Genomic DNA, 62,944 nt, shown 5'->3' on the forward strand with positions numbered 1-62,944 from the left:
CCATCCCCATGAGTCTGGGAGACTCTAGACCATCCTCGAAGATCCTATGTGGAGCAATTGGGATGCTCATATTTTGCTGGTTGATATGCAAAATGGTCCAGCCTCTTTTGGAAAACAATTTGGCTGGATTTGTACATGCTTAAACATACACTTAGCATCCAACCAGCCATTCCATTGCCATATATTTACCCAAAAAAAACCCTAAGTTCATACAACAACATGCTCAGGAATATTTATAGTAGTTTTATGTATCATCACACAAAACCAAAAACAACCTGGAAGCTTTTTTTTTTTTATAGAGGCATGTTTTATTTATTTATTTATTTTATTTGTTTGTTTTGTTTATACAAGCAGTGGGTATAGTCAGAAGCGCGGGAGGGTGAGGGAATTCACCAGAGCCAGAGCGGGGAGCAGAGCAGGCAGAAGGACCGAAGTACACTGCTGAGGGGAGCAGCGGGCGGCAGGAGAGGTCTGCGCGCCATGTGGGACCCTCCTCCGGTGGCCGGGGAGCAGCCGGGGATCGAACCGGCACCGCAGTGGCCGCAGGCAGCTTCGAAACCCAGCGCTCAACTGCTGAGCCACCAGGGGAGGCCCTGGAAGCTTTTTTTTTTTTTAAAGATTTTTAAGATATATTTATGCATACAAGAACTGGGGTATAGGCCAGAGGTATGGGGGGGAGAAGATTCACTAGAAACAGAGTGGGGAACAGAACAGGTGGAATAACTGAAATACACTGCTGAGGGGAGCAGCGGGCGAGACAGGAGAGGTCTGCTGCACCATGTGGGTATCTCCTTGGTTGGGGATCGAAATCATGATGCAGTGGCTGCGGATGGCTTCATAGTGCTGCATCTTAATCCCCTGTGCTACCAGGGAGGCCCCTGGAAGCTTTTTCTTTGAGGGAAGTTGAGGAACTGAAAGTGTCCTTACCAGGGGAGAGGATAAACACCCATGACTTCAGAGGTAATGTCATTTGGAAAAATCACTCTGAAGAACTGGCAACATTTACCAAAGCCAACTGTGTAACCTAACCATTGCACACCAAGAGACACTCACAGTAGAAATGTCTGCCAAAGGCTTATCTGGGAATGTTCATAGGGCTGCCTGCAACACCCCGTAATAAAATGTCATCATGTTTTGGATATTTGATCACTAACAGCTTTCAATACCATACCTCACTTTTCCCATTTGGTTCCCACCTTCCATGCCTATAGGAGAGGCCAGGTGCCCACTTCCTCAGTCTTTGGTGCAGGTTGGAAGTCCAGACCATACAAACCCCAGCCAGCGGGAGGAGTCTTCATCCTGACCCCCCCTCCTCCCACTACCATTACCATAAAACTAGAGCCACTTGCCCCTTCTGCTCATGCCAAACAGACTAGATTAAATGTGGGCCCTGCTCTCCCCAGAAAGGTTCAGAGTGTGAGCAGTGCATCTTTTCAAACCCTCTTGGTAAATGTATCACATCCTTAGTCTCCAGCTCCCAAACAGCTTTGGTTGGGTAGTGGGCATAGCTGTTGGGTATAGTTGTTCCTCCATGGAACAATATAGTTGTTCCTTCATGGAACAACTATAAAGTGAACCCCAACTTAGAAACTACTCAAATATTGAGTCAACGGAGAAGTGGACAAATAAGTGATTGTGTTTTCACCCAATGGAACCTATAGAGCAACCAGAATGTGTGAACTACAATTGTAACCCCACTAACAATGTTGAACAAAAGAAGCCAAACACAAAAGGATATATTTTCTGACTATATTTAACTAAAATTTAAAAACAAGCAACATTAATCTGTAATATTAAAAATCAAGACAGCCACCACATTTCTAGAGTCTTTTTTGTATATCAGGCTTGATTTGAAAAACAAAACCAAAAAAACAGTGGAATAATCTTTTTTTGGTTGACTAAAGAGTGTGAACCAGCTCCACCCAGTGGACAGTTGCAGAAGTGCATGGTGCCCAGTGGAAGGTAAACCAGCTTCTCCAGAGGCTAGTAGTGCCTGCCACTTGGGGCTTGGGGTGCAGATCCTGGGTTCAGAAATGGAATAGAGCATCTAAGAGGGATCTGGTGTCAGCCTTTTTGTCATGCTACAGTAATCTCAGCCTAGCCAGGCTGAGGCATTGCCATCTCACCGAACAGTCTAGCTTGGGATTGGGCATCACCTTTATTCAAGTGCTACACGATAATCCAGTAAAATATGCAGTAATTCCTACTCTGCAGGTGAGGGAATGAAGGCCCAGGGAATTTGGCTTGTAAATGGCAGAATTAAGGTTTGAACTCAGGGGCCTCCCTGGTGGTGCAGGGGTTAAACACAGCAGTATTAAGCTATCACCAGCCATTGCAGCACGAGTTTGAGTTCGATCCTGGCTTGCCAGGGAGCTACCCACATGGCGCAGCAGACCTCTCCTGTCTCGCTCACTGCTCCCCTCTGCAGTGTATTTCAGTCAGTCTGCCTGTTCTGCTCCCCACTCACTCCCCGCACCTCTGGCTTGCACTCCAGTTCGTGTATGCATAAATAAATAAATCTTTGAGGGCCTCCCCTGGTGGCGCAGTGGTTGAGCACTGGGTTGCGAAGCTGCCCGCAGCCTCTGCAGTGCTGGTTGGATCCCCGGCCGCCGGGTGAGGGTCCCACATGGCCTGCAGACCTCTTCTGCCGCCCGCTGCTCCCTCAGTTGTGTACTTCATCAGTCTGCCTGCTCTGCTCTCCCCTCTGGCTCTGGTGAATTCTCTCACCCTCCCGTACTTCTGACTGTACCCAGTGCTTGTATAAATAAATAAATTAATCTTACAAATAAAAAATAAAAAATAAAAAATAAATAAAATTTTAAAAAAAAGCAGCTAGATCAAGAATAATTCATGGAGACTGATGGATTACCAGAAAAAAAAAATAAAAAAAAATAAATCTTTGAAAAAAAAAAAAAAGAGAAAATTTGGAACTCAGATCTAGTTGACTACAAACTCAACTCTAAACCAGTTTTCTATGCTGTGTCCAAACTTTTGTGGCACGGCTCCCCCGGAAAGTCTGGTAAAGGTTTGGGGCCCATCTCAGAATAATGTTTTAAAATGCATAAAATAAAATAGGTGAGATAACTGATCCTATTGAAATTGCCAAGAAATGCCAATATCATGAAAATACAATTACCTGGATATTGTGGCACTGTGTGCACTGTATATATATATATATATTTTTTTTAAAGATTTATTTATTTATTTATTTATTTATACAAGCACTGGGTACAATCAGAAGTGCGGGAGGGTGAGAGAATTCCCCAGAGCCAGAGCAGGGAACAAAAAAGGCAGACCAATGAAATACACTGCTGAGGGGAGCAGTGAGCGCTGCAGGAGAGGTCTGCGTGGTATGTGGGACCCATGCTGGCAGCCCGGGATGGAAGCAGTCCTGCAGAGGCTGTGGGCAGCTTCGCAGCCCAGCACTCAATCGCTGCACCACCAGGGGAGGCCCTGTATATGGTTTTTTGGCCTTAAACACAAGAAGTGGCATTGGATCTGAAAACAACCAGAAATGTCAGGAAGTGATTAGTGCAAATATTTGGAGATGTCTGCTCCAACATTGATGTGAAGTGAAATTATCAGAGATTTCATTGGTAACAAGGTCGTGGGTCACATTCCATTTGAAGGAAATGCTGATTTTGCATCAGGGGTTACTGAACATAAATAAGGGTGTAGTTGTGTTCCCGACTTAACTCTCAGGCCTCCCGTGTGCTGGGTGTGTCACCACTGGGGATCTGTGAGCCCTACTCGTTGGCCTCTGACTCAGCCATCCTTCCCTAGCTATTCTCAGGGTTTCTTCAGAACCCAGCCTGAGTGCTGATGACTCCCAAAGTGCACTGGGTATTTGTTAAACAACAAGGGAAGACCTAGAACCTGAGAGACACTGAAAGCCTGTGATGCCTCAGACAGGCTGTTGGACCCAGAAAAGCAGAGGAATAAGATAGAGCCTTCCTTCTAAGAAACCCCCAGCCCCAGCCAGGTAGAAATAATGTCTCCAAGATGAATTAAGCCAGAAATGTGTGCTTTGGGAATAGGAAAAGAGTAATTGTGTGTACCGGTAGTCCAGCAAGGTATCCTAAAAGAGGCAACACAAGAGCTGAGATGGGGATGGGCACCTTCTGAGGGGCTTCAGAAAAACACAGCAGTCATGCACCCAGGCTCTGGTGTCAGACAGTCTGGGTTCAGAACCCGGCTCCAGCACTGGTTATGGGCAAGTCCTCCTGATCTCTCCACGCTTCAGTTTCCTCATCTGCAAAATGGACGCTAGTGCTTCATATTGTTTGAGATTAAATGTGTTTAAGTGCTCCTTCCTGGTGGCATAGGGGTTAAGTCTCAGCGCTATCATGCTATCATGGCTGACTGAGGCCAGGGAGCTACCCACATGGCGCAGCAGACCTCTCCTGACTGGCCCGCTGCTCCCCTCAGCAGTGTATTTCAGTAGATCCACCTGTTCTGTTCCCCACTCTGTCTCTGGTGATTCCTCTCACCCCCCACACCTCTGACCTACACCTCCTTCTTCTCTGTATAAATAAATAAACCTTTAAAAAAGAAAATAAATTTGTTTAAGTGCTGCTAGCTAAGTCATGATGGTGCTAATCATCACTGGAGAGGTAGACAGACAGACAGATGAGGCCTTTCTCAGATAGAAGGACAGCTAGAGTTGCACAGGGATGGAGTCTATCTCTGTGAAAGCAGCAGGGCAGGGAGGGTCACTAGCGCAGTGACCTAAGGTGGAACACAGATAGTATGCTTTTGTTGTATTTTGTACTGGGGAATACATCAAACTTTTGTTTCCACCCACATTGCTCCATAAGACAGGGCTAGCATGAGTATTTAGTTTTAAAAAGTGATGAATTCGGGGCCTCCCTGGTGGTGCAGGCGGTTGAGCGCTGCACTGTGAAGCTGTCCGCAGCCTTTGCAGCACGGGTTCAATCCCCACTGGCCGGCGAGAATCCCACATGGCACAGCAGACCTCTCCTGTCTTGCCCGCTGCTCCCCTCAGCGGTGTATTTCAGTCAATCTGCCTGTTCTGTTCCCCACTCTGCCTCTGGTGAGTCCTCTCACCCTCCCGCGCATCTGGCCTGAACTCTGATTCTTGTATAAATAAATAAATCTTTTCTTAAAGAAAGTGATGAATTCATTTAGAGAGAATATTCATGCAGTAACACATGGTTTAGGTGATTGTAGGGATGTGGCAAAATGTGAATGCTGTGGCTCGCCTGGTTTGGATCACTCCATTAGGAGGCAGGAGTCATCTTCTCTCTGGAATTTAAGCCATTCTTGGGTTAGTCCTGTGATCCTTGCTGAACAGGACACAGAGGCTGACAGTAAAATACTCAGTCTTTTGGGAAAAGCCCAGGAATAGTGTCCACATTTCATTTCTGGATACATTCAAGGGCAGTTCTTCAAGCCGTGGGTCACCAGCCAGAAGTGGGTTGTAAAATCAGTTGATGGGTCATGCTCATCATAAAAAATATCAGAACGTATTGCTGGTAATTAGGATAATTATTATTATGTGAGTAATGCAACGGACTGCCAGAGAAAATGCATTTCCTCCTGTGGATTACAGGCAAGTGTCCACTCAGGTGGAAATAGGCCTGACGTCTAGTGTGCCTTCTGCCCTGCACTGATGTTGTTGGGGGAGGGGTAGCGGTGGACTTATCTTGCTGGGTGATTATGGAGCTATTAATGTGCTTTGTTATGCTCCAGATTCTGAATTATCCAGAATGTTCTTTGAGTCTCTTTCTATGCCCAGAGTCCTCGTGCTCCAAGGGACCAAGCAGTCTGAGAGAGAAGGCTGCAATCTGGACGCTAGACCCCCTGGAGCTTTACGCAGTCACCATCCATGTCATCCAAGACTTCATCCAGATTTTCGGCTCACACTCAGGATTTCTTGTTCCAAACATTCCATCACATTTCCAGTTACAGCTTTGCCTTATCTCTCCTGGTTTCCTCATCTTGTGGACACTCTTCCCACTGTGATAACATGACATGGGGTGGTGCGCCGAGCTCATCCTGAAGTAGCCACTGTGTTTCCCACCCGTTTGTCTTGGAACTCACTATGGAAAGGGAGGAGAGTCAGGGGTCTTCTGTAGACCTCAGAGGCCTGGGTCCCTGGATTTGGTGCAATGATTTCCTTCCATTGACACTCCCTTGGGGAGACTGTCCCCAGGGGCAGCTCGAGGGCACAATCCTCAGATACAGTGTGTAGGTGACTGCATTAGCGGATCCTGAGACACAGGTTGGAGTGTCCATTTTAGGTTGAGCTGTGCATAATTGCCTTTTGCATAGAAGGTCAACTATTGACCTTCTATTGACCTTTGCCTTTGCAAAGAAGGTCAACTATTGGCAATGCCATGTGGCTCAGCTAGTAGTTAATTTGGGAAATGAAGAGCACACAGGCAGGAGAGTGGGGAAGGGAGGCAGGGGAAGCAAGGTGCCAGGGAAGTGTGTGTCATCAAGCCCATCACCCCACTGGGTAGCTGGAGTTTCATCCCAATGGAGAAGCTCAGAGTTATTCCAACCGAGGGGTAAGGGAGTTGGGGTAAGGATGCACCAGTTCACCTCCATCCTGGGTTAAGGGCCCTGCTGGGAGGAGGGGTATTATTTCCCTGGAATATCTGTGCTGTCTGGTAGGGTAGGGGTGAAACAGGCTTTGTTGACTAACACGAGCACTCAGACAAAGCTATCAGGGTACTGCCTGTTGGGTTAGCCAGTGTCCCCAGGCAGGTGAGGCCTGGGAGGAAGACAGTCACCACAGCGTCATAGCATCACTGCAGAGGCTGTGGCCGTGAATTCTGAAAATCACTGAAAAGATGCAATCTGGTCACAAACTCAATGACGCAAAACAATACATAATCCTATTCTTTCTGGAACAATTCATTTCCTATTTTGAGGACTAATTCACCAGATAATGGGAAATAAATCTGTGAGGGTCACTTCTTTCCCAGAATGACATCAGTTCTAGGCACACCTCGTGCCCCCTGGCTCTTTCATCATCTGTCCACGAGGACCTCCACTGAGACTGTCACTCTATCCTGCATCCCTGTGTTATTTTTTTTTAAAGATCTAGTTATTTATGCATACAAGAGCTGGGGTATAGGCTGGAGGCATGGTGGGGGGGGCGGTGAGAGGATTCTCCAGGGACAGAGTGGGGAGCAGAACAGCCCCACGCTCCCCGCTGTGTGGCTCACCGCTCCTTCAGGCCTGGCAGTTGATCTGAATACTCTGGTTACTTGCAGGCCAGGCTGGGTGGGGTTGGGGGGTGCCTGTGGCCCTTCCCTCCCTGGACGCACCCTGGGCCACATCCCTCTACCTCAGAATCCCACCACTGCAGGACTCTGCTCAGGAGGTGGATGCCAGGGTCTCTTAATGTCCAGATTGACCCCTTCCTCAGGCCTCTCGTTGCCCCAGTCTGGGTTTTCCTTGGATATAGGGGAGAGAGAGAAACTTTCTTCAAACTCTGGTACCAAAAGGACAAAGAAAAAAGCAGAAGACCTTTCCTAAAATCTGGCTGTTGACTGAAGGGAAGGTCAACCCAGGAACTGTCAATTGGCTTTTCAGAAATGCCCCACCCCTCTGTGACCAAAGCAGCATGACCACTGCCCTTCCACAGATGTTCCAAATGGTACTGTTGATCTTTGTGTTCCTTTTAGCTTGTGTAATAGATGGAAAGCTGCACTCTCAAACAAGGCGGGGGTTCCTAACTTGGGCGTTCATGGCACCATTCAGAGAAACTTGAATTAGGCTAGGAAGAAGAATCTACATTTTAATTTTCATTAACCACTATTAATCTTAACATCTCTTTCAAATATAAATGTAGGTAGTAAGACATAGGAGTATTAGCAGGATCTTGTCATAGGTTTCCTGAAATGCCATTTAACCTCATCACTGTCATAGAAGTTGTAGGTCCATCACTACATCTTTTTATTCTAAATGTGTTAGTAATGAGATGCCTACATTATTATCTCCTAGATGCATTTAAGAATATTTGAATAGAGGCCTCCCTGGTGGCACAGGGGTTAAAGACACAGCGCTATAAAGCTTTGCCAGCCACTGCAGCATGAGTTGGATCCCTGGCTGGCCAGGGAGCTACCCACATGGTGCAGCAGACCTCTCCTGTCTTACCTGCTGCTCCCCTCAGCAAGAGGACCTGGCAGAGGCTCCCCTCAGTGTATTTCAGTCGGTCTGCCTGTTCTGCTCCCCACTCTCTCTGGTGAATCTTCTCACCCCCTGCACCTCTGGCCTACACCCCAGTTCTTGTATGCATAAATAAATAAGTCTTCAAAAAAAGAATATTTGAATAAATGTGTTTCGGAATAACCAGATACTTCCCTCCCTCTTCTTCTCCCAGAGCCCAACATCTGAGACTTTGCTCTCCATCTCTGTGACTTTGTCATTTCAAGAAGGGGGAGGGATGTTTATATCCGCATGATTCCCTTTTACTGGGGTATATGGGAACTGGAGCCAGGACGTGGTTTTTCAGAGCCTCTGCCAGGTCCTCTGTGCCTTCTGGTGAGACCTGGGGCAGGTGGTCTCTGCCATCATGGGGCTATCACTGAGCTGATCTGCTCTGTAATGAGGGGAATGCCTCTGTGCAAAGGGGGTGGGGTCAGAAGATAAGGAGGGGTCTAGAAAGAATGTGAGGTACATGGCAATCTGAAACCTTACCGTACCCCAAACCTCAGGAAAATCTGCCATGCTTCCAAATGGATCATGAATGAGACTAGAGAAGGCAGAGCGCCAGGGCTGAGCGCTGGCTGGATCCGCGGAGCAGCTGCGAAAGATGGACTGTGACTGAGCTGCAGAGTTCAACGAAACTAGGACTCTGAACTATAAGTGGCCAGAGCTCCTGTTAATGTCAGCAAAAACTTGAGGTACACCAATTCCATTCTTTTTCGTTTTTTTTGTTTTTTTGTTTGTTTGTTGTGGAACCCTCGCCGGTGGCTGGGGATCAAACTGGAGCTGCCTTCGCAACCCAGTGCTCAACCGCTGCGCCACCAGGGGAGGCCCCTCATTCCATTCTTTTTCAAAGGGCAGTGTGATCTCAATGAGCACTGAGCCATGATCTCACCTTTTGAGAATTATTTTAATTGGAAGAGTCAGGGCTCACAATGTGACCACCACTTAACCTCCCACCCCAAAGAACAGCCCTGTAACTGTGGAGTTCCCACTGGAATTTGAGCTAGCACCTGCTTTTTATGCCTGGCCCTTGGTGAACTGTGTTACCCTGACCAAGTGCCAAGGAATGCCAGTACAGAGAAACCCTCTTAGGAGAAGATACAGAGCAGGGTCAGGGTGCACTGGAGTCTGCAGGAGGAGGCCCAGGTCATGGAAGATAAACCAGTCACCACTGTCCAACCACTCATAGATGAAGAACCTTGGGCTTTGAGGAGCAGCAGCTCTTTCTCATGAAAAGAGCAGGCAGGGCCTCCCTGGTGGGAGCAAGGGGTTAAGCACAGCACTGTGTTAATCCCCAGCCAGCCAGGGACCTACCCCCAGGGCGCAGCAGACCCCTCCTGTCTTGCTCGCTGCTCCCCTCAGCAGTGTATTTCAGTCATTCTGTCTGTTCTATTCTCCACTCTGTCTCTGGTGAATCCTCTCACCTCCCACACCTCTGGCCTATACCCAGTTCTTGTATGCATAAACAAATAAATCTTTTTTTTTTTTAAAAGGAAGATTATTCCGGAGGAATGGAGTTGGCTACAGAAAGCTGATAGCCTGTCCTTGCCTCCCATTCACTTCCAGGCTCAATGTAAGCACCAATTTCCAAGCCTCTTCACTTCCAGGCCAGGGTGTGCCCAAATGCTGCTAGTTGTGGTCCCTGACTGGAATCCCAGTTTCCAGTCATGTGTTCCCCAAAGTGCAGACAGCAGTCTTCATGGATAAAGCCCCAGGGCCATGGATAGCCCACAGAGCCCAGCCCTCCATAACCCCTCTGCAGTTGGGGAAACTGAGCCCCAGAGAAGCCCCAGGCAGTGGAGTTGTAACAGGGTGGTCCCCAGGAAAGGGGGAGGTTCCAGGTTCCCTGTCCCACCCAAGGAAGGGTGGAGCTGAGCAGGAAGAGAAGCGGCAGAAGAGACTGAGGAAGGAAGCAGGATGGAGCCACGAGACACATCAAGAAACTGCGCTTGTCTTTTGGTCGTGGACTGGGTGACACAGATGTGGGTGAGACCCGTGGGGAGGTGACAATGGCAGCTTTTATCTTGATGTTGATTTTGCTCTCTTTTTCTTCCGGGCTTGTCTGGTTGTTTCGGGCCCTTTGCTGTGGGTCCCCACTGGAAGATGCTTCAGACTTGTGGCAGGCTTTGGGGCCTTGCTCTGGGCCAATCCCATATGGATGGACTTTTACCCACGAGGGGACGGGTAACTTTGGGTGCTTCATTTAGAAACTAGACTCTTTGCCTTTCCTGTATTGTTTCCTAGTTTTATTAAAGTTCCTTCCCATTAAAGTCTCCTATGTTTTGTGTTGATGCGGCGGATGGCAGAACCCATTTAGAATAGGCAGGTTTGCGGGGTTTGGGCTGCCCCTCTCCCTGTCCTATAACAGAGTTAGTGTGCAAGAATAGTAGGTATGAGTGGGAAGGCTCTCTGCATAGAAGCATGCACTCACCCAGTGCACGTTTGTTGAGTGTCCAGTACATGCCAGCTCAGGCTGGGGTATGTGGTGGGGAAGGAGGTCTCAAATGAGTATGAAATACTTTCTATCCTGGAATAGCTAACTATTGAATAGGTCTGACTGAAGAGAAAGAAAAAGCAAGGAATTAAACAGAATATTCACACACATGGTGGGCAAGAGAGCACTGGGATGGGAGTCAGGACGTCCAGGCTCCCATCAACTGTTTCTGGGCAAGTGATTTCCCTCCCTCTCTGAGTCTTGGCCACCCTGTCTGCAAAATGGGTGTGACCCCCTTTGTCTGATCTAACCCAGAAAGAAGACATCTGGAGCACTATTTTTTTTCCTTTTTTTAATTTCTTTTTTTAAAAAGATTTATTTATTTATGCATACAAAACTGGATACAGGCCAGAGGTGTGGGGGGTGAGAGGATTCACCAGAGACAGGGTGGGGAACAGAACAGTGATCGAAGTACATTGCTTAGGGAGCAGTGGGCAAGTCAGGAGAGGTCTGCTGAGCCATGTGGGTTTTTCCCTGGCCAGGGATTGAACTCGTGCTGCAGAGGCTGCAGGTAGCTTCATAGTGCTGTGTCTTAACCCCTTGTGCCACCAGGGTGGCCCCTGGAGCACTATTTCTTTAACTGTATATGGCTGAAGATAATTTTGGTAAATGAATAAATATTTTGATCTCAAACAAATATATCTGTACCAAGGTAAGGGACCGGTAAGTAATGAAAAGTTTACACATCCTGCCTCTTTGCTGAAAGCAGACTCCTTCCAAAGCCTTGAGCTCCAGGCCCTGGGGAGATGCGCAGAAGGATACACAGCACACCACTGGCAGGGCAGGAGGGGAGAGTTAGTAGGAGCGACACAGAAAGAGGAAATGGAAGAGACAAGATAAGCAACATTTCCTGCCTGCTGGGCCGTCAATGGAGCATGAGAGAAAGAAGTTGGTATGAGATTCTGGCACAGCATCGAATCAAAGTGAGTAGACATGGGACTTAGCAGAATTTTAAGTTGGAGGGCAAGTCTGTGGCTAGAAATTCCAGCTTTGAAGACCCTAGAGATGAACCAGACTAACCCTCTCAGGGGCTTGGCTCAAAATGGGTGCATTTTACCCAAGGCACATAGAGAAATGGAGAAAAAGAGCTTGAGAGTGAGCCAGACAGGGTGAAGTTGGCCCAAACTGGGGATATTTCATCAAAAACCACCCCACTGAGAGCTGATTGCGCTAGGTCAGCAAAACAACTGGCTGACTGGCAGCTTCTGCCCTGTGCGGGTGATGTCAGGAACTGTGAGTAGATGAACAATTCCCCGTGAGGGCTGGGTGGTCTGGTAGGGAGACAGATTTGCCCCTGGACAATAATTTCCCTGCAGACTTAGAAAGCTTTGAGCAGGATGTCAGGGAGGCCTGGGGAGGTGGGTGAGTGTGGGAACATGGGGAAGTCTCTGGAAATCTGAAGCTAGGCCATGGGGAACAGAAAGAGTCAGGCTGCAGGCAAAAGACACACAAATTCACATTTGGTGCTTGACTAGGGAGAGAAGCAGGGGTTTTGAACATTTTTTGAAACTGTGATGCCACTTTTCACTGAAATAGTAAATGTACTCAACGTGTTCAAGAAGCAGGTGTGTTAGGAGTGTGTCAGAAAGGGAAGGGTAAGCTCTCCCAGTTGATGGGGGCCTTCTATTCCAGACAGGCCTGTGCCTCCTGGATGCCTAGCTCAGGGCCCAGCCCTGCCCTCCCAGAACAGACCATCTATCACATCATAAAGAGATCAAAGCAGAGGGGGTCACTGCCTTCTCCCTCCAGACTGCTTCAACAGAGCAAAGTTCCCCTTCTCCTTGACCAGCCTCTCTTGCAGCCATGTATGGCTGTTGCTACTTTAGCTGTCCTTTGGGCTGGTGGAAAACAGCTGCTAACTATCTCCTGGGTGGAGAGCACATCCTCTGCATGACAGATTTTGGTCAGTGCTGCTCAGCTGCGTGCCACTGTGGCTTCTTGGGCCCAAAAAAACTCAGGGCATGAGGTTGGCTGGAGGTTGGCTGGAGCTACTACTGCTTGACCAGTTAGGATGGGGTGGAGCAGGATGACTAACAGGACCGAGAGGACCTAGAGTTGGTCTTTCCTGGAGCTGCGACTGATTTCCGCTGCCTGGAACCTGCCATTCCAGGAAAAGGCCCAGGCCCTGTTTGGAAGGCAGCCAGGTGAGTGCGAGAGAAATTGGCTCCCTGCAAAGACCCAACAACCTGTGCTGCAGGCCAGACATAGGTGTTTGATGTCTGTGCCTGGAAAATTAGCTCAACAGGAAGCAGATGGGTTGAGATATTTCGAAAGAGGATGTACAGGAAAATAAGATTCCAATAGGAAAAGAAGTAATGATAATAATGGAATAAAATGAATACACAGGAGTCCATTCTGATGGAAACAAATTAAAAGAACTAGTTTTTTTTTTTAAAGATGTATTTATTTATTTATTCATTTATTTATACAAGCACTGGGTATAGTCAGAAGCGCGGGAGGGTGAGAGAATTCACCAGAGCCAGAGCGGGGAGCAGAGCAGGCAGAAGGACCGAAGTACACTGCTGAGGGGAGCAGCGGGCGGCAGGAGAGGTCTGCGCGCCATGTGGGACCCTCGACCCGGGATGAAACCGGCGTTGCAGAGGCTGCGGGCAGCCTTGCAACCCAGCGCTCAACCGCTACGCCACCGGGGAGGCCCAAAAGAACTAATTCTTTTTTAAAAAGAAGTTGGTTTTATTTTATGTTATTTTTTCATCCCGATCCCCCCACCACCAAGCACTGATCTGTCACAGGCCCCTTGAGCTCTTCCTCTCCCGCTGGTCCCCTCTCCCTTCCCCGCCCCAGCTGGATGCCTCCAATCAAGTGTCAGCTTGCAAGCTTTGTCTTTTTCCTGCCCTTTGAAAAACCAATTCTTTTTTTGCAGTGAAATTTCAATTAATCAATCTAGAAAGGATGATGAATATAGAAAATCCCATTTGGCAAATACTACAGCAATAACTGTCATCACAAAGCTTCATCAGTGGGTGCTAAAATGAATGGGCAACTATGGAGAGCTGTATGGAGATTCCTTGACCTACTAAAGATGGAGCTTCCATATGATCCAGCAACTCCACTCCTAGGTATTTACCCAAATGACACAGAAACAGTAATTCCAAAGGGCACCTGCGCCCCTATATTTATAGCAGCACTATTCACAATAGCCAAGCTTTGGAAACAACCCAAATGCCCAAAAATAGATGACTGGATCAAGAAGATGTGGTACATATATACAATGCAATATTACCCAGCAATCAAAAAAGATAAACTCATGCAATAGCAGCAACATGGATGGCGCTGGAAGGGATCATGCTCAGCGAAATAAGTCAGAAAGAAAAGGAAAAATACCGGATAGTCTCACTCATAGCAGGAACCTAGAAAACCTAAATAAGGGACCAGGAGAAAGACTAATTAATACAAAGTAAAAATCAAAATCAAAAAGCAACTATAGACCAGAGACACACTATGGTGGGGGGCTGGGGGGGGTTGAGTAGAGAGATTAGGGTCAGAATAAGGGGGGTAGGAATTGTATGGGGAATACAACAAAAATGAAAAAATATGTAAGAATTATATAAAATAAAATAATTAAACAAAATAAAATGAGTGGGCAAAAGTAGGATAAGAAACAGGTTATTTGCTTGGTCTCAAAGGACCACACAGGACTCTTATTAATGACAGGGAATAAAAAATAATTTCACAGTGGATACACCCGGCAGACACCCCCTTCCCACGTGATCCAAGTTCACACTGAGGAGGCTTTGAGAAGGACACCCAGCAAAGGCATCATCACCACAATCTAATCATGAAGAAGCATCAAGCGGAATGCAGGGAAGTTCTTCAGGGCTTTTCAAACCCATCAAGCTCACAAAAGACAAAGCCAGGCTGGCCAGATGCTCTGTGGGATCCTGGACCAGAGAGGACATTCGTGGGACACTTGGTGCCTCTGAATGAGACTGTTCCTTCGTTAACAGTATCGTGTCTCAGTCCACTTCCCGGCTTAGGCCACTCGTGTGGGTCTGTGAGGTGCTGCCATGAGGAGGTGCTGGTGACAGATATGCAGTCCTGGGTACAGCTCTTGCAATTTTAAATTTAAAAAAAATTTAAAAACTGGTAGGTTTGAGGAAAGAACCTAGATTCCAGAACTTAGCTGTTCCCCAGGATGGAGCTACGACTCCACGGCTTTGGCAGATTGGTAACTAACACTTGGTCTAGAGAGACTTGGAGTTTCACCCACATGGTGCCACCTGCTTCCCTCTGGCACAGACAGCCGTGGACCTCAGGGACAGGCAAAAGTCTAAGTCCATGTCCACCCTTCTGGGGACATTTTGTTATTGTCATGCCTGTCTGTGGAGGCACTATTGTCTACCCCCAATACAGATCCCCAACCAAGGATGAAGAGGTGAAGCCACCCTCTCTAGGTCCACAGTGGGGGCATGCAAAACCAGATCAAGCCCAGCTCGGTGTGACCCCCTTGCCAGCCTGTAACCACTTGGCATCAGTGCCCTGTTGCTGCTCTGTTCAGAAAGAGGTCATAGGCATTCACGAAGCATCTGCTACGCATCAGATTAAGTGGGGCTGGAGTGTGATGGTGGCTGAGGCATTGGCTCTGTACTACAGATGCTGTCCTGAAGAGAGGATATTTCCCTTCTTCCAAGCACATATGCATATCATCCATTCATCCATTCATTCTGTTTCTACTCTTGCCTGGCCCTGGGCTCAGATGTGGTTCTTGCTCTGGGAATGCCTGACTTGTAGGGGAGCAGACAGGTGTCGAGCTATACAGACATACATGATTGGGTGGGGATGGCAGTGGAGAAGAGGTGAGGAAAGAGGGAAGATGGTTTGGAAAAATCTAGGATGAGGCTATGGCTGACACAGTGTGGGTGTAACAGACACAACGTTGCTTGGAAGGAGTTAAGGTCAGAGAAGCGAGTTGGGGGAAAAGGGGTGGGTTTCTGCTGGGGAAGTGTTCAGGATCAATGAAGCTGAAGGTTGGACAGCTGCCTAGATAGGGGACAGAGAAAGCAAAAACACAGGTTGGATTGGGCCTGTTTTTGCCCAGGTCCAGCTGCAGGGGACTCCATCCAAAGAGGTGTGATTGGAGAGACATGTTTTGAAAGAAATGAGACTGGCTTTTGGAGCTACTGATTTATGAGAAAGCTGTCATTACAGTTTGACTCATTTTGTCAGCAGCTGAAGTGGGGCTGGGACTGCATAGATGGTGGGCTTTGTTCCAGCCTTAGAGCCGGATGTGTGGAGGCTGCTGTCCAGACAGGGGCAGAGCTTATAAGAAAAAACACACTCCCTCTGCTCTTTCCTGAGGAAGAAGGACCAGGCACTGTTGCTCTCCTCCTGGGCTCAGGGTGCACATCCCCAGGCCAGGAGGTCTGGCTCCGGTAGGTTCTGACCACACTTGGGTTGGGGTGGGCCCTGCCCAGGGGTCCCAGAGACCAGATCCAGGGGCTGGAGAGTGGCAACAGGTGTGGGGAGCAGGAGATACGAAGAGCTTTCTCTCTAGGGGAGCTGCTGGAGCAGTTGCCCTGGGAAGCAGGTAGCCCCTGGCTGCTTCCCATTGTCATGCTGGCTCTGAGAATCTGTTTCAGTGGGTTCTGAAAATCCCTGAGAGATGATCTCAGACCTGGTTGGTTGCCCTCAGGCATTTCCTCCGTTTCCCCAGATGTCCCGTGATGGAGACAGATGAGATGGTCTCCAAGGACCGCCCTCCTGGGGCTGATGTTCCCCTGCTCCATGTTCTTCGCAGACATCCACACCTTCTTGGTGTGACTCTGTCTCTTGTTATCACACCCACCCCCAACCCTCCAGCTCTTCTGCCCCAAACAGTCCAAGGATACGCTCTTATTCGTCTGAGCCTGTTGTCATTTTAGGGCGTGGGAAGGATTTTATAGCTATATCCTGGGCACTCATTTAGCTGTTCTAAAAACGCCACAAGGGAGATATTTTATTTTATTTTTTTAAAGATTTATTTATTTATACATACAAGAACTGGTGTGGGGAGTGAGAGGATTCACCAGAGAGAGAGTGGGGAACAGAACAGGCAGACTGACTGAAATACCCTGCTGAGAGGAGCAGCGGTCTAGTCAGGAGAGGTCTGCTCACCATGTGGGTTTCTCCCTGGCCAGGATTGAACTTGTGCTGCAGAGGCCGTGGATAGCTTCATAGGTTGCGTCTTAATCCCTTGCGCCACCAGGGAGGCCCCAAGGGAGATATTTTATAGGTGAAAAAAACTGAGGCTCAGAGAGGTTAAGTAATTTGCCCAGAGCTTCCCAGCCTTAAGTGGGCCATGTTGTATTTTGTCTTTTATTCCATGTTATTCTGTGTGATCTTACCACCCTCCCTGGAGGCAGTGGGGATAGTGGGGGTGTTGCCTTTTAAACCCAGCATAATGCTGAAATATAAATGTAAGGTGCTCTCGTGGTGAACTTTCAGGCACCAATGAGAGGCAAAAAGGAAAAAAAAACAAGAAGGATTTGGAGGAAATACGGAAAGTCACAGCTTCTTTTGTGGCAGCAGCTCCTTGAAGAGTTGGATCCTAAAAGTGCTTAGTTTTTATTAACTGAAATAAGCTTGGGGCAGAGGGATTGCTCTTGAGAGCTTATCAACATCACAAACACCACCCACTTGCAGATAAGAGTCAGGAAACATTGAATAATGTGGGGCCCATAGGGGCACAAGTATCCCAGGGAGGAGGAGGAGGCTGTGGGGGGAACCCCTGCCCTGCTGGGGACTGGTCAAGGTCACTTTCCTCCAGCCAGACCTGGGGAAGCTAACGCAGCACCCCAGGAGCCTGGCATGAAAACAAGACGCACCAGAACATTCCCAAGGGCAATCCTGGGGCGGGGGAGGAAGTCTCCTGTATTTTTCCTCAAATCCTGCATTTTGCATTGAACATGTATTACTTTTGGAATCAGGATAAGAGTAGAGTTAGGGGCCTCCCTGGTGGCGCAAGAGGTTAAGCACCGCACTATGAAACAATCCGAGGCCTCTGCAGCACGAGTTCGATCCCCGGCCGGCCAGGGAGCAACCCACATGGCGAAGCAGACCTCTCCTGTCTCGCCCCGCTGCTCCCCTCAGCAGTGTATTTCTGTCAGTCTGCCTGTTCTGGTCCCCACTCTGTCTCTGGTGAGTCCTCTCACGCCCCGCATCTCTGGCCTCTACCCCAGCTCTTGTATGCTTAAATAAATAAATCTTTTTTTTTTTTTTTAAAAAAGGAGGGCCTCCCTGGTGGCGCAGGGTTGAGCGCTGGCTTGTGAAGCTGCCCGCAGCCTCTGGAGCGCTAGTTCGATTCCCGGCCACCGGGCAAGGGTCCCACATGGCGCGCAGACCTCTCCTGTCTCGCCCCGCTGCTCCCCTCAGCAGTGTACTTCGTCAGTCTGCCTGTTCTTCTCTCCACTCTGGCTCTGGTGAATTCTCTCACCCTCCCGTACTTCTGACTGTACCCAGTGGTTGTATAAATAAATAAATAAATCTTAAAAAAAAAAAAAAAAGTAGAGTTAAAAAAAGTAAAGAGAGACTACAATGATCTGGGATGCAGTGGTCAGGGTCCCAGGGTTAGCTCTGCCTCCTCTGGTGTGGCCCTGGGCTCCCTGGAGAGGTGACACTGTTGTGCCCAAGTCGACCAGTGCAGCCCCCAAGGACACAGACAACCGATGCAAGGGCACAAAGGAGTTTATTACGGGCTCGAGACCGGGCCCTCGACACGCACCGATGCAACGGCAGAGGTCGAGAGCCCTGAACAGAGGAAGCTGGGGTATCTTATAGGGTCACGAGTGGCGCGAATTTTGAAAGAAGCTGGCAATTACTCATTGGCTACTACAAAAGCATTTTGGCGCGCGCGGTTATAGTTTCAAACTGATTGGACGGTTAGTGATGCTGTCCCATTTATGGATAGGACTGCCCTCATTGGCGGCTGGGGTGGTCTGCTTTTTCATCACCAAGTGAAGTGAGGGTTGTGACTGCTGAAACTATCTCTGGAATGCGGCTGGACAAGGAATGCGGCTGGACAAGGACTAACATACCAAGGTGGAGGATATACAAAATGGCGAAACCTCAGCTAAGCTTGGTTCCACAACACCTGCTTACCTTTTTAAAAGGCAGCCAGGGGGACTTGAAAGGACTGGGATATAAATGAGCCTCGGAAGTACCGGGCCCCATGTAAATATCAGGACTGGGCGCTATTGTTTTCTACAGCACATGGATCCAAAGGCGCTGCCTCCCTGGTGGACCTCGCAGAGGGCAGCTGTGCTGTGAGTCTACAGAGGGGCAGGAAACTGGCTCTGGAGGCAGCTGTAGGGACTGACTTCCTATAGTGCACTTGCTGCCTGGGGTGCAGTCTCCCTTCTCTGAGGCTCAATCCCTCCTTTGTAAAGTGGGATTAACAATAGTGCTTGTCCCATAAATTGTTGTGAGCAGTAAATTACATTTGAAAGTTTGGGGAGGGGAGCCACAGTTGACTTGTTATTGGCTTTGAGAGGCAAGGCAACTGAGTGTTTTAAGAGTGGGGACTTAGGGTTTGTAAAACTGATTCCACTGCTCATTTGCTGTGTAATTTTTGGCCGGTTCCCTAACCTCTCTGTGCCTCAGTGTCCTCAGTTGTGAAATGGAGCCAATGCCAGCTTTTAATTTCTCTTAAATAAATGTGAGGATTAAATACATAACTTAGTATATAAAAGCCCCTTACCCCAGGACACCACTGAGGCTCCGAGATGTTAGTTGATTGCTCCAAATTTAACCTTCACAAAATCCTTTGCTGTAGTATGTATTTTGTGAGTCAGTAAACAGGCTCATGGAAGTCCAGGGCTTCAGAATGGAAGCCTGACTGTCTGGCGGCTGGCAGGGCCTGAAGGTTTAAGTCCAAGGGCATCCTGAACTGGGAGGTGAAGTGGAGCCCGGCCTCTGCCCTGCTTGATCATTCATGACTTCTCTTCCTGCACACTGTTTCAGGACCCTAGACTTCTTTCTTCCTGTCTTCTTGGGGCCACCCTCAGTTTCCTTTCTTGTTTCCCCCTCAAGCACCACTAGCTCCTCCCTGCCCGTCTACACACACACACACACCAGTCTTCCATTCAGGTGACCTGATCAGTGGCCTGGTCTCCTGCCACTACTCCCTCTCTAACTCCATTCTTCACTCCTATCTTTTCATAAGCTAGTTTAGACACTGGGCCTGGGTTCAAATCCAAGTTTTGCTACTTGTTAACTATGTGGCCTTGGGCGAGTTCCTTAGCCTCTCTCTGACTCAGTTTCCTCATATGTGAAACAGAGATAATGATGGTCATGTCTTCAAGGTGTTATTTGCAAGGATGAAATGAATAATGTATGTGAAGTTTTGAGAACAGAACCTGGACCATGGAAAATGCATTGCAAGCGGTGGGTGTTATTGGTTTTAGTAGTGGTTATGGCTGTATACATAGCAGAGTTTAGTATCTGGTGTTCTCCCAAATCTAGGAAGAAGAAAATGGAGACCCCCAACTCTGTACCAGTTCCCCCCTCCAAGTAAATTTTATGCCCCTTGTACTCCAAAACCAGGGTGTTATCCATAGCCCTGGTCCAGCCATAGCTGGACCAGAATTGCAGGATTAAAGTGCCACAGTCAGAGGTAGAGGGAGGACCATGCCGAGCTGAGCCAAGTGGAGTTCAGGCTTTGCTCCATTCCCACCCCAGTGCTCCAGAGCAGTTGGGGAGCCTCCTATAGGGGACTGGGGGTGAACTCAGGATCACAGCTCATGGTACTTGGCTACAACTGACTGGAGGCAGCACTGGAACATGACTCAAGTGCAAACAGTGGGGACTCTGGTTTGGTTATACTTTGTGGTCATGGGCTGGGGCCACTTGGAGTTGGCCCAGGCTGGAAAATAACTCTCAGAGCAGGGAGTTGCCTCCACTGTGTCCAAGTGCGTGGACGGCAGAAAATCAGGCAAGAGGAAAATGAGAAAGAAAGGGGGCAGACAGATGATGGTGCTGATGAATTCCACATCACTGGTGAAGAGTCTCTGTGCTGGTGAGTTCCAACCCCTGGAAATCCCATCTCTAGGGGTGGAGGAGGCAAGTGATCCTCAGAAGTGACTCTACTTCCAGGAGTTGGGTACAAAGACTGAGGAGTGGCCTTCCCTCAGTAATTGGGGGTGGAGGGCAGAGCAGGGCTTGCACCAGACCAGCAGCTCAGGCAGGCTTCTGGGGAGGGGGAGGGTTTAGGTTGCGTTTTAAAGAATATGATTTTCAAGTGGTGAAGAGACGAGCAAAATTATTTTCCCTTAGAAGTGACCTTGGCTTTAGTTTATTTTAAGATTTATTTATGCATAGAAGAACTGGGTTGTAGGCGCGAGGTGCAGGGGGTGAGAGGATTTACCAAAGACAGAGTGGAGAGCAGAACAGGCAGATCTGCTGAAATACACTGCTGAGGGGAGCAGCGGGCAAGACAGGCGAGGTCTGCTGTGCCATGTAGGTCAGTTCCCTGGAGGGCCGGAGGGATCGAACTCATGCTGCAGTGGCTGGTGATATGCTGCGACTTTAATCCCTGCACCACCAGGGAAGCCCTGGCTTTAGGTTTTGATAGCTGGTGTCACCTCTGGGGCTTAGGTTTGGTCATGTTTATTTGTTCACTGTGGGCAGCACACTCAGCTGTGGTCACCCAAGAAAGATCTGCGTGTAATCCTGCCCTCTTGGCAGTGGAGCAGGGCAGCTGTGGGATTGATGTGGAAGAGAGTAGGTGGTGGGAAACACAGACAGGGAGACAGTGAGACAGGCAGTGTTAGTCAGGTTCCACAGGATCACGATCAGGGGTATCCTGGTAAAAGTTTAACAACCATTGTGTATATATGCCACATCTTCTTGATCCAGTCATTTCTTTTTGGGCATTTGGGTTGTTTCCAGGTTTTACCTATTGTAAATAGTGCTGCACTAAACACAGGGGTACAGGTGGTCTTTTGAATCAATGTTTTTGTGTCCTTTGGGTAGATCCCTAGGAGTGGAATTGCTATTTAGCAATCAAAAAGATAAACTCATGCCATTCACAGCAACATGGATGGAGCTAGAAGAAATTTTGCTCAGTGAAATAAGTCAGAAGGAAAAAAGAAAAATATCAGATGTTTTCACTTACAGCAAGAATATAGAGGAACCAAGTAAGACATCAGTGTAAAAAAAAATAGCAATACAAAATACAACAAAACCAAAACAGACAATTATAAATCAGAGAAATCTTGCAGGGAAGGAGGAGGGAGAGGCATCAGAGGGAGGGAGGGAGGAGCACAGGGGACTGAGGTGATGGTGCACGGGTGCATTGGGGAAGGAAATTCTATGGGGACTACACACGAGGAGGGGAGCAAACATTGTCTAAAAACAAAAAATGATGTAAAAAATAAATTAAAAAAAGAGAAAAACAGAGAAAACTAGAATTGAAACAAACAAACAAAAATTTACCAACCAACTCTCAGCGATGCCAGGAGAGGTAGATGCAGGAGGGAGGGGAAGCTGCAATGCATAACGTTTGCCATAGTGTAAATATTCCCACCTTGATCAGTTACCTACCAACTTAACACTACTCAGTGAAAATTGGTTATTCCATGATCATTTGTTGAATGTCTCCAAGCCTCAAATGGGAGCGGCACTGTCTCACATACCCGCAGGAGCATGTTAATGACTTTGCACCTTTTCTGCCACTCACTGCTGGGGCCAGAAGTCCCCACCCTCAGAAGCACATCCTTCAGATCCATGTGTGGTCCATGTTGAAAAAAGGACCTGGGGGTCACCAGTTCTACCCAGTATTGCTGGGGCCATCCAATTCTGGGCCCATCATTGGCTGATCTGGAGCCACGGGTGTTTGGACTTTACCTGTCCAAGCCTGTTTCCTCATATGGAAAATGGGGATTGTCATATTATTGCTTCCTAGAACAATGGTGAGGAGTAAAAAAGAAAATGATATGCGAGCGTTCAACTCAAAGAAGAAGCAACTACCCTGGCTGCCTTCCTGTCTAGATGGAGAAATCAACCTCCTCTTTCTCGCTGCCTCCACTGTCACACCCCTGAGAGATCTTGGGAGGCGAGCCCTGGAGCCCTGGATCCTCAGGAAGAAATATTACCCTCCAGGACCGATTCTTGCTAAGTCAAAACTGGAGCCAGTCCAGCGTAGCAGCCTCAGAAAGTCGCCAAGAGGACAATGCTACTGCCCCAGAGATAAGCCACAGTTTGCCTCTGTCCCCTGGTTCACTGCTGGGGAAGCGTGACTGACCTTGCCCTGGCTGTCCCTCCTCCTTAAAATCTCCTCCTTAAAGCCTCCTTAAAGTTCTAGCTGCCTCTCTGTAGTTCTCTGCATTCCCTGCTTGGCCCCGCTGGGCTATAAATAACTGACCCTCCCATTCATTTTCCTTAGAGTGTTGCTGGATAAGCCAAATGAATTCAGGCAATAAGGGAAAGCAAAAACAAAACAAGGAAAAGCAGAACGGGCTAGTGGGACATTTAGAACAGAGACTTGAAGGGCAGTCAGGAACAGGGGCTTCGTGGCTCAGTGCACCCACTGATTCTATATGCTTTGCACAAGTTGTACCCCTTCTTTGAGTTTCAGTTTCCCCACCTGTAAGTTCAAGGAGGTGGACGCAATGTGCTCTCACTCCTTCAGTGTGATTCTGGGGCAAAGGGAGTGTATTACCTATTGTCATGGTATCAAATTATCACAGTCAGTGGCTTAAACACAACACTAATGTATTATTATCTTAGAGTTATCTAGGGCTCAGAAATTAAAACTGGGTCGGCAGGACTGTGCTGGAGGCTCAGGGGAGAATCTGCCCTGGCCTCCTCTAGCTTCCAGAGCCTGCCTGCACCCACCATCCTGTGGCTGCTTCACTGGCCCTCTTCCACCTTCACATCTCTAATTTGGACACTCCTGCCTCCCACTTATAAGGACCATTGTGATTATCTGGGTTGGGCCCACCTGATAATTCTGGATAATCTCCCCTTCTCAAGATCCTCATTTAATTGTATCTGTGAGGTCCCTTTTGATATTTAAGGCAACATGTCCATGGGTTTCAGGGAGTAAGACATGGGTATCCTTGGGAGGCCATGATTCTTCCTACATAAGGGAGACTATTTCTAAAGAAGCCTTGGGGGCTTTAAGGGTGGAATCTACTGAAGCTAGACCAGCCAAATAAGGGCAATATCCTGGGCAACTAAGGCCTTCTGAATCCAAATCACGGGTGCTCCCTTTCAGTAACTGCCGAATGGGTCAGAACAGAAGCCAAGGATAAGATAAGACCGAGGCACGGCTCCTGGAGTCTGAAGACCTGGATTCAGATACTGCTCAGCCGGTGACTATCTATGTGATTATGGACAAATGGCATTGCTCTTGGGCTCAGCAGGGCCAACACTTCCTTTCTGGTTACCCTTATAGACCACATCACAGATATGAAGGTACACACGGGGGTGCCAGTTATTGCTACTGCTGTTAGTGTCATTGATGAAAGTGTTGGGAAGGGCTGGTTGGTCAGAGGAGGAGAGGACCTGGAAGATTCCCACGAGGAAAGATCGGAAGACCAGAGACCCCTAAAGGGAAAGAAATACAATGTTTGAGATAGAGGGCACCCTCTAAAGTTACCCCAGTCCAGCCTGGGGCCTGCTGACCCTGATCTTGGACTTCAGTCAAAGCAATTTTGTCAGACTTGGTTGTTTGTTAAAACAAAAGCCAGGGTTTTTGAGAACCCACGTCAGGGTCAAAGTTGGTATTGACACCCAGAAAAGCTGGCATTTAGTTACTGGCAACCCCTGAGGACAAAGAGCAGTAGAATGTTCCTTTACCCCAACTCCAGCAGCTCATTATCCCAACACCCACCATTTGCTGGGAGTGTTGTCACCGCTGCCCAGGACAGGGTGGGCCTCAAGGATAGAGGACCTCAGAAGCACAAGAGAGGAATGGAGGACCAGGAAAGAAAGACCCAGGGTCAAGTTCCTGAAGCTAGTGAGAAACAGAGCCCAGTCCTAGTGAAAACCACTCAGGCTGAGCTCCTGGTGTGGGGACAGGGTGTGTGTGATTTTCCCCAACATCTGGCCCAGAAGCCATTTGAAAGAAGCCCAAGGGTGGGGCAGAAGCTTGTGGAATGGGATAGTCACAGGGTCCCTCAGGAGAGGTTCTGCCTCAGCAGCATCTAATATCTCCATTATTTGTGAGATCACAGTGTCATGGCTACTATATAGGTCAGCTGAGGGTTTGCGTTAACAACTTTCAAAATTCTACCTAGGGGGAAAAAAATAGACAGAATTTCTACCAGGAAGAACTGGGGCAAATGTTTGCAATATACACGTAAAAAGTTAGAATTCTTATCATATAAAACTGCTTATAAAATGAGATTCCCACCCATTAAAATAATAACTAATTTGGGCCTCCCCGGTGGCGCAGCAGTTGAGCGCTGGGTTGCGAAGCTGCCCGTGGCCTCTGCGGTGCCGGTTCGATCCCCGGCTGCTCCCCGGCCACCAGAGGAGGGTCCCGCATGGTGCGCAGACCTCTCCTGCCACCCGCTGCTCCCCTCAGCAGTGTACTTCGGTCCTTCTGCCTGCTCTGCTCCCCCCCCCGCTCTGGCTCTGGTGAATTCTCTCACCCTCCCGCGCTTCTGACTGTACCCAGTGCATGTATAAACAAACAAACAAACAAATAAATAAATAAAACATGCCTCTATAAAAAAAAAAATAAAATAAAATAATAACTAATTCACAGAGGAAATACAAACTAGAGTTGAATGAACTAAAAGTACAATCTTGCTTGAATAAGAATGAAACGCAGAGGCACAAGTTGGAGTTGATTGGGCTTGTGGCCCATGGTCATCAGCAGCCTGCAGGTCCCGCATAATTGTGTAAGTGCGTAATTGCCTACTTGGGCCATGAAATCTTTTTTCTCCCCTTCCTCTCTCCTCCTTGAACCCTCTTCCCTATCGGTGAACAAGCTAACGTGTTGAACATAAAGCTTCTTTCCTTCTGGAACACAATACAGAACCAAGCATGATCCTTGGCTCACAACAGACTCATCACCAGTGCATGTGAGGCTGTCTTAAGAATTATTACTTTTTTTAAGATTTATTTATTTATGCATATAAGAACTGGGGTACAGGTCAGAGGTGCGGGGGGTGAGAAGATTCACCAGACACAGAGTGGGGAGCAGAGCAGGTAGACTGACTGAATACACTGCTGAGGGGAGCAGCGGGTGAGTCAGGAGAGGTCTGCTGTGCCACGCGGGTCACCTCCCTGGCCAGGGATCCAGCTTGTACTGTAGTAGCTGTGGATTGCTTCATAGTGCTGACGCTTAACCCCTTGCGTCACCAGGGAGGCCCTATAAATTATTTTTTAATAGTTCAACTAAAACCTGGGAGGTCACTGACTCAAAAGGAACTTGACCATAGACAGTGACCTGCCCTCACCCCATGCCTCTGGTTTCTCCAGGCAGGAAACTTTCATCTTGAATCCTGTGCTTGTCATTCCCTTACTTTCTCACTCCTTTTCTTTCACTCCTTTAAAGTATGTCTGTTTGATTTTGTTTGTCTTAATTTTATTAAAAGAATGTCATGTACACTTTTTAGGGGTCTTGGAGATAAATGGCATGTACAAGAGGTATTAAGGTGATAGAGACTCAGGGTAGTAATGAGGGGAGTGAAGGAAGAATCTGGGATGTTGTCCACGTCAGTCTCAGGTGACTGGGTAGTCGTTGGTGCCATTCAGTTAAATAGACACAGGGAGCCTCCCTGGTGGCGCAAGGGGTTAAGACACAACCTATGAAGCTCTCCACAGCCACTGCAGCAGACGTTCGATCCCCAGCCAGGGAACTAACCCTCACAGCACTGTAGACCTCTCCTGTCTCGCCCACTGCTCCCCTCAGCAGTGTATTTCAGTTAGTCTGCCTGTTCTGTTCCCCACTCTGTCTCTGGTGAATCCTCTCACCCCCCATGCCTCTGGCCTGTACCCCAGTTCTTGAATGCATAAATAAATAAATCTTAAAAAAAATAGATACAGGAAAGAAGAGGCTGGTGGGAAGATAACGGGCTCATCAAATGCCTGCTTTGTTCAGGGCACTCTTTGTAGAGCTTAATGTGCTCTACATGAATGACCACATTGAGGCCTCATAAAAAGCCCACTATTGTTATCATCATTTTAAACACAGGAAGACTGAGGGATGGAGACGTTCAGTAGGCTCTAAGTCTATCAACATGATAGATCACTCCTCTCTGCTACAAACCTAGAAATACTGGATAAAATATTAAAAAAAATTAAATATTGGGCCTCCCCTGGTGGCGCAGCGGTTGAGCGCTGGGTTGTGAAGCCGCCCGCAGCCTCTGCAGCACCGGTTCAATCCCTGGCTGCCAGCGAGGGTCCCGCATGGCGCGCAGACCTCTCCTGACACCCACTGCTCCCCTCAGCAGTGTACTTCATCAGTCTGCCTGTTATGTTCCCCGCTCTGGCTCTGGTGAATTCTCTCACCTTCCCATGCTTCTGACTGTACCCAGTGCTTGTATAAATAAATCTTTAAAAAAGGAAGCCATTTTTAAAAAATTAAATATTCATAAAAGAAAATATTGATATGTGACTAGATATGTATAAATAAAATATTTTACAACTAACAAAAGCAACTTTGGAAACTCCAAGCCAGGGTGGACACACCTGGTATTTATAGATAAAATGAGCCTTACTAAAGATGAGATCTCACTTAAAAAATATTCACTAGAAGATTTCATCCAAAGAAGAATAATTGTAAGCTGCACATAAGGCAAGAGTATAGAGACATAAATAATAAGGGATACTGCAAATGCACTATCAGTCTTTTTGAATGATGAGGGGGAAAAATAAAGGAGAGACTATAATGAAAGAAATGAATACTAGGGGGACACCTGAGGCTAAGTCACCTACCCAAGGTGACATAACTATTAAGTTGGGGTCCCCACGCTTGTGCTAAACTCACTAGATTACAGGTGAAGAGTGTACTGGACACCCCAGATCAGTCACAAAAGTGGATTTGGAGAGATGTAGGAAATGCCCGCTTGCCTCGTATTTCTCTCACGTCCTGCTCTCTGGTCTGCAGAGCTCCACCATGGCTGCCACCACCTCCCCTCTGCCAGTCACCACCCAAGTTGCCAGTTCCGAGAACAGCAGCTCCTTCTATGACTATGAGTACTACCTGGACGAGCTGGACTTCATGATCTGTAGGAAGGATGAGGTGCTGTCCTTCGGCAAAATATTCCTGCCCATCTTCTATAGCCTTATCTTCGTGCTGGGCCTGGGCGGAAACTTACTTCTCCTCATCATCTTGCTCCGCTATGTGCCTCGAAGGCGGATGACCGAGGTCTACCTGATGAACCTGGCCATCTCCAACCTCCTGTTTGTGGTGACGCTGCCCTTCTGGGGCACCTCTGTAGCCTGGCATTGGGTCTTTGGCAATTTCTTGTGCAAGATGGTAAGCACCCTCTACACCATTAACTTCTACAGTGGCATCTTCTTCATTAGCTGCATGAGCCGGGACAAGTACCTGGAGATTGTTCACGCTCAGCCCCACCACAGGCTGAGGACCCGGGCTAAGAGCCTGCTCCTTGCTGCCATGGTGTGGGCTGTGGCCCTGGTTGTCTCCATCCCAGACATGGTCTTTGTGCGGACACACGAATACCCCACAGGTGTGTGGAGCTGTTATCCGGATTTCGGAGGGCACGCGACCACCTGGAAGCTCTTCCTCCGCTGCCAGCAGAGCCTCCTGGGGTTCCTCCTTCCACTCTTTGTCATGATCTTCTTCTACTCCCGAATTGGCTGTGTCCTGATCAGGCTGAAGCCCCCAGGCCAGGGCCGGGCTCTGAGGATCACGATCGCCCTCGTGGTGGCCTTCTTCGTGCTCTGGTTCCCGTACAACCTCACCTTGTTTCTGCACTCACTGCTGGACCTGCAAGTCTTTGGGGACTGCAAGGTCAGCCAGCACCTGGACTATGCACTGCAGGTGACCGAGAGCATTGCCTTCCTGCACTGCTGTTTCACCCCTGTCCTCTACGCCTTCTCCAGTCGCCGCTTCCGCTGGTACCTGAAGGCTCTTCTGGCCACCGTGCTCAGATGGCAGCGGACATCTGGCCCTGCCCACGCCCCACAACCCAGCTGTTCCGAGAGCAGCATGCTCACTGGCCAAGAAGAAATGACCACTATACATGAACTTGGGGAGAGGCAGGCAGGGAGCTCCCCCAACAAGGGGGAGGCGGGGTAAAATTAAGCCTCCACACTCTCTTGCCTGAATTGCTGCAAGGGTTTCCCAACTCACCTCTGCTTCCTATTATTTTGCTCTGGTATCACCTAGTCCGCACCCAGCAGCCAGAGTGCTCCCATCACTCCCATGTCCCTCAGAGCAGCCCAAGCTGCTCTCCTTCCCTGTATCTGAGCTGGGAATACACTGTCTAGGGACCACATTTGCAGGCTCGATGATGGCTCCAGGATCTGGCAGGCAGGAGGGGCGAAATGTGTTCTGCCCAGAAATATTTGAATCTGCAGGTGGGAGGCAGACTAAATACATATGCTGGGAGGTCCCGGGGGATATTTCCCCTTCTGCCTGCCATGCCTTCTCTCAGGAGCCATTAGGGATCCCTGGGACCTGCACCATTAAGTCCAAAATCTTGGTTTAACTTCAGCGGTGGGATTTCCCATGGTCCCATTCCACCCTTACACTCCTCCACTGAACTCGCTTTTCAGTTCCTGGATGCCAGAGACCCCGTGGTTTCTTCTGCACATCCCCACTTCCCCGCTAGCTCTTGCTGGCTGCCTCTTGTAGCAGGTATCGCTCTGTAGCCAGGCATCCCTCACCCTTACTTTGTAGTCGAATCCCACTCATTCTGAGAAATTACTGCTTGGTCCCTTGGCCCTGTGCTTTGGTGGAGGCTGGGGGGAGCACCGGACTTCAGTTATCCTTGCACAGTGCTGCATTCAGGGATGGGCAGGTAACCCAGGCCGAGCTTGTGAAAAGTAGTGTGACTAGCACATGCTAGAACAGAAGCATGAAGCTGAAGCCAAGAATATCAACCCGAAATTCAGTAGATAACAGTTCAGTGAGTGGGAGGAGCCAGGAGGCAATGTTGGACCCCAGAATCAAGGCGGGCTGAGCTCCTCCTGAACTTGACAGTTAAATGAACCAATAATGATGTTTTGTTACTTGCATTCTAAGGATTTCTGACTGATATGCTCTGCCTGGATGCTTCCCTTTCATGTCTGCAGTGGCTGGCATCCTCCCAGCCCACTGACACACCCTCTGAAAAATCTTTGCCCATGGAGCATTTGTCCAACTGGACATCTCTCCTTCCTGAGCTCCTGAAGTACTCACTGCTTTCTCCAACCTCACAGAACCACCTGGCACAAGCTGTCTTCATCTTGCCAACATCTCTCCCATAAAACCTAGCACAGAAGCTGGCAGGAGGCAGTGTTCAGTGGATGGAAGGACAGGTTGAGTGAATGTAAGCTCCAGGAGAGCTGGGACCTTGCCGTAAAATCTGCACCTCATGCTTAAACCAGCGCACTGCCTGTCATGGGTGCTCCCTTGATGATTTTGCTTTTGAGGGAGAGGCTGGACAGAGAACTGAGCAGGCAGCCAGCATTCTGCCCACTCTGCCTTCTTTTCCTTCCTCTGAGCTCCACATGGTCTAGCCACAGCCTCTGTGGTGAGGAGGGCCATCCTGATGTTGCCAGAGTTGCCCTCAGGGCTTTTTCACTCTGCCTTCCCCAGCCCTACCCCTCTCCCCAAGACCCCACACTCCCCAGTGTCAGGAAGGAGCAAACTGATCTCCTGGGGAATGAAGCTCTGGATATGAAGTTGATGATTGGTTTGAGGCCGTGATGTCTTACTTTAAAGCTCCTGGAATCTTTTTTTTTTTTTAATATTTTATTTTATATAATTCTTACACCTTTTTTCATTTTTGCACAATGTATGCATTTTCATTTTGGTTATATTCCCCATACTATTGCACCCCCCACTTATTTTGACGCTAGTCCTTCCTCTCACCGCCCCCCCCCCCAACCAGTGTGTCTCTGGTTTATTGTTGCTTGTTGATTTTGACTTTTACTTTGTATTAATTAGTCTTTTTCCTGGCCCCTTATTTAGGTTTTCTAAATTCCTGCTACGAGTGAGACTATCCGTATTTTTCTTTTTCTTTCTGACATATTTCGCTGAGCATGATCCCTTCCAGCGCCATCCATGTTGCTGCAAACTGCATGTGTTTATTTTTTTTGATTGCTGAATAGTTCCTGGAATCTTACCCCACAAGGCACCTTAGTCCCATCCACGTAAGCTATGGCCCGAATTGTTCCAACAGGAAAAGATACCAAGAATCACTAACTTTATGCCCATGATGCTCAGATGGAATGGGGCAAAGTATGCCAGGCTAGGGCCATGTAGCAGGCCTGGTCACCAGCACTGGCAGATTTACGCAAGTGTGTGACATCAGGGTGCCTGTGTCTGTGGTTTTGTGTGGACTGTGCACAGTATGTATAGCTGTGTATGTGGATCTGACTTGAATGTGTGGGTCTGGACATGTGCCCACGGATCTTCTATGCGCTCGGATATATTTTTCAAGCTGTGTAAATGTGGGTGTGGGTTCCTTGCAAAAAAACCCAGGTGTACACAAAATGCCCAGAAGATCATGCCTATAGGGAATGGGAAGGGCTGGCTGTGGGTGACCCATGGGTCCCTCTCACTGTCTTAGGTGCCACAGAGGGCTCGAGCACAGCGCTGTTTACTAGAAGTTTCTCTGGCACTGGTAAGGGGTGATCTGTCCTGACCCTCACGGCCCTGGTCAGGACAGAGCCCTCGCCAGCTTGACCTTGCTTCTGAGCCTAACCTTGTCCCTGCTGGCTGTTCAGAAACCAGGCTCCCTGTCTTTACTTCCCAAACATCCCCAGGTTCTCAGAAAAGTCCTTAGAATTCTCTTAGCGCACAGGCTCTGGGGCAATGGAGATGGTTCTTGGAGCTGACCTGGAAGAAGGACCACCAGGCAGGACTGCCTACCCTCTGCCCTGTGAAGTATGGCGTGAGCTTGCCCAGCAGTTACTCCCTGTGGAAAAAAATGCTTTTCTTCCCTAGGTGCCTTCAATTCTACCATTGGTATGTCATGCCTGATCTTTGTAATCATGAACTTCCCTCAGGACATATGTAGTGGGCTGTTCTCTGAAGTCTTGATGAGGAAAGGGTTAGGAAGGAAAAAAAAAAAAAAAAGTGGCGCCGATAAGACTTGCTGGGTCAGGGCAGGTAGTGACTAGATGCATGCTTGGGTGTCTCAGTCTTCCTACTGCCTCAAGGCCTCTGCCAGGGGAGGGAGGGTGCCCCTGACAGAAGGCATTCCCAGGCAGAGGGCATAGATCTGCATGTGCCTCAGGCTCCTTTCCCGCTGACATTGGGGGCTGACCTTGACACTCCTGGGCTACCCCCAGTCCCGTTCCCAGTCACCGGCGGTGATGGTGCACACCACTGACTCTATTTCACATGCTGGAAAGCTGAGTGAGGCGAGGGAGGGGGAGGAAAGGACTTGAGGACATGAAGTAAATTAGCTGACTGGAAGTCAGGTTTCTATAATTTAATTTACAATTTAGAGAATTGAAGGCCTAAGATATCAAGCCCTAGGAAGCTAGGACATAGGAAGCTACAACACAGAACAGATGGGCTAGTTTACTGATGGGGTTGGGGGAGCCCCATGGGGTGGAGGCCATTTCTGTCCAGAAGATGAAATGGGTGGGCTTCCAGGAGTAGCCCACACTCGGCTGTACTTTTTGGACAGTTCACATTGGAGAAAACTGGCAATGTCAAATTGCACTCTGAAAATTTGAGGACCAGCTGTAGCAAGACTTAAATGTCAAGTGTGTGGAGATGAGGAGGAGCCAGAAAAGTAAAAATATGACAACCAGAAGCACTTTAGAAAAACTCGCTAGCACTAAGGTGATCGGAGGGCCCTGTAGGCTGGGTATGGAGAAAAGAGCCAAGGTGTAAGCTACAGAAATGGCAGTGGGATGGGAAAAGGAACCACATTTTTTTTTTTTAAAGATTTATTTATTTATACATGCACTGGGTACAGTCAGAAGCGCGGGAGGGTGAGAGAATTCACCAGAGCCAGAGGGGAGAGCAGAACAGGCAGACTGACCAAGTACACTGCTGAGGGGAGCAGCGGGCGGCAGGAGAGGTCTGCGCGCCATGTGGGACCCTCGCCCTGTGGCCGGGGATCAAACCGGCACTGCAGAGGCTGCCGACAGCTTCGCAGGCCAGTGCTCAACTGCTGCGCCACCTGGGAGGCCCTGTTTTTACTTCTTTATAGATATATCAACTAGGAAATGAAAATTACACTTGCAGCTTGTCTCACTGCTACTGCTTGACACTGCTGAGTGTTAAAGAAAAAAATACAGTGGGTGGGAGGGTGGAAGCAGACATTTGCAAGATGCGAAAGAGTTACTCATAGTAAACAGGAATTGTCAAGGCCGGCATTATGTTCCAAACTGAGTTTCCCACAAGATTTTCCCCTTCCACTGGACTTCCTGGGAGAGGAAGTGGCTGCAAATGCATGGAAAAGATGGTGCTTTCTAGAGAGAATGATAAGCCTGTGAAGTGGCCAGGAGGGTCAGAAAGCCAGGTGGGAATAGGGGAGGTAGGGAATAGGGAGTGCCACAGAGCCAAGGCAGGGGTAGGGGCAGAGAGGGAGGCCTGAAGCTTCAGAAGAGGGTGGGGAGGTGAAGACCCCATAGGAGCCCCTCTGCTCAGGCTCCGTGACTACCTGGGCAGAGCTCACTCATTGAGCCGCAGGCGGTAGCGGAAGCGCACGTCATGACTGGGCTGTGCAGTGCCAAAGCCCCAGCGGTAGGGGTCCACGGGTGGCACAGGTGTGTCAGAATCCACCAGCTCCAGGTCAAAGTGGGTGACCATGAGCAGGATAAAGAGCTTCATCTCACTGAGGGCCAAGAACCTCCCAGGGCAGATGGATACACCGGAGCCCCACGGCATGGTATAGTGGTGGATCTTCTTGCCTGCCTTGTAGAAATCCACTTTTCGGGTGCCATTGGGGTTGAGGAAGCGGTCATACTTGAAGGCAGTGGGATCAGGGTGGATGTCAGGGTCCATGTGCACTGAGAGGTAAGGGAAGAGGGTCACTATGTCTCCAGAGCGGAGCAGGTATTCCTTTCCGCTGGCCATCTTTAGCATCTGGTCACCGTGCACCACCCTGTAAAGCGTGGGTGCAGCTCCCAGCCTCAGCGTCTCCTCCATCACGCTGTCCAGCACTGGGAGCTGGCGCAAGACACTCACATCAATGTCAAAGGACTTCCTCTTCTCCCCCAGGACCCGGGTGGCCTCCTCCCTCACAGCTTGCATGGCTTCTGGATGCTTCAGGAGGAAAATGAGGGCCCAGAAAGAAGCAGGTCCTGTGTTTCCCTGGGAGGCCCAGAGCATCATAAAGTTGAACTTGTCCTGCATGGCTGAGGCTACTCCCTGCTCCTTCAGGTACTGAAGCATGTGGGCTATCCAGCTGCTTATGCTGTCCTTCTGCAGGCCTTCTTCCACAGAGAGCTTCTTGTGGAAGAAACGCTGGAGACGGCCTATCTCTCGCCACTCAAGGGGTCCCAGCAGAGAGTAGACAAACCTGGGGAATAGGCGGTCAAACTTGCGGAACTGTTTAAATAAAATGTCTGCGTGTAGCAGGTCTTGCTCCTTGTTCTTTGTGTGGCCAAACAAGGCCAGGTAACCGGCCTCGAACAAGATCTTGTAGGAGAAGTGAAAGAGGTCATCTTCATGCCAGCAACCGGCCTCCAGGCTCTGGCCCTTGGGCCCCAGTATAACCAAGGACAGGCTGTCCAGCATAACTTGGTTGAGCTCCTCCAAACCATTCCCCATGAGGTACTTGGTGCTGGCCGAGTGTAACATCTGGTGGTCTCCCTCGTTTGATTGGTACCCAAATACTTGCATCACCAGTTTTTTCGCATACTCAGTAAAGTCTAGTTTCCTCTGTGCATCCTTGAGGATGGGGCCATAGGAGAGAGGGTCCATGACAAAAGTGAAATACTGACCCCCTAGTTGCACCGTGAATATGTCCCCATGCTTGGTTTTCATGTCCTTCAGGAATTCAAACATATTCTTCCGGAAAGTCATAGCATGGCCCAGCCAGGGCACGGAACCTTTGTCCAGAGGGGGCTCCTGGGGTCTGCGTTGCCGGAGCAGCCCCACCAGGCACAGGTACCCCACAATGGCCAGCAGCAGAGCTCCCAGCACCGTAGTCCAGAGAACCATGGCTGTGTTCTTCCCGGTTGAGCTCTGGTCACACTGTCCTTGTGCGACAGCAGAAATTTCAGGCGGTCTTGACAAGTTGGGGACAGAAAGTTCTATCCACCTGGACCTTGCCCTGTAGGTGCAAATTACAGTAAATAGCTGTGGAAGCCACAGTCAGTAGAAGCAAAATGTTCCCTGGATTTAGCACTTGCTAAAGCCTGGTCATGTGGGAGGGGAGGCAGGGCCAGGAGGGAGTCCAGCTGTGGTTACAGTCCTCTCATCTGTTTCAGGCTTTGCTATGACCTTGTCAGACTCAGCTCCAGCACCTCTTACAGACTTCCTTGATCCCACCCCTATCGCCACCCCATGGCTTACTACCTACACCTTTACTTACTTATGCATTTTTTTATTCATTAATTTGCAAGCTCATTCAGCAGGAATGCACCAAGGACTTACTAAGTTTCACATCCACCCAAAAACCCCTTTTCCTAATTGTTCCTCCACCCCATCCTGGTTCTCTGCTAGAGATTAAACTTCGTTTGGTATCACCTCTTTTCCTTCATCTGTGAAATGGGAATAAGAACAGCACCTCAACAGATGTCACTGTGAGGTGAAAAGAGATAGGACATGCAAAGCAGAGAGACGAGTGCCTAGGTCAGGTTAGTGCTCCATCTGTGTCCACACATATCCTAAAGCTGTCCTTCTACTGCCACCTCCCCTAGGCCACATGGTGCTCCCCTGCCTTCTGGTCCTTTCTTCCTCTTTGGTCTCCAAGTTGCTTCTAAGGCAAGTGAAGAATATGTCCCTCTGCCAGGGATTTTGGTGTTCTGGCTGGAAGGAAAGAGACATCAATGCTCAGACTTTAAGCCTGGGAAGGCAGAGCTAGTAGAGGGTTGCCAACTCCAGCTGGAATGACTCCAGACGAGGCCCACGGCCTCTCAGACTGAGGACTTTACAAGCAGAGGCTCAGATTTCAGTCTCTCAGCCTTTTGCCTGCCACTGGTCCAATTTGCTTACCTATACACTTCTCTACAAAAAGAGCAGATTGAGGGCCTCCCTGGTGGCAAGGGGTTAAGACACAACCTATGAAGCTATCGGCAGCCACTGCAGCATGAGTTCAATCCCCAGCCAGGGAGGTACCCACATGGTGTGGCAGACCTTTCCTGACTCACCCACTGCTCCCCTCAGCAGTGTATTTCAGTAGATCCGCCTGTTCTGTTCCCCACTCTGCCTCTGGTGAATCCTCTCACCCTCCACACCTCTGGCCTGTACCCTAGTTCTTGTATGCATAAATAAATAAATCTTAAAAACAAAGAGCAGATTGAGGCTGAATTTTGGATGAAATGTCCGAGATGACAGAAACCTCATACCAATCACTAGTTCACAATCAAGATAGAGGCTCAGAGAGTAGTGGGGACTTTCTCTAACAGCTGCCCTGACGTGGGGCACTGAGGTGATTTGGCTATTGACTGCAGACCTTCCACGAGGTGTCAGGCCACATCCTTGCCAGCTAAGACATCTGTATCAATAGTCCAGCTCTTGTTGAAAGGTGATGTTCAGACTCAAACAGCTCTAAAAATCCATTACTCTTTAACTTCCTAGTCAACCTGCAAACAGGACTTTGTCTCTTCAGACATTCATGATTTCCCCATGCTCTCTGTTAGGGCTTATAGGTTAAAACTTAGTCTCTTCCTTGCCCAGCAGAGAAGGATGGGACGTTTTAAATGGATAAGGTGGCCCTGAGACCTTAGGCAGGTAGAGGAATCAAATGGTCGTTATTGAAAAAGGGCCATAAAGGCGACCGGTGGCCATTTCTAACACTAGTAAACAGCAGCCAGCGCAGACCTGTGTCCTAAATCTCAAGGCCACAAGGTGAGAGTACAAAAATTCTTCAAACTTCCCTCACCACTCACTTTCCTCTCACCCCGTTTCTCCATCAGGATAATCAATAAATCTGCCTTTTCTATTTTCCATTCCGTCTCTGGTGAACCTTTTCACCCCTAGGCCCTGGTGTCCCTGCACCAGTTGCTGAGTTCCCCCTCACAGTACCCTGTCCAGTGAATTTCCTTTGCCTGGTGCACCTCCCTCAGGCGGGAGCTAGAAATATCCACTCTCTGGCTCTGATGGCTGTGGCTAGAGAGCTCCGAAGTGCAGAAAGTCCCCTGCAGGGTGCAGGCTTGGGCAGATTCAGTGCGGACTCTTGGCTTTGACCCATCACGCTGCACTGAACCCCACTAATGCTAGGCATTCCAGCCCACCGGGCCCGCTGAGGGATCAGATAGATGGGGAGCCTCTGGTGGAGCTGGCCTGCCCCAAGGAAGTCGATCCAGGCGGTTGCCCCCCCAGACCTCCCAACAAGCAGGGCAACGGCGATCCAGAGAGCAAGTGCCCAGGAAGCGCCACGCCGCAGCCCCGCGCCCGCAGGCCACCGTGCAGCGGCTGGTGGGTTGGGAGGCCTGGAAGGACCAACGATATGCGGACGCGACCTCCGGGAGTGCTAGAGAGGACCGAGTTCCGGGCCCGCACTTTCTGCGCCTGCGTGTCTAGGGTGTCGCGCTGGACGGTCCTCTTTGCGGAAACCGACTCTTCGTGGTTCCGTCAGCTTTGGCGCGGAGGCTGTTAGTGTCCCTCAGTTCCCCGGTGGCGCAGGCAGAAAGGGAGTGGATCTGGGGGCTCAGGGAGGCCATGCGGAAGGGGCTGTCCCCGCCCTCCCCTTCCCACCTCTTGGACTCACTCCTGGTGTTACAGGGCAGCCCCAATACAAAACGGGGTGCCTGACTGTGGGTCCTCACCCGCGCCCTTGAAAGGCCTTATCAATGCTCTACTGCAGGCACACGCGAAAGGTTAATAAAAGGTTTATTTACAAGGGAAGGGCAAGCGAGGAAATGTACAGCTCAGGGAGAAAAATGGGAAACAAAGTTTTAAATGCGTCCTACCCGATCCGCAGATCTGGAATCCCAAATGGCACTCAGAGCTGGCCGTGAGCCAGGAGCCCTGAAGCCAGGAGGTGAGCGATAGCGAGCGAGCGAGAGACCCCCAAGGCCCACGTGTTTGGTTTTTATACCCAAACTGGCTGCTTAACTCCACCCTCAGGTCCCAGCCACCTTCCCTTTGGTGGTGACGGGATTTGTCTTTCCCAGTGTCTTCATGGCTTTAGTCTGGGGTGGGGGTGGGGTCCACAAAGCCTGTATGGGATTAGCTCAGGACATCAATTCCCCCTAACACTGGGAGTTCGTGTCACATAAGCTCAGCAGGAGCGTCCTTCCCATCCAAGCTCACGTCTTATGCCGTATATCATCCAGATTTTGAGCTCCAGGCACCGACTTGAGGGTCCGCTTATATGCTGTGGACCCTGGAGTGCCTTTCTTTCAGCCGGCTGCTAGTCCCTATGCACTGGCTGTCCCTAGTCTTGTTTGCTTTTTGTTCCTATTTTGAATAATATTGACTGCTCTGCTAATGGCTGTCACTGCCCACTGCACACCCCCGGAGGTCAACAGCAGGACATTGACATGGAAATGCAGGGTAGAAATTGTTTCAAATAATAATTTCAAATAAAATAATCTTGAACTTAGGGCTTGACTTATTTATGGCTTCTTTTCCAGGAAAAGCAAGAAAGCCCTCCATTGTAGTTGTTCGGAACACCCTGGCCCCAGGTTAGCTATGTTACTCCTAGTCTGCATCACACATACTAGGTGGCAACTGAAGTCAATGCAGGGCTTCAATGACAGTCCTGGATTCTTATCTCATCTCTGTCACCAACTCACTGGGACAGGACCCCAGCCATGCTGGAACAAATGAGCTTGTAGACACCTAACCCATTATACTTTCCACCTCTCAATTTTTCAAACTACCCAGTTACACCATATTCAGTGGTTTTCAGGAACTCAGGGACCCAGCTACCTTTGTGGCAGTCTCTAGGTTAATATCAAACTGTTATAGGACAGGGAGAGGGGCAGCCCAAACTCCGCAAACCTGCCTATTCTAAATGGGTTCTGCCATCCGCCGCATCAACACAAAACATATGAGATTTTAATGAAAAGGAACATCAGTGCAATTAGTAAACAGTACAGGAAAGGCAAAGAGTCTAGTTTCTAAATCAAGCACCCAAAGTTACCCGTCCCCTCGTGGGTAAAAGTCCATCCATAAGGGATTGGCCCATCTTCCAGTGGGGACCCACAGAAAAGGGTCAGAAACAACCAGACAAGCCCAGAAGGAAAAGAGCAAAATCAACATCAAGATAAAAGCTGCCATTGTCACCTCCCCATGGGTCTCGCCCACATCTGTGTCATCTAGTCCATGACCAAAAGACAAGCGCAGTTTCTTCACGTGTCTCTAGGCTCCATGCGCCTCCTCAGGTCTCCTGGCTCCATCCTGCTTCCTTCCTCAGTCTCTTCTGCAGCTTCTCCTCTCCCTGCTCAGCTCCATCTTCCCTTGGGTGGGGCAGGGAACCTCCCTCTTTCCTGGGGACCACCCTGTTACAAAACCATCTTATTGTTTGGTTTACAGCTGGATTACAGTTCGTTGGCAGATGGGAAGAAAAGTTGAAGACCCAAAACAAGACCTGTAGCTTCAGTGCAATGGACCCTGAAGTCCTAAACCCTATATAATCCCAAGCCTATCCTAGAAGGGGAGCCTTTATTTGAAGGGGGTCTCCTTGGAACTCTTGTCTCTTGCTCTAGCATTTACAATAAACCTAGACCCCTTGCTTTCTGCTCAGTGTCTCAACTCATTTTAGTCTTGATGAGTTCTCAAGAGCCTGACTAAAGTGGTCCAGGGACATTTTTTAGAAATATTTTCGAGCTAACGGGATACAAAAAAAAAGTATCTTTTATATCTAAATAAAGAAACAAGCAAATTTGGGCCAGTAAAGTAGGGTTAGGAACCTACATTTTGGTAAGGAACCATTGGATGTATGGAAACAACTTTAATTAACAGCCCTCGGATCTTGAACAAACCGGTAGCTTTCTGACCGGAAGAATGGAAGAGCTAACCACTCTCCCCAAGTGTGATTAAGGGAGTCATTACTGTTAACAAGTGTCCACCTGACCCAACAGTTTATTGTCTGGGCCACCAAGTAATAGATGCCGCAAACCTAGAAAGTATAGCAAAGGAATGGGACATTCAGGGACACATAAAAAGGCGTGGCATAAAATGTATCATCCAATTCTAAGGGTGAGGGCTGAGTGAACTTTCTTATAACATCTTCCCCCATTATAGTGCATCTGGTGGTAGTCACTGAGCCAAAAAACAAAACTAAAGCCAGGTAAGTGGCTCCTGTATCTAAAAGTAAATCAATAAATTTACCTGCCACTTCAAAAGTTGCCAGCGCTCAGCTGTAGTAATGGGGGTGGTGGTTCCAGGAGTCAGGTCTTTTCTCAGTCCTCAGCAGGCTCTGGGATCCTCAATTAGTGTCACAAGTAAGGGCGATTGGGATTTTGCTCCTCCCTTTCCAATGCCCCGCCTTCTTACGATAAGCACACTGATTTTTGTCCTAGAAAACTTTGTTGTCAGCCAGCTGTCTCCCATTGAGTCGCTTGGAAGCAAGTTTCTTTCTTTCTTTTTTTTTTTTTTAAAGGGCAGGTTCTTTTATTTATTTATTTATTTAAAACCTTTTTTAAAAAAAATTAATTTATTTATTTATACAAGCACTGGGTACAGTCAGAAGTGTGGGAGGGTGAGAGAATTCACCAGAGCCAGAGCGGGGAGCAGAACAGGCAGATGGACGAAACACACTGCCGAGGGGAGCAGCGCCGCCTGTGGGACTTTCAGTCTGTGGGACTTTCGCCCGCTGGGCCGGGATCTAACCGGCTCTGCAGAGGCTGCTGGCAGCTTCACAGCGCTGCTCTCAACAGCCTGCGCCACTAGGGGAGGCCCGGAAGGAAGTTTCTAAGCCCAGACCCCTTTGTGACTTTGGCCCTTCCATCTCTACAGCAACCACAGAGACCTTTCTGTTGCCTCTTCTGATTCATGTAGGCTAGATTACTTTGTTAAACACTTCAAAAAGTTCACTGACCAGGACTGACAGCAGTCTGGAAATCTCTCTGTGGTTTCTGAAGTTGGCCTGAGCCACCTGGGCAAATGCCTTGCTAGCAAGGTTTGCCTTCATTGGAATCGGGATCTCTGTTACCAGATTCCCAGAATGTCTCAGTCAGTCTTTTTAAGAAACATGGCAGGATTTTTATCCTTTAACTCAGTCATATCGTAGTTGACTGATTTATGTTGGCACTTTTCCATACATTGTTAGGCAATAAAGAAATTCCTTATCTTAAGAGGTAGAGTTGGTTGATGTAGTCTCAGAGGACCTCTAGGTTCAAGGTAGTCTCATTTTCAACCTGAAAGGCTGTTTTTCCTGGATTCCAACAAGTCATCTTGTATGCTGCCTCCAGGACCTGGTCTTAGAAACTTGCTTCCAAGTGACTCAATAGGAGACTGCAGCCTGACAACAAAGTTTTCTTGTGCTTATCTTAAGATGGAAAGGGCAGCCCAGGCCTGAAGAGAAATGGGAGGAGCAAAATCCCAATCGCCCTTACTTGTGACACTAATTGAGGATCCCAGAACCTGCTGAGGACTGAGAAAAGCCCTGACTCCTGGAACCACCACCTCCATTACTACAGCTGAGCGCTGGCACCTTTTGAAGTGGCAGGTAAATTTACTGATTGAATGAATATGAGCTTTTTCATCTGTGTTACAATGATGTGTAAGCAGTTTTTGGGCATCTCCCAGGTTCTTTTAAATTTGATTACCAACTATGGCAGGCTGTTTGGTGGGTGTTATAACAAAAACATGGCAAATTTTGCACAGATCCTGATCAAGCCTTAGTTTCATAAATGTCTACACGTAGGGGATTTTTAACCATTTATGCTATAACTTGCAAAACCATTCAAGGTAAAAGATAGTCTCATTCCAGACAGTTCTTAGTTCTTTCAATTTGTTTCCAGCCAGACTTCCTGGTTCTTCATTTTATAGAAGCCAGACAATACTGCAAAGAAATACCATTTTTTTTTCTTTTTAAGTCTATGCAATTTAAACTTTACCCAACTGTTCAGGATACAGTACATAGGGGAGTCTTTAGCAATACTTTCCTGACTTCCTATTACAATAGATCTTACACTCAATTATATATTAGCCTTCTTGGGGAGGAATTTGAGCAATTATAGGAAATGATTATAAAAAGATCATGAGTTATGTGACACTGCTCAAGTGTCACATTTTCAGCTTGCATGATGTCCCATTTTACCAGTGAGAGAGAACTGGGGTAAGATGTCAAAGCTAAGAGAAAAGAAAGAATGGGTGGACTCACTGTGTAGCCATAACATGTTTCAACCAAAAAACAAAACATAAGATGGCAGAGGAGGTAGGCAAAAGGTGCAAAAGAGGAGGAGAAGGAGAATACCAGCTTTCTCTCAGAACTTCTTCTGGACAGCAATTGGTGTTCCTCGCACTGCAAGTAGCTTTAGATAATCGATAGAACAGGAACAGAAGCAATTCCCCATAGAGGACAGGGAGCATAGGGAGCATAGGGAGCATAGGGAGGTATAGTAAGAATGAGAAGAGAAAAGCTTAATCAAATCCAGCCTCATTTTGAGCAACCAGAGCAAAATAAACAGCCAGAAGTATGTCTGTGAGATTGAGTTCCAGAGTCTGGAGGAATTTGAGCAATTATAGGAAATGATTATAAAAAGATCATGAGTGAGCTTCTGCACAGCAAAAGAGACAATAACAAAAACAAAGAGAAACCCCACCGACTGGGAGAACATTTTTGCACCCAACACTAATGATAAAGGACTGATCACAAAAATTTACAAAGAGCTGATGAGACTCAACAAAAACAAAGAAAATAATCCAGTCAAAAAATGGGCAGAAGAGCTAAAAAGAAATTTCTCTGAAGAGGAAATGCAAATGGCCAACAGGCATATGAAAAAATGTTCAACATCACTTGTCATCAGGGAAATGCAAATCAAAACTACCATAAGATACCATCTCACACCAGTGAGAATGGCACATATTAAAAAAACTAGCAACAACAAATGTTGGCGAGGGTGTGGAGAAAAAGGAACTCTCCTGCACTGTTGGTGGGAGTGCAAACTGGTCCAACCACTATGGAGAGCTGTGTGGAGATTTCTGGACCTACTAAACATAGAGCTTCCATATGATCCAGTAATTCCACTCCTAGGTTGCTGCAGGAGGCCTTGTTGCCCCAGCCAGATAAGACACTGGCATGCAGCGAAGCTCAAAGGGCCTCACACCGTGGGGCTGAAGATTTAACATCCCTTCACTTTTTGTTCTTGGTCATAAAAAGAAAAATATTTCCCCCAAAAAATACGTTAGGCACTATATTATATGCATCAGTATACTGCAAATAAACAGCACAGAAAATTATCTGTTAGAAACTAATTATTAAACAATTTGGCCCACTTGACAATGGGAGACAACTTATTGAGCATGCCTGACAAGCATTACAATACAACAATTATAGTAGGTCCTTCTTTTTGTTTTCTCTTGAAGTTTCTTGGGAAAGTTTCTAAATGAAGCTATTTGAGTTAAAAAGTTTGTAGGCAGAAAAAGTTCTGATAGCTGAGTAGCAGCTGGTCTCTGACTGAAGGCCATGTGAATAAAATAGTCTTTTGATGCTTAGGCTTTAGCTGATAGGGGTGTACTGGCGGCTATCCACTGTCTTAGATAATTGTCTAGCTAAAATAATAAGTTTTAGTGTTAGGTATGGTTTTTTTATCTATTAACCTTGAAGGCTACCATCTAACTGGGACCCGTAGGAGCCAGTAGTCCATGGAAATAAAATACACTAATTGTTTCTGCTTTACACATGACAATGTATTTTTTTTTTTGCTTACTAAAAATAAATAAATAAAGACCTGGTGAGTCTCTCGGCAGAAGATACTAGCACCTCACCAAGTGTCAGTGTCTCCTCATTCTACTTCATCCCCTTCCCCTCAGCCCTTTCGTTTTCGCCAACGCCGTCTCATCCTTTCAGGAACCCCTGACACAACATTTTGCTGGAGGCTGGTCCCCGGCACTAGGACACAGAAACATCAATTCCAAAGAGCACCTGCACCCCTATGTTTATAGCAGCACTATTTACAATAGCTAAGCTTTGGAAACAGCCCAAATGCCCAAAAATAGATGACTGGATCAAGAAGATGTGGTACATATATACCATGGAATATTACTCAGCATTCAAAAAAGATAAACACATGCAATTTGCAGCAACATGGATGGAGTTGGAAGGGATCATGCTCAGTGAAATAAGCCAGAAAGAAAAGGAAAAATACCGGATGGTCTCACTCATAGCAGGAATCTAGAAAACTTAAATAAGGGACCAGGAAAAAGAATAACTATAAGAAAGTGAAAATCAAAATCAACAAAAAACTATGAACCAGAGACACTCTATGGTGGATGGGGGGCTGGGAGGGGAGGGATTGGGGTCAAAATAAGGGGGTTGCAATTGTATGGGGAATTTAAAAATAAAATTTATTTAAAAAAAAAAAGATCATGAGTTATGGGGTAACAACTCCTAAGCTGGTCTTGGCATGACTCATTTATCAGGGTGGGAGATGTTCTAGGATGCTACAGATGATGTGGGTAAGACATGGGGAGGAATGAGGAAGAGCTGAAGTGATTGTTGCAGAGACTAGTCATGACAATCATGTGGTTGTGGAAAGTGAGAAACAATCCCAGTTGGTAAAAAGAGAATACCTTAGACTTTGGGAAGTCAGGGCAGAAGGATTGTTAATCTCTGAGCATTTGTCTATAGGATATCTAGCCAATAATATCAGGCTTCTACTACCACTACTGCCCAAAAAGTGGTATTAAACTTCTTAGAATCTAGAAGGGGCTAGCCTCAGCAAGAAATAACTGAGAAAGATTAACTTACTGAACATTGATGTGATTCCCCATAGCCTCATCCTGTTATTGTGGGGCTCCTTTGTACATTTTTCCACTGGCCACTTGTTCTAAATTCTCTAGCATGAGGGGTAATGGACAACCGTATTGCACTGGATTTTTTGCTGGTGAAATATGCCATTACCATATACGTGTTGCCTCACCTGAGCTAGTGACATATTAGGCTGACTTGGCTCTGGATAGGAAGCTGCCTATGGTGTATTCTCCAGTCCTGCTTATACTACTGGGAGTCACAATTATGATTACTCTTGTCCACTGTTGACTAAGACAAATGGAATGCATGTGGATGAAGCCTCTATCCAAACAATTAGAGTATCTAATGCCTTATGTAGCGGCTTATGCTCCTGAGAACTCTTTATACATAAACAATATGCAAGTGGAATTGTAGAAGAATGGCTCCATAATGGTGCCCTGCCAGTTCTGCTCACATTTATATAAGGAAAGGTCATATAAGGCAAAGGTTTGCATAACAGCTAATCAGACTTGACAGTTCACATTCTGATCCTTCTAGAACACCAGCAATGCCAGGAGCTTTACAAGCTTTATAAGGCCATCTCCTACTCCCTCCCCCAACTCTTGCACAAGGTTGTCATGAGACCGTATTTCATTTGACTCCCATATTCTGATGAGGAATGTGGCTTTCTGCGACACTGTCCTCAGGACATTACGGCAGATTACACCACTGCCTACCCACGCCACAAAGCTGGCTCCTCTGCAAGGGGTATTCCACAACTCAAGTTGTAGTCATCCACTTCTCTTTTGTTGTCATTGTTTCTGGTGTGTGGGACGAGGACCTAGGGAGCTGGCAATCCCCATCCAGGCAGCGGCACCCGGGGGCGGTGGGTAACAGGGGAGTCGGGTCCGCTTGGCCCTCCTCCTGCTTTGCAGGGCGAGAATGGAGGACCACAGAGACGCGGCGCCCTCCGCGGTCCTAGACAAGCCGGAGAGGCTCGAGAGCTGCAGCCTCCACCTCTCCGGTGCAGAAATCTGGCTGGCGCTGAGCGCGGGGACCTGGACTTGTGACTGACTGCGCTGGCGGGACGTGGAGTCTGGGTCTTGTCCTGGAGAGTCTGGGGCGCAGGGCCGCGATGTCAGGCCCGTCCGGGTTCCTCCCAGATCCCGGGCAGCCCCAGGTCAGACCCGGCGCACGCTGTCCTGCCGGCGGGGCGCCCGGGACCCTGGCGGCCGCGGCCCTGACAAACGGGGCCCACCTCAGCCCTGCCCTCGAGCTGCTGTCGGGAGCGGCCGGGGCGCGCCCGGTGAGTGCGGGGCCGGGCTCCGCCCTACCCCGGGCTCTGGGCCCAGAGAAAGGGCGGAGAGGGGGTGGTGTGGCGACCGGAGATCAGGATCCCCCACACCCCCACCCCAGTAGGAACAGGCAGGGAGCAGAGTGGATTGGACACCCCTGACTTGTGCGGGCAGCTGCATAGGCATGAGCCTAAGTGTTGGGGCCGATGTCCCGTCCCCCAGAGCGCTTTGCTCGGCGACCACTGTCCAGAAATGTTATGACAGATTTTACAGAAGTGGTCATGTTTGAGGTGGGTCTTGAGATGAACATGAAGTTTGCGCTGGAGGAAGGAACTGGATCTTCAAGCAAGGGGCGCTGCAGGTGCAATGGCACAGATCCTGGCAGAGTTTGGGTTCCTGGAAGGGTAGAGGAGGCTGGTGGTGCGTGAGGCCGGTCAGGCAGCAGGGTCTCTGAACGGTGCTGTGGTGCGGGGTGGGGCTGGGGGGCGGCCGTTTGGACTGTGTTTAGGTCGGCAAAGGTGAGCCTGTGGGAGCCAATGACCCCGATGTGGATAGTCACTGCGGGGACTTGATGGGGCTAGAACTGCCCCTGACAGGGACCCGCCACAGAAGAGACAGATTCTGAATGGGGCGTTGCTTGGGAATTGTGAGAAGTGTTGATGTGTTTGTGTTTTTTGAGGAAGATGGTGAGAGAGAAAGGGAAGAAAAGATGCAGGAGCCCAGGCTTCCAGAGAGTGAGGAAGAGGGACTTTAAGACTGGAGGTTGGGGGGAAAGTAGGGGCGTTTTAGAGAGTGCTGGGGTGGGGGGGTGCAGGGAGTGACGTCAGAGCTGGAATGTGGCCTGTTGAAGACAGCCTGGAGAGCTGTACTGAGTTCCTGAAGAGCCCTTGGCTGCCTCCTTGGTGACCAGGAGGCAGAGAAGACAAAGAGTCCTTCACAGGGGTGGCCCCGGGGCAGGTTGAGGACAGAGGGAGGCATAGCAGGCGAGAGCCAGGGTCCATCCGGCCTGAGTTTTGGCTCAGTTCTGTAACTCTGCCGGGAAGAATATCTCTAAGCCTTGGTTTTCCCTTCTATAGAACAAACCTAATACTCTCCTCGTGGGCTGTGAAGCGTACACAAAGTAATACATGTAAAGTGCCTGGCACAGGCCCAACAGATGATAGTTGCTCTTTACCAGGGGTTGGTGACCTCTGAAGGAGGACACATTGTGGACAAAGGCTGGCACCTGGAGTCCAGATAGTTGGTTTGGCTATCGAGGTGAAAGGGAAAACTTGAAGAGACTAATGAAAAAAGTTGAGAGGATGTCTGAAGAAAAATGAAGACACTTGAGCAACAGGGAGCAAAAATCTGCTAAGTTCCCTTAGACATGCAGAATCTAGAAACTCAACAGGTATCTCTCTCAATTCCCCGGGCTGTTCAGGCCTGGGTCCTGGGATTGTCCTAGGGCATTTATTTATCTATCTATCTATTTATTTATTTATTTTTAAAGGATATACTGCTGTAAGGGGGGTATTAAGCTTCTTTTTATTTTTTTAAGATTTATTTATTTATACAAGAACTGGAGTACAGGTCAGAGGCGCCGGAGGATGAGAGAATTCAGCAGAGACAGAACAGGGAGCAGAACAGGCAGAAGGACCGAAGTACACTGCTGAGGGGAGCAGTGGGCGGCAGGAGAGGTCTGCCGCGCCATGTGGGTTTCTCCCTGGCCGGCCAGGAATTGAACCTGAGCTGCAGAGGCTGCGGACAGCCTCACAACGTGGCACTCAACCCGCTGCGCCACCAGGGAGGCCCTGTCCTAGCGGATTTAAATACATGTCATTTCAGGAATCAGTGACCTTTGAGGACGTGGCCATCTACTTCTCTGAGAATGAATGGACAAGTCTGGACCCTGCTCAGAGGACCCTATATACGGACGTGATGCTGGAGAATTATGGGGCTCTGGCTTCCCTGGGTAAGGGCCTTTCCGTTTGGACTTTGCCTCTTCCTCAGAGGCTCAGGAATCTTTGCTAATCCTCAACTGAGTGGCAACTTCAGGCTCTTGGATTCTTCATGATCCAAGTTAAATGATCCAAAGTAACTGGAAAGTGGGAAGTGCTGGTATGAATTCAGGCCTCACATAGGACTTCCTTGGCCCAGGGAGAGCTGCCACTTCCTAACCCCTGTGCTGTGGGTTCAGTGGGAAGAGAGTAGATTCCTGGCACCCCACTGAGCTCTCAGATCCCTCTCTCAGTTTGGGAGACCCTGCTCAGCACCACGCACCTTCGCATCCCATGCAGATGTTGGAGCTCTAGAACTCTGAGGAGCAAGAAAGCGTGATTCCTCACGCTGAGTGAAATCATCCATTTGCTCACTCTAGCTGTTACTGAGCACCTCCTACTCTACTTCCTGACCTCTGTAAGCCTGCCAGCCCCTCTCCCCTGCGTGTCCTGCCTTCTCCCCAGACTTCTTTTCTCATTCTCCTTAGTTTTTCCCCTTCTTTCCTTTTCTGTCCCTGAAGACTGGGCCTGGGAGGAGCCCTGGGGCTGCTCCATGTCACCACACTCACCTGCCTGTCCATTTCCTTCCCCTCAAGCAGCATTTCCATTTCCCAAACCGGCTCTGATTTCCCAGCTGGAGCGAGGGGAAGCACCCAGCTGCTCAGCTCCTCAGGGAGCTCTGGATGGAGAGGGCCGGAGGGGTGTCTCCTCAGGTGAGTGAGGACACGTATGCGGTCATCTGGTCAGTTCCCTTGTCTTTATCTTTAAATTGTATTAGGTGTGTATTCCCTTCACCTAGAGCTGTGGACACCAGTAGGATTCCTTTTATTCCTCTGTGTTCCCATACTTTTCCATCTTCGTCAGTCTTTGTTTTATTCACCCTGGCTCCTCTGTGCCATCTTCATTTACCTGTTTTGCTTCTTCCCCATTTCCACTGTTCTTATCATGACCACATTTATCTTTACTCCCTGACTTCTCTGTTTATTCTCTGAGCTGCAGTACCCTTTCTGCTTTTCTGGTGTATGTATAGTCTTCCAGCAGAAGATTCTGACTGCCCGTTGTTACATCATGACCACCTTTACCATTACAATCAAGAAGTCTCAATAACCCTAAACAAAATAGTCCCTATTCTGCAGGGATTTCTGGTGTGGAAAACACCGACATTCCTTTATAACCAACATGGGGCTTTCCTGCTCCTAATTTTCTAGTGATAACTGTGTCACTAGACCTCATACCTCCCTGACTTCATTCTACCTTATTCCCATAGGGGCTTTTTAGTGGGCACAGGTGACTTGAATTATGCTCTCAGCTTCTCCATTCTCATAGTTTCTTTTTTTTTTTTTAAAGATTTATTTATTTATGCATACAAGAGCTGGGGTACAGGCCAGAGATGCAGGGGGTGAGAGGATCCACCAGAGACAGAGTGGGGAACAAAACAGACAGGCTTATCTTTTTTTTTCTTGCCATTTGAAAATGATGTTTTTATATTTTGGGGAACTGATGGAAGAGCAACTTCCCTGCACCTCTGTTTCCTATCATATTCTTATGCCCCTCGAATTTCAGTCCTTTATGTTACCAATTTTTCCATTCACCTTCATCTCCCCTTACTACTACCATCTTTACTCTTTTCCTAATGAATTCCACTACTCTAACTGAGAAGCTTTATTTATATCTTGACTCTGACAGGAAATCTATTTTTAAAGTCTACTGGGATCTCCCATCTTAAGCAGGTAGAACCATTGAACCTGAAACTGCAAGGAGAGTGTTCAAGCCTAATTTGCACTGGTAAGTGAGAGGGAAGTGAATGCTCTCCTCCCAATCACATATTTTCCACTGTCCTTCCTTGGTAAAATGTTATAAATCCATGTTTCCATTTATTTTCTAAATAAAAAGACTCTCTAAAAATCCCCATATCAGCCAATTAATCAAGTAGATATGTCAACTCTAAAATTACAATTTCATTTGGACAGATTCAACCAATTACATGTGGTTCAGTCCTGGGTCTCAGGCTCAAACTGCTGACTGCTATGGTCAACTATTATTTTAAAAGTAAACACTGTTTTTTACTTATTGTGTTAGTTGTTAGTATCAAAACACATGTAACATACAGACTCTATCCCTAAAGAGCTCACAGTCTAATGGGATATTATATATAAACATATAATTACAGCAAAATATAATGCTATAACAGGTATGAATAAGACACTGTGAGAAAAGAAGAGAGAGTCTGCCAATACTGCTTGATGTTATTTGGAGAAGCACTTTTCATGGCAGACCCGGTCATTGGATTGATGAGACTACATTTACTTTTAGTTTGAAAGTATGTGGAAGATTCTTCTTACTGCCTCCCCAAGCTCAGGTACCCCAAGTATTCCATAAGAGAATTTTTATTTCTAAACATATCCTCTGCTCTGCCTCTTGGCTTGATCTTGTTTTATAAACTGGACTGCCTAGAAGGAATTTCAACTTATCTCCCTTAAATTCAATTGAACTCTTTACTAAAGACACCTCTACTTGTCCCCACCTCCCCCCAACCCCGTTAACCCTGTGCTTGATCTGGTGCTGGGAATTGTAGCCACCAGGGACTGTCTGTCTAGTTTCTGTCTTTTGCTTTTGGTTGCTTTCTGAGTATTAGCCCCATATTTCCATTTTCAGTTAGGACAGGGCTACTGAGATACAGAAGTGTCAGTTGAAGAGAAATGTACATACATATTAATACCGCTTGGTGACCTTAGTCACTTGGTTGTATGTAATGATGACCTTTGCAACTCTGGTTTGTTCTTTCAGACAGTATGTTAAAGAGTGAGAAAGAAGAATCTATTCTGAAGGAGGAGATTTTTGAGGAGGCGAAGGATCACATGGTCCTATCAAGTGGACCCCAGTGGTGTGGCTCCCAGGGATTCTGGTTTGGAAAAATATGTGATGCAGAGAAATGCAGAGTAGGGAGATGGCCTGACTACCACAGTGGGGAAAATGTGAAGAACATTGCAAATGATATTATAGAAGTGATTGTCAAAGATGAGATGATCTTAGTAGAAGAGAGTTCAGAGAATACTGACATTAATTCCTGCCTTGTTATACATCAGAAGATGATAAGTGAGCAGGTATTCTATATATGTGAAGAATGTGGTGAGTGTTTTGATCAAAATGACTTTGATCAACATCAGAGAATTCATAATGGAGAGAAAGTCTATGGGTGTAAGGAATGTGGGAAGACTTTTAGTTTTAGATCACAATGCATTGCACACCGGAGAATTCACACTGGAGTAAAACCCTATGTTTGTCAAGAATGTGCTAAAGCCTTCGTCTGGAAGTCAAACCTGATTCGGCATCAGAGAATACATACTGGAGAGAAACCGTTTGAGTGTAAGGAATGTGGGAAGGGCTTTAGTCAGAACACCAGCCTTACACAACATCAGCGAATCCACACTGGGGAGAAACCCTATACTTGTAAGGAATGTGGGAAAAGTTTTACTCGGAACCCAGCCCTTCTTCGACATCAGAGAATCCACACAGGGGAGAAGCCTTATGAATGTAAAGACTGTGGAAAAGGCTTCATGTGGAACTCAGATCTTGCACAGCACCAGAGAGTCCACACTGGGGAGAAACCTCATGAATGTACTGACTGTGGAAAAAGCTTCATTTGCAAGGCACACCTTATCCGACATCAGAGAATTCATACTGGGGAAAGACCCTATAAATGTAATGACTGTGGGAAGGCCTTCAGTCAGAATTCTGTTTTGATTAAGCACCAGAGACGCCATGCTAGAGAGAAACCCTACAACTATCAAACCTCTCACCTTCTTGAACACTGAAGAATACATAATGGTGATACTTACAATTCTTATGCTACTGAAGATATTGAGAAATGACTTGTCCACAATTTGCTGGACCTATAATAGTCAGTGTTATCTTACCCTTCTCCTGAAAAGATCCTGAATTTTAGTGAGACTGGCCCCTCTGTTCAGCCATGTTCATACTAGGCAATATTTAGTTGAGCACCTACACTTAGATACCATGGTAATCACTTTATATACTTTTTGATTTTTTCTTAATAATTCAATTAAGGTAGGTGCTCATCTCATTTACACAGGAGAAATCCAAGGTTGAAAAGTTTAAAAAAACTCATTCATGTTTACTTATGAGTTGTAGAATTGAGATTAGACTCAGGCTTATCTAACTCCAGAGTCTACTGTTTATTTGTGTACATTTTTACTTCTGTCCATAATTGTTCAAATTTCCCTGGGCTAAAAGTTTCCCTTCCTCATCCGAGACCCAATTCCTTCAACTGAACAGAAGTTACTTCTTCTACTTGCAATTGGTACTGCACAAGTTGGTATTTAATTATGTCCCATCTTATGTTTTCCTAATAGTCTCTTTACTGTTAATATTGACTCCAGATCAATGGCTCTTCGAGGACCGACACTGCATATCTTTTATGTTTTTCAAATTTTGAAACTTATTTATTATTGACTAGATATCTAACATGCTCATGATAAAAGAAATTAATTAGTTCAAAAAATATGTTCAGTGAAAACTAAATGCCCTTGTCACTCCTGTATTCCAGTCCTCCTAGAGGAGGGAGTTGTGTATCATTGTTACATGTTGTGTATCTTTCTGGATATAGTCTTTCTATATAGCTAGCCAGTCATGTATTGCCTAACAATTTTTTGGTCAATAATGGACCACATATATAATACACTGGTGGTCCCACTTAGCTATAGCATATAAACTAGGTGTTTAGAAGGCTATACCATCTAGGTTTGCATAAATGTACTCTATGACATTCACACAATGACAAAATTGCTGAATGACACATTTCTCAGCATGTATCCCAGTTGTTAAGTGACACATGACTGTATATGTACACATAAGTATTTATTAATACTATTCATAAGTCTACCTCACTGGAAACCTTACTTGACACAGATGAGACTGTAGTTAATTGCCAAATGCAGGCCTTTTTCTCTTTCAGAACTTGTGGCTTTCTTTGATGTTACCAAAGTTAACTTAAGGAAATCAGTGGAAGGTAATCTGGGTTGTGCAATTTGGGAACCCTGATTACTCTTGCACTACTAGATAGCAGCCTGGGAATGGGAAAATGTAAATCAAATTTGGGATTTTATTTTATTTATTTATTTTTTTAAAGATTTATTTATTTATTTTTTATTTATTTATGCAAGCACTGGGTACAGTCAGAAGCGCGGGAGGGTGAGAGAATTCACCAGAGCCAGAGCAGGGAGCAGAGCAGGCAGAAGGACCGAAGTACACTGCTGAGGGGAGCAGCGGGCGGCAGGAGAGGTCTGCGCGCCATGTGGGACCTTCCTCCAGTGGCTGGGGAGCAGCCGAGGATCGAACCGGCGCTGCAGAGGCTGCGGGCAGCTTCACAACCCAGCGCTCAACCGCTGCACCACCGGGGAGGCCCTGGGATTTTATTTTTTAAAAAAAGTGTATAACTACAACCCCTGTCATTACACACTATCCTAAATCCTCTCCCAGTCTGTTCTCATGACAGCCCACATCCCAAAGTAAGCAGAGGAGCCATCACCAAGGGAGGGAGAATGAGCATTAATGCTCTGTTGGGTAGCCTCAGCCAATTGGCAGTTGAAATATAATCTAGTATCTTGGCATCAGAATCACAAATGCCCTTTTTCAATATATGATCAAAGATAAAACACGAACTAGGAACACAAATTCTACACCACAAATAAGAGGAAAGGGAAGAAATAAAAAATTAACTGTACTTGAAATCGGGAGTATATAAAACATTAATATTATTAAAAAGTCAGGTAGGCTGTTAATACAAACAAATTATGAAGAAATACAGGCTAGTAGAGAACAGAATTAGTCATCTTTTTTTTTTTTAAAGATTTATTTATTTATTTATACAAGCACTGGGTACAGTCAGAAGAGTGGGAGGGTGAGAGAATTCACCAGAGCCAGAGCGGGGAGCAGAACAGGCAGACAGACGAAATACACTGCTGAGGGGAGCAGCTGGCAGCTGGGGATTGAACCGGCACTGCAGAGGCTGCAGGCAGCTTCACAGCCCAGCGCTCAACTGCTGCGCCACTGGGGAGGCCCAGAATTAGTCATCTTAAAGGGTTAGAGAACCAAAGGCCCTAATTAGGGGAGAGAAATGCTGATGGCCAAAACAGATGTAAAATATCCCTTTCAGACTCTACTTTCAGAGCTATTTTTCTGACTGCAGTTTTCCCTGTTACTTTTTACACATTCCACTTTTTATATACCCAGCAAGCTGATATGATTGTTAACTAGGGAACAAGGAAGAGAAGCCAGAGGCTAACTTGGCTTAAACCTTTACTTCCTGAAAATTATAGACATATTAATAGCTCTAGAGTCCCTGATTGCTGAATACTAAGGCCTAGTAAGGTGAACTTGGCTTAGCATAATCTAGCTAGGGTAACCTCTAATCAGTGAAAATTTTGTCTTCTATTATATGGAACAAGGAAACGGAAATAAGGGACATGAAAAGGTATTTAGGGGATTAGGTATTTGCCTATTTGTTAGGCAAATAATATTGAGCATCTGTTTATGTGCAAAGCACTATATGTAACAATACATCAGATTTGCTCCCTAGAACATTTAAAAATCCAGTAAAAAAAAAGCATTAAAAATGGACCTCCCTGATGGCACAAGGGGTTAAGCACTGCTCTATGTAGCAATCCACAGCCTCTGCAGCACTAGTTCAATCCCCAGCTGGCCAGGGAACAACCCACATGGTGCAGCAGACCTCTCCTGTCTCACCCACTGCTCCCCTCAGCAGTGTACTTTGGTCAATCTGCCTGTTCTGTTCCCCACTCTGTCTCTGGTGAATCCTCTCACCCCCCTGGCCTGTACCCCAGCTCTTGGATGCATAAATAAATTTTTATAAAAAAGCATTAAAAATGAACAGGAAATAAACAGGGTACAGAGAGAGACTAATGAGGAGGGGCCCTTTTTATGCCTAGCCTTAAAGGTAACATTAAAACTAAGAATCACAAGTGAGACAGGATCACTTGCATCAAGAAGGGCACAGATAGCAGGCAGAGAGAACAGCTATTCAGATTCCCTGATGTGTGAATAGTGTGGCATGTTCAAGAACCCCCAAAGTTGGGGAGATATATTTTGCATAATGGTCAAGGTGAGTGTGGGAAAAATTGGGCTTATAGAGATAGGTGGGCCAGACCATTGAGTTCTACCAAAGTGAAAAGCCAATGAAGGGTATTCAGTGGAGGAAGAACAAGCTTGATCCATATTTTAAGATAATCTCTGGCTGCAAAATAGAAAATGATTTGTAAAGGACAAAAGTGAAAGGTGATGTCATGTTGGAGACTGTTAGTGGCCCATGATGGAGATGATGGTGGCCCAGAGAGGACAGTGGTAATGGAAATGGATACAGGGTAGATTTAAGATTTGGGCAATTAAATAAGTGATCTGATATTGAACTGAATGCAAAGGATAATGAACAAGAAGCAATCATGGGTAAATTTCTGGTTTCTGCCTTGAGCCACTGAGTTGGACAGGTGTCATTTACTGGAATTGAATGAGACTAAGGTGGGAGTATGTGGAAGAAGGAAATCTGAGACTATTTTCAATTTACATTAGAGATATATGGGAAATGTGCAAGAAAACATTTTGAGTATGTAGTTGTATATATGGGCCAGAACTCTGGGTTAGTCATAGCTGGAGTTGTATATCTGAGAGTCATCAAACAAACAAGGTCTATAAAGCCCTGGGAAGAAATGAATGAAGTCCCTGAGAGTACAAGAAGAAATGAATTAAATCCTCTAGAGTTATATTATCTAATACAGTAGCCACTGGCTACATGTAGATACAGCAATTAAAATTAAATTAAAAAAATTCACTTTCTCAGTCATGCTGGCCAGGTTTCAAGCACACAATAGCCACATGTGACAGTTGACCACCATATTGGATAGTGTAGATATAACACATTTTCATTATTGCAGATAGTTCTATTGGACAGTCCTGCCCCCAGAGAGAGTTCAGTAAAATCCATGGTCACAGAGTGGAATCTCATCTACCACCAAGTCAGTTTTTGGGGTATTGAACAGGGGGAATCGCAAGAAGAGATGCTAAGAAAGAGCAGGGTGTGAGGGATTGGCAACATTTTCTTCTATTGAAACGGAGAGTCTAGCACTCCCTCATGCTAACATGTGGCAACTCAGGCTGACACCAATGTCAACAAAGACAGAGAGAAAGGGGTTTTGGTGATATCATTTGATAACACTAGACCAAGTGTTATCTGAAACAGACTTATTTCTTGACTTTTCAGCTGTATGAAACATCTTTGCTAGATGAGTTAAATTTGGGTTTTCTATTTTTTTTAATAAATCTTTTTTTTTAATAGAGGCATGTTTTTATTTATTTATTTAGTTAGTTTTGTTTGTTTGTTTATACATACACTGGGTACAGTCAGAAGCGCGGGAGGGTGAGAGAATTCACCAGAGCCAGAGCGGGGAGCAGAGCAGGCAGAAGGACCGAAGTACACTGCTGAGGGGAGCAGCGGGCGGCAGGAGAGGGCTGCGCGCCATGTGGGACCCTCCTCTGGTGGCCGGGGAGCAGCCGGGGATCGAACCGGCGCTGCAGAGGCCGCGGGCAGCTTCGCAACCCAGCGCTCAACCGCTGTGCCACCGGGGAGGCCCTGGGTTTTCTATTATTTGCTACTTAGTTATATTGAGCACAAGAAGGGGGCAAGTGCCTTACAGAAGGAGACCACCCAGCAGGGGAAGAAGGCAAGGGAATTCGCAGAGGGGAGAGGGATTAGAAAGGAGGTTCACAAGTCTAGGTGATGTCAGCAGCAAGGTGGGAGTTTCAGGGTCCGAGAGCTTTGAAGTGCAGCAGGTCTATGACTAGCAGATAATGGGGTAGTTTCACGGTTATGGAAAGCAGGCAGGTTCTGAATAGCAAAACTTATGCTCATTTGGGTTATATTTAAAGCAACTAGATGAGTAAGAATTCGTAAAACATGCTAAGAAGGTAAATATGTATACCCTTATGCTTGGTAGAAATTCTTACACTTACAGGTTATTATACAACACTTAAACTTACAGGTTATTACTGAACACCCCAAATCAGTAATATTCAATATTGCATTAAATGTTAGGGACGGTGATGTTTTGCTGAACTTAAATTGCTGAATTGCTAAAATGATTAACATGCTAACCACTGTGGTTGGGTTCCCTTGAATTTGCCTTGGCATACCTACCCACTGTGTATCTTGTGAAGACTCCTCCTACCCCTGCTCTCCCATATTTAAAGATCTTTTGGAGGTCATCAGATGCCCCTATAAAGGTCCTGGGTTATACAGACCACTGAGGACTTGAGATAAAATTATCTTGAAAAGATGTGACTTGGGTTCTCTACAAGGGACTCATGGATCCTAGGGGAGTGCTGGTGTCAGAAGGGTATGGCTGAGGGCTGGATATTTCTCTCTATTCAGCCTTCTCAGCCTGTGCTTGTTTAGTAGGAAACAGTGGCTGAGCATGAGTGTGATATAAAAAAGGGTTGTAAACTTCGAGCCCCATGTGGGCCATCACAGTGGCCTGGATAGACACAAAACAACAGGAGGACACCCGCCAGTGATGCACAAGTGAAGCTGAACTGACAGCCTAAGAAATGACAGTGTGAGCAGGACTGTGTGCAGGCTTCTACTTGCGCCAGGACTCGTTGCTTCTGACTCTCCCTCACGCACTCGTGGTCGTTCTTCCTTTGCAGAACCGAAATGCACCATCATTTTGATATCTCGACAGTCTTCTGGGTGTACAATGACTTTGCTACTCTATTCCACGACCTTCACTCACTCAGCAAACGCTTCTGAGGCTCCTCAGGCTCCTCTCTCCTGAGGTCCCGACCCCAGCCAGGTTTCCCACCAGGGCCTTGTTTGCTCTTTCAGGCCTACAACAGCAGTTGGGAAATCACCGAAGAGGGGCTGGGCCTGTCAGGGCAGGAAACAGGCATCGTCTCCAAGAAGGATGACCCGTGCATGTTCCACTGCTCACCAGCCCAGCTTCACCCGCTTTCCCATGACATGACGGCCCCCCTCTTAGACCCCGTCCCCCCCTGGTGTCCATCACTTGGACTAACCTCGACTCGCAACCAGGTGCAAGACTGGAAACCCTCCCAGCCTGCCTGCCTTATCCCCAGAGGCTGTCTAGCAGGAACTAAAGGGAGGAACCACAGAGATGTGAAGTCCTCCGACATTGCTAGAGAGAATTTCAGGGAGGGTATGGGCTTGCCAGCTGCGTGATGACGCACTTCCTGCGTAGCCTTTGTTACCGTTAACGTGTGAGCCTTTGGTTTGCGAGGGTCGCCATTTGGTGCCCAAAACCTCTGTTCGCTGCAAAGCTGCAGAGGCTGCCTAGAACCCACGGTGAGAGGTTCTGGCTCGGCCTGAGAAGGAATCGAGGGGCCCTGGGGGAGCAGGCGCCCCTGTTGCTGCTGCTGCTGCTTCTCCTCCTGACCCCGGGGGACTCTGGCCTATGGGGGGGGGGGGCAGGCCATGAGCTCCAGCGCTCTGGTTTCTGGTCTCCAGGACAACCTGCGGTCTATTTAGATTTGAGTATTGATACAAATTCTAGCGTTGACACCAAGGTCCTCAAAAAATGTTGACTTTGCTCCAGGACTGCTGCCAACAGGAGAGCTTGCCCCTCCACGGCTCCAGTCACCTCTTGACCCCACTGGAGAGACCCCCTCCCTATGCTGTGTGGAATAACACTTTCTTCCTTTTCAGGTGGTTCTGGGAAATTGGATCGTGATCAGCTTATTCACTGTATTTGCCAGGGCGGGTGTAAACCCAGTTGGGAAGCTTATTACTGTTCTCAGCAGTCAGTTTTGAGAGCACTGAAAGGGTTCTCCCCAGCTCCCCCTCCAGCACAGCAGGGTGGGGGCTACTTCGTCCACAAATTGGAAAATGTGGAGCCTTGGATTCGTGTTGTCTGATATGAATATTCAGTGTAACAATCACGACGGGTGCTATTGACAAGTACCTGATCTATGGGGAAGGTGGGGCGTAGAGTTTCCTATGGAAGGCAATGGCGAGGAGCAACCATTTCTCAGTTCTCTTCACATCCTTTATGGCCTTCTTCACATGACATCCCCTCCACTTTTACTCAATTGTTTTTTCAAATTCTATTCTGACTTTTATTACTAGTGTAATAAAACTGCCCTGTCCTAATTTCTTAAGTAATGCCAGGGGAAAACCAGTGCTATGGCCACCTGGAGTTTTATGGATTTCTTGGGCTCTCCCCTAGAGCCCCAGCTTTATTTTCAGCCCGTGGCGTTCTGTCCACGGTCCACCCTGCTTTCCTTTTCTGACTTCTTTCTGATGTCTTTTCTGGTAACGGGGGATAATTTTTGTACCCTTTCTACATTTCCCTATATACCTGATATCTTAACTCTATTTGCCACTTACGCAAGGCAACAACTAATGAGTAATAGTTCACATAGCCTCAGAGCAGGATGGGTCAGATGTTTGCATGGACTTCGGTCAGTAGGGTTACTGTCTCAAAGGCTTCTTTCTTTACTTTCAGCTCCTGGAACTTTTACTTTTCCTCACGACAGGAGTAAAAGAGGTCTGATGATGACAGCAATGTCCGTAACAGCTAGACCCCAGGTGAGCTGGGTTTTCTCTGCTCCTGCACATATTCCTATGTGAATATGCATAAATATTTATGAATAATACATAAAAGTATACATGCATATATGAAAATAGATTTATATAAATTACACATTCATTATAGAAGTATAAATATATATAGCATAATATTTTATATATGCATATATAAAACTATCTAAATTTCCTTTTTCATGAAGGTATAACATTTATAGCACAAATCTGAATTATAGTTCAGTGTAGTTCACTTTTCAGATCTATACACCTGTTTGAGCATCACTCCCATTAAGACAGAAAGTACTAGTATCTTAAAAGTCTCCTTCATGTGCCACCCAAGCAGTCCCCCCAAATTTGATCATTATAGATTAATTTGTTCTTGAACTTCATATTAATGGAATAATTCACATGTACTCTTTTGTATCTGCCTCCTTTTGCCCAACAATATGACTGTGAACTTCACCTGCATTGTTGCACATAGCAGTAGTTTGTTCTTTTTCACTACCGAATAGTTTTCCATTATATGATTACCATATTTTATTTAGTCATTCTACAGTGGATGGATACTTTGTATTCAGTTTTGCACTACTGTGAATAAGAATTCACTGAATATTCTTGATATGCCTTTTGGTGGATGGACACTTGTCCCCGTGTCTGTTGGGTATATCTTTAGGAGTCATTGCTAGATTGCAGGGTATTATGTTTGGTTAGTTTTAGAAGGTGCTGCTGCAATTTTATGAAATGATAGTTTGAATTTTTACTTTAACTAGTAGTATATGAAAATTCCACTTGCTCCACATCCTTGCCAACACTTGTTATTTATTCTCAGGGTTTTAAAATTTCTTTTTCCCCAGTAAATAGTGAAGCAGAGCACCACTTCATGTTAATAGCATACATAGGTATCTTCCTATGTGAAGTCTGTTGAGATATTTTTCCCATTTAAAAAAATTACATTGTGTGTTTTTCCCCTCCAAGTTGTAGTTATTTATTATGGATATGAGTCCTTTGTTAGATATATGTATTTTGAAATATCTTCTCCCAATTTCTTGCTTGATTTCTTGTTCTCTTAATGGTACCCTTTGAATAAACAGTTTTTCTCTAGAGTGTCCAAAGTGAGAGTATTTTCTTATACTTCTCTAACTTCTACTGCTGTGTGGGAGTGAGAAGTAACTGACAGTTCTGAGAGCTGTGTGTCTGTAGTAGTGGTCAAGGAGACAAGAAGGAGGAAAGAAGAATTGGGAAATAACAGTAATATGAAAGCTCAAATAATCACCCAAATGTTTTACAGTGTGGGAGGGGCTTAGAGCTAAGGTGACAACTATATCCAGGTGTATGTTAGTTCTCCTTTTATAGATGCACTTTTCATGTTTAGACCAGTTTCTATATATAGTAGTCTGTTTGGAAGTCACATATATTTGGAAGCTACTAGTGGAGATGTATTTGTTCTAACTGGGAAAATATGTTGGATTCTGGTGGTCTGCCTTTAATTGTATCTTCTTCCTCTACACTTTACAAATTTCACACATTAGACCGCTCAGGCGCACTAGGGACTCAGTACTAAAAGCCTATCATTGTAGGTGCCCTTTGAAGGCCTCTCATTGATAGTTTTGACTGCTACCAAGTCCCAAGACTGGGAGAACAGGAACTTGTTGTTTCAGGAATTGGTGACTTTTGAGGATGTGGCTGTGTACTTCACTGAGAAGGAGTGGGTCAGCCTGGAGCCTGCTCAGAAGGCCTTGTACAGGGATGTGATGCTGGAGAACTATGAGTCTGTGGTCTTTCTAGGTAAGTCCTTTCTGCTGCTGTTCTCTGCCTGGTTCCTTAGAGGTTAAAGTTCTTTCTTATAATTATTAGCTGACATCCCTCTCCCCCATAAATGGTAGTGTCAAGGGTTGCTATGTATGGAGAGCCCTGGAGTCTATTGACCTGCAGAAGGCCTTCCTTCTTTTCCGTCATAAAAGCCACTCTCCCCCCATACCTGCACTAGTGGTTCTCTGAGTCCAGTAGGGTTTGAGCTGTATCTGGGCATCCTCAGCCTATGCTGACCCTCCAGATTGTCTTGCGAGAACTGTCCCTTACTCTACCTGTGGAAGTTGCTCCTTGGAGCCAGGTGTCTAGTTTCTCACAGTGGGAACTTGCCATCCTCTGGCACAGAAGGTAGGAAATTTAGTTTCCTTTTAAATAGAAATTTGCCTCCTGAAATACTTCAGGCTTCCTTGTGAGCACCACTCCCTCTTTAGGAGGCTACCTCTTGCTCAGTCCCACCTGACTTTCTTGAAGCCTCAGGCTATGATTAACCCCTGTGACTCTTGTTTGCTACTTTATTGTAAGTCCTTCCCTTCAAGCAGCAGCATCCACTTCCCACAAGCCAGCTCTGATCTCTCAGCTGGAGCAAGGGAAAGAACCATGCTTCTCTCAGCCACAGGGAGCCTTAAGCAGGAGAAACAGGAGAGCAGGTGCTAAGGGTGAGTTAAGCAAAGGTGTCCTTTCTAGTTATGTCTGTTGCTTGACTTTTATTTTATCAAAATGAAAGATGGACGTTCTTTGCACCCAGTGCCATGGAGTACATTGGCATCTGTGGTCACGCTCTTTCTGAGTGGTCCGTTATTCCCATCCCTTTAAACTGTAGCACAGAGCCCCCTGCTTCAGTGTTTCCCACACTGGGATGCTTTCATTCCTGGGAAATTTTTAAAGCATTTTTCTAAATACTTTACTGGTTATATGTGATCACCTTTTTCTAGTTCTCCCAGTTTCACAAAATTGACAAGCTGCAGTATTGTCTATGAACCAGCGGAACAAACAGAAGAATTTACTTTTGCTTTTTATGTTTTTTTTTTTTAAAGATTTATTTATTTATGCATAGAAAAACTGGGATATAGGCCAGAGGTGAGGGGTGAGAGGATTCACCAGAGACAGAGTAGTAAGGGGAGCACCAGGCAAGACAGGGGTAGCTCCCTGGCTGGGGATCAAACTCAGGCCATAGCAGTGACAGTGCTGAGACTTAACCCCTAGGCTACCAGAGAGGCTCTGCTTTTTATGTTAATATATTAAAATTTTAAATCATTTGTTTTATTGAAATATTTTAAGGTAGCTTATAGATGTGATTTTCTTCCTTTTAGGATACCTCCCAAAACTGAGAAGATTGGCCTATTTGACTAAAATAATAACACGTGCAATAAAGTTGAAAATTCCTCAGAATCGCCAGTTCTGGGAAGACAGAAGAAAGGGCTAAATCTTTACCATTAAATACCAGTTTTCAAAGAAAT

General features: G+C 47.1%; 4 protein-coding genes and 1 long non-coding RNA gene across 14 annotated transcripts in view; 4 read left to right on the plus strand and 1 right to left on the minus strand.

Annotated features, from left to right (window-relative positions):
• Nucleotides 1–11,574: 11,574 nt before the first annotated feature.
• Nucleotides 11,575–30,521, plus strand: ACKR2 (atypical chemokine receptor 2). Of its 3 annotated transcripts, none has more exons than XM_037527022.2 (2): nt 11,575–11,601; nt 27,735–30,521. In XM_037527022.2, exon 2 carries the CDS (start codon nt 27,744–27,746, stop codon nt 28,890–28,892), a length of 1,149 nt encoding a protein of 382 aa, XP_037382919.1. In that variant the 5' UTR covers nt 11,575–11,601; nt 27,735–27,743; the 3' UTR covers nt 28,893–30,521. The 3 variants fall into 3 exon arrangements, with proteins under 3 accessions (XP_037382919.1, XP_054549451.1, XP_054549455.1); XM_054693476.1 differs by lacking the exon at nt 11,575–11,601 and adding an exon at nt 15,959–16,068; XM_054693480.1 differs by lacking the exon at nt 11,575–11,601 and adding an exon at nt 20,679–20,687.
• Nucleotides 30,522–32,124: 1,603 nt separating this feature from the next.
• On the minus strand, nt 32,125–40,510 carry LOC119258772 (5-beta-cholestane-3-alpha,7-alpha-diol 12-alpha-hydroxylase). 4 transcript variants are annotated; one of them, XM_054693440.1, is made up of 3 exons: nt 40,212–40,470; nt 39,165–39,379; nt 32,125–35,040 (listed from the first exon to the last, which is right to left on the minus strand). In XM_054693440.1, the coding sequence occupies exons 2-3, from the start codon at nt 39,194–39,196 to the stop codon at nt 33,435–33,437; spliced, it is 1,638 nt and encodes a 545-aa protein (XP_054549415.1). In that variant the 5' UTR covers nt 39,197–39,379; nt 40,212–40,470; the 3' UTR covers nt 32,125–33,434. The 4 variants fall into 4 exon arrangements, 2 of the variants coding, with proteins under 2 accessions (XP_054549415.1, XP_037382939.1); XR_008551142.1 differs by having other exon boundaries at nt 35,000–35,040; nt 37,844–39,379; nt 40,212–40,510; XM_037527042.2 differs by lacking the exons at nt 39,165–39,379; nt 40,212–40,470 and adding an exon at nt 37,844–37,875.
• Nucleotides 37,476–39,535, plus strand: LOC129145508 (uncharacterized). Its single transcript, XR_008551183.1, has 3 exons — nt 37,476–37,525; nt 37,855–37,914; nt 39,414–39,535. It is a non-coding gene; the product is annotated as an uncharacterized LOC129145508 (long non-coding RNA).
• Nucleotides 40,511–41,474: 964 nt separating the features above from the next.
• On the plus strand, nt 41,475–53,181 carry ZNF662 (zinc finger protein 662). 5 transcript variants are annotated; one of them, XM_037527073.2, is made up of 5 exons: nt 41,475–41,550; nt 47,898–48,024; nt 48,646–48,762; nt 49,736–49,834; nt 50,837–53,181. In XM_037527073.2, the coding sequence occupies exons 2-5, from the start codon at nt 47,991–47,993 to the stop codon at nt 51,862–51,864; spliced, it is 1,278 nt and encodes a 425-aa protein (XP_037382970.1). In that variant the 5' UTR covers nt 41,475–41,550; nt 47,898–47,990; the 3' UTR covers nt 51,865–53,181. The 5 variants fall into 5 exon arrangements, with proteins under 5 accessions (XP_037382970.1, XP_037382977.1, XP_037382953.1 ...); XM_037527080.2 differs by lacking the exon at nt 41,475–41,550 and adding an exon at nt 46,026–46,084; XM_037527056.2 differs by lacking the exon at nt 41,475–41,550 and adding an exon at nt 46,895–47,463.
• Nucleotides 53,182–58,318: 5,137 nt separating this feature from the next.
• KRBOX1 (KRAB box domain containing 1) overlaps nt 58,319–62,944 on the plus strand; it is a 4,734-nt gene continuing 108 nt past the window's right edge. Inside the window, exons 1-5 of the mRNA XM_037520129.2 lie at nt 58,319–58,439; nt 59,599–59,681; nt 61,337–61,463; nt 62,024–62,143; nt 62,798–62,944. The exon at nt 62,798–62,944 is cut by the window's right edge and continues 108 nt beyond it. Of these exons, the coding sequence (XP_037376026.1) occupies nt 59,646–59,681; nt 61,337–61,463; nt 62,024–62,143; nt 62,798–62,910 (396 nt within the window). The 5' untranslated portion in view covers nt 58,319–58,439; nt 59,599–59,645 and the 3' untranslated portion in view covers nt 62,911–62,944. The remainder of the gene's footprint in view (nt 58,440–59,598; nt 59,682–61,336; nt 61,464–62,023; nt 62,144–62,797) is intronic.

The sequence above is a fragment of the Talpa occidentalis genome, unplaced genomic scaffold (assembly GCF_014898055.3).
Source record: "Talpa occidentalis isolate TD23 unplaced genomic scaffold, MPIMG_talOcc4v2.1 talOcc4.10, whole genome shotgun sequence".
NCBI lineage: Eukaryota > Metazoa > Chordata > Mammalia > Eulipotyphla > Talpidae > Talpa > Talpa occidentalis.

Excerpts from the sequence above, each read along its gene's own strand:
- ZNF662 (XM_037527056.2), top strand. The coding sequence starts at position 47,440 with ATGCAGAATCTAGAAACTCAACAG. Across the intron at positions 48,025-48,645 it reads TGGGGCTCTGGCTTCCCTGG|CAGCATTTCCATTTCCCAAA; the intron begins GTAAGGGCCTTT and ends CTTCCCCTCAAG. Across the intron at positions 49,835-50,836 it reads TTCAAGCCTAATTTGCACTG|ACAGTATGTTAAAGAGTGAG; the intron begins GTAAGTGAGAGG and ends TTGTTCTTTCAG.
- ACKR2 (XM_037527022.2), top strand. The coding sequence starts at position 27,744 with ATGGCTGCCACCACCTCCCCTCTGCCAGTCACCACCCAAGTTGCCAGT.
- LOC119258772 (XM_054693440.1), bottom strand. The coding sequence starts at position 39,196 with ATGACACAGATGTGGGCGAGACCCATGGGGAG. Across the intron at positions 35,041-39,164 it reads TGGGCGAGACCCATGGGGAG|GGCAAGGTCCAGGTGGATAG; the intron begins GTGACAATGGCA and ends TTGCACCTACAG.